The 55116-nt window shown below is 49.8% G+C and overlaps 1 protein-coding gene and 1 pseudogene across 3 annotated transcripts; both read left to right on the top strand.

Annotated features, from left to right (window-relative positions):
- Positions 1-1370: 1370 nt before the first annotated feature.
- Positions 1371-13046, top strand: LOC144731295 (7-alpha-hydroxycholest-4-en-3-one 12-alpha-hydroxylase-like). Of its 2 annotated transcripts, none has more exons than XM_078612351.1 (11): positions 1371-1452; positions 3597-3697; positions 4864-4987; positions 6868-7046; positions 7613-7789; positions 7946-8082; positions 8646-8827; positions 10631-10808; positions 11295-11482; positions 11871-12022; positions 12200-13046. In XM_078612351.1, exons 2-11 carry the CDS (start codon positions 3609-3611, stop codon positions 12342-12344), a joined length of 1551 nt encoding a protein of 516 aa, XP_078468477.1. In that variant the 5' UTR covers positions 1371-1452; positions 3597-3608; the 3' UTR covers positions 12345-13046. The 2 variants fall into 2 exon arrangements, with proteins under 2 accessions (XP_078468477.1, XP_078468482.1); XM_078612356.1 differs by lacking the exon at positions 1371-1452 and adding an exon at positions 1563-1775.
- Positions 13047-20671: 7625 nt separating this feature from the next.
- LOC144731286 (7-alpha-hydroxycholest-4-en-3-one 12-alpha-hydroxylase-like) lies at positions 20672-43632 on the top strand (annotated as a pseudogene). The gene is made up of 12 exons (XR_013587936.1): positions 20672-20737; positions 25765-25871; positions 26511-26634; positions 29505-29683; positions 31489-31538; positions 38803-38944; positions 39122-39240; positions 39741-39922; positions 40622-40799; positions 41302-41489; positions 42214-42365; positions 42781-43632. The product of XR_013587936.1 is annotated as a 7-alpha-hydroxycholest-4-en-3-one 12-alpha-hydroxylase-like (transcript).
- The last annotated feature ends 11484 nt before the right edge of the window (positions 43633-55116 follow it).

Below are 55116 nucleotides of genomic sequence, written 5' to 3'. Positions count from 1 at the left end.
AAAGGCCAGCTAGTTAAAAATATGTTAATCGTTTCCGATTCCAATTTTTTTTTATACAAACTATTTTGTTGTAGAATGTATTAATAGTGGATTAATACAGCACGAATAGTTTAAGAAGTGATACAAATGATACTATATAAAAAAACAGAATAAAAATGGACCTTATAGCTGCTCACCCTGAGCTATAAATGTTCTTCTGATCGTGCATTGTTTTTGTATTTTGTTCGCCTTTCTCTCGTCTGCCACTGGTGAGACTAGGCCCTCAAGAAGGCTCTCTCTAGTGTAGGCCAAGCAGTTTCAAAGACAATGCATATGTAGTGTAGTAAGTTCTGGAGACGTTGGAGACTGATCTTGGAGGCAACACTTTTATTCACAATACTTCGGCAATACAACCCCAGCTCACTCTGGGCAATGGCCCTTCTATACACACTGCCTGGGGAGGTATTGCCTCTGGGCTATCGTGCCCTAACACTGGACCACTCCTCTGACACTCGGCAATACAACCCCAGCTCACTCTGGGCAATGGCCCTTCTATACACACTGCCTGGGGAGGTATTGCATCTGGGCTATCGTGCCCTAACACAGGACCACTCCTCTGGGTCCTCCGGCTACGGGTGCCTAGGGGAGGCTACTCTAACCCAACCTAGTCAGGGTGCGGGTTCCGACCACTGGTCCACTCGGACCCGGCCCTCACAAGGATGTCGGACCGGGGATTCCAGGGTCTCACCACTGAGCCACACAGAGTCCCGGCCCTTACAAAGGCAGTGAGGCTAGGGGTCCCAGAGTCCTATCTAGCTAGTCTTCTTGCTTCTGTCTTGGACTGGCCCCGGACCCTTCCAGGGGTCCGGCTTTTATACCCAGGATCGGTGCGTCAGCCCTGGCTCCGCCTACCTTCTAGAAAGTTCCAGAGGGGGCTCTGGGGTATCCGAGAACACCCCACAGCCCCCTCCTGCTCTGGGGCTCGGGATATTGCGACTGCCCCTGCTGGACTGTGTCTGCCCCTTCAAGTAAGTGTACATAGCCCATTTACGTCGCTACACATATATTATCAGAGCATGTTTGTTAACATGTTCACCACAAGTACATGTGGTTAAAGCGAACTTGATTCCTTGCAAAAGGTTTCTATTTGGTGTTTGAACATCTTAACACCTGTTTTATTGCCAGAAAGAGTAAAACGTATTGTTATTTTTTCAGAAACAGAATAAACATAAAACGATGGTTCTGAATATTTAGGGGAAGTGGGGGGAAGGTGGGGGGAGGTGGGGGATGTGGGAGGGAAGTGGGGGTGGGCTTGAAGTCGACTCTACAATATCCGCGTAAAGAATCGATTCCCATGCGTTCGCGCACGACCGAATCGGGAATCGATTCTTCAAATTTTCAAGAACAAATTCCGCGTGCGAGCGGTCACTCGACCCTGTCGTCCTGAGGCAGCTCATCTCCTCCGTGTGGCTGGTACGTGTCCGTGTTCATGGTGGTGCTCAACAGCACTTGCCCCAACAGTCTGTTGAGGCTGTTTGCGGCGAGGGAGGTGGGCGTCTTTGTTGATGGTGTGGCAGTGTCACGGCTGGATGATTTATAACCCTTGCGAATTGTTGCAAGCGCAGACGTCGTTTGTGGAACGGGTTTAATACATTTAATGCTTGTCGTAGTCTTCCGTTTTGTGAGCGTTTTGGGTTCATCCACGCGTCGGCGTTTTTGCAATAGTTGTGTTTTAAAGTTTTCGAGTTAATGCTCCAATTGACGTGGATTTGCGAGTGCATCGTCCGTGGCTTGAGGTAAGAATTCAGTACCGATTTCCGTCTTCACTGGCATCAACACCATCGTCACTGCCACCACAGTTACAGGTGTATAGTCGTTACAGCAGACATGGTCTAAACATAATATATGGTTTTGGGTCAGATCGCGTTATTTATAAATGTGTCGTAACCCTCCACCACCCAACACGGCCAAACAGTAAAAAATGTGTCACGTTTTTCAAAGGACAAAATAATTAACTTCTTTAGCCCACCGGTGTGCTGAAGAGAGAATCAACAGCATTTTTAAATTTGAGTAGTACAACGTTTCACTGATAATTACAATCAGCTTCATCGGGCAAGAATGCACACCGGTGGGCTAAAGAAGTGAATTATTTTGTCCTTTGAAAAACGTGACACATTTTTTACTGTTTGGCCGTGTCGGGTGGTGGTAAATAACGCGATCTGAACCAAAAACCTATATTATGAATAATATTGGTCGCGAAAGCCTACGTGTTAAAATGGTCTAAACAACCAACATCATCGTCATCATAACAGCATCACATGAAATTCAGCATCACTGATTTATTGGCGTCATTGTCACTTACATTATCATCACTAGCATTGTCATCGATGTGTGTGTTATGAAGAAGGTGCATTGCCTGAAACGTCACCTTTTTTGTACCAGGTAAGGTCCGCTGAACTATACAAGTATCGCTATTTTTCCGAAGCGACCTGGTCACGAAATAATATCTCGACGAAGTGGCTTATCATTTGGACATATATCTATAGCAGCCGCATACTCTAAACCAGTGGTTCTTCACATGGGGTGTGAGACATGGCCACATTTGTTCAGAAGTAAATTATCGAAACAAATTAAGCACGGGCACGTAAGTACAAGGAGGTCTCATAGTGTAAATGCTTACCCGAGCTCTCAATACTCTGATAGTGCGCTGTTTTTGAGTTGTACGCCTTTTGGCGTCATCTGGTCCAACACCAATGGAGACTAGGCTCTAAGAAAAGCTGTCTCGGGTGTGGACCAATCAACTTCAAGGACAGTGCATATCATTACCATTATCAGAGTTGTTTCTTTTTGTTTGCATTTTGACTGCTCGTCTTGTGGTTATTGCAAACATGATGCCTTGTATAAAGGTGTCAGTTTTGTACTAGTTTAAAGGGTAAAAAGCTACTACTATATTTTGCCACTGGTAAAGGAGGTCTCATAGTACAACAACTTTGTTTCATGAAACCTGTGTACTTAGTAACATTCTACATTTTTCCAATGATTGATAATCAAAGTGGGTGCAAGGCTGCAGTGAATAACCACTGCTCTAAACGCACGTTTCGATTACAAATGTGGAAGGAAAAACAGATAAATTAGAAACTCCAAATATACAGGTCGTCATGCAACTGCGACTGGATCGTGAGCAATGACAATGGGTGTGGAAAGCCTTCATCCAGTAGGGGATTGACGAAGGCCGATGATGGTATATACAATATTGTGATGTATTTATAGTGGGCAGTAATAGAATGTGTTGAGATGTGGTATGTTATGTTGTATCGTTGTTTGTATTGTATCGTATAAAGGACCAAGTAATGTTTCAAATGTCCGTCATGACTCCGACAGATGTGGCCTACTATTTTTCAAATAATGCCACAGGCTTTTTTTAATGACCATCGTGAAGGAGACGGTGTGTGTTCGTGGATAGTACAACTGCAGTATTAACCAGGGCGTCCGGGAGGCTCGAACTTTGAACCTCTGCTACAAACGGCAAATGCACTTCTGCTGGGCCATGTCACTGCCCCGTGTTGTATTGTGTTATATCATTGTGTTATATTGCACATTATTGCATTGTTGTGTAGAGGTGATTCATAATGGCCGGCTTGGTGCTGTTCACATCCTCATGGGTCGTGGGGTTCCTCGTCATCATCGGTCTCGTCCTGTTCGTCACACGGAGAAAACGGTGAGTGAGGCTCACCATTCTTCACCACTGCTTACCACACTGATCCGCTCATCACCACTTCTCAATCGCAACACCTTATTGCTCCTCACAGTTACCACTCCACACCAATAAAACACTCGCGATGCTTTTCCATTACACACTCGGCACTCTTCAACACTACACACCCGCCACCCTTTACCATTATACACTAACCAAACCACACCACGACATTTTGTATTAAACCTCATCACACCATTGCACACCTTGCTACACCTAAAAAAATCATAGCATACCTAACCACTGTTCACCTCAGCACTACACATTTCCACCCCATTACACACCTCATTATTACACATTCCACCAAACTAATCAAACTAATAAGTACCATGGCCTAATCTTCTTCTATATATATGAAGAGCAGTCGGAGACTGGTTTAAGCACTTTTTTATTTCTCCAACTCGTTCCAAAACCAACCCCGAACACGGGTCTCACAGCCCCTTTTAACCCCTCCATCTCCGCCCTCGCTCCCAATACACATACACGTCTGGCACGCCTGGTCATTGTCCTTTAACCCCTGACCCCTGTCCAGCGCATTCCCGTGCGTGTGATTGGTGCGTGTTATAGTGAGAGCGGAGATTTCGTGTCTGCGTGGTGCGTGTGTGTGAGGGTGGCTCGCAGATCCCTTATCCCTTTCCCTTATATCTATAAAAGTCAAAAATTGTCTGTTTGTGGGTTTGTGTGTGGCTTTGTGTGTGTTCGCGCGCTTGCGGACGATTTCGCTCTCCAACTGTGGGGTATACGTTAAATAAAAATAGCCAGGTACCATGCCGTAAGCCCTGCCGTGAGCAAGCGCTATTCCTTTTTCACATCCGTCAACTTTAAATTAGTTTAATTTGCGATTTAGTGAGATTTTTGCATGCTATCTCTTTATATTTTTTATTTATGACGCGTGCACGCGCCTTTGGTGGGGGGGACGGCCCATGCATACACTAAACGCTCAGGTAAATTCTTGACTGTGTGATGTCCCCCCCACCCTGATGCGCGCAGTTACTACTATACAGTTGGTAGATGCTACCTCATTCCCTGGCCTTGCTCTGTTCCCCCCAATCAATACCCACATGCCCCCCCCACCTCAATGCCCCTCCACATTCCAACCCATCAATGCCGTTTGTGCCCCCCACCCCCAGGCGCCCAGGAGAGCCTCCTCTTGATAAAGGCCTCATCCCATGGCTGGGCCACGCCATCGAGTTCCGGAGAAATGTGTACGCCTTCCTGCGGCGCATGCAGCGCAAGCACGGAGACACCTTCACGGTCAGCAGCAGCAGTGGGGACAGTGGGAACAAATAAACGTGGTACAAATAAACGGGATATATGATGGGAAGCAGAATATCTCGCACAATAACAAAATAGGGCAGATCAACATGCACGTGCATTGTAGTGAGTGCTGTATTATAATGCAATTTACACAAACAGGGAGTTTAATGTCGCAAGAAGACTTGCAGATCTCCTCAGGCATCTTATTTGTGAAGAGGATGTCCTAGGAAGACCAGGACAGGTGACAACCGTAGTGGGGGTAAGTAACTTCTACGCAAACTCTCCTATGCCTAGGTTACAAAACCAAAAAGTACAAACTTCATTTTTTAAAATGTGGGGGCCGCTAATTTTGACATTTTGGTTTTAAGATTAGTTTAGTTATTACCTTTTCTTTCCAGTCAATTCGATGCCTCTAACTTGCACATCTGATTCATGTATCCCTCTCTCAGTATAATTCCAAGCATGCACCTCCTCTCCCGTGATTTTCTGTAGCCCTTTTGTTTAACTTTTTTTGTATGTCAAATGTGGTTGTTTTATTTCTTAAGCACATTGGTTATTTTCATTAAGTTTAGTTTTTCAAAAGAATTGCAACTTACTCTTGTCCACCTCTTTATTTCATCCATTTAATCCCGGTCAGCCTTCACATAAAGCCTGATGTATATTCCAGTTGTGTTCCTCCAACACAAATCTTCATTTGTTTGTTGAACTCTACTTGTTTTTTACATACTTATCTTGAGCCCCACATTGCAGCCTTCTTTTTAAATTGTGTTGCCCCTCACACCAACATGGCATGACCAAGTGTGGACTCAAATTCTGACAGTGAATAACTAAATAAGATCCAGACTAAAACCTGAATAGAATTACACAGGTTGTCTTCAACTAGACTAAGACTATGACTAATATAAAATGTACTCTTTGGTTTTTTCGGTAAAGTCACGTAGGTAAAAAATAAAATGAATTAAATCACGACGTTTCGGAGGAAACACAAGCTTCCGTTTTCAGAGGCACCGTCACAGCAAAACGATTGTATCAAGTGACGGTGCCTCCTGAAGACGGAAGCTTGTGTTGCCTCCGAAACGTCGTGACTCAATTTATTTATATTTTATTTTTTACCTACGTGACTTTACCGAAAAAAACAAAGAATATGGACCCTTGCCGTCACGAAAACTTCAAATCTAGAATATAAAATGTGCTGAATAAATTCATCCTACTGTGTACGTGTGTGCACTTGAAATTGTGCGTGCCAATCATGTGCGTCTGTGCTTGGCACAAGCACCATGGTGATGTCACCGCCACTTAGAGGCCAATGGACAGCGGTTGTTTTTTGTTGTAACTTAGTGGATAGCACATATCACTGCAAACTCAGTGAAGATTGTTTTATTTCAAATCATGGCCAACATCAGTGGTAAATATGGGCCTCCCCTAGGTCAACTCAGCTATAATTTCACAGCTGTGCGGTGTGTAAACATCAGCAATGGTTCAACAAAAGGCAGCCAGGCACGGCGCTGGCCACATCACCACCTTGCGCACCCTGATGTCCTCCGCCAACCTCCTGTTCTTTGGATTCAAGGATGATAGACAATCGTCGGCTGTTCTTCGAAGTCTGCATGTGGCTTCATTGATACATTCGGGAGACACAGCACTTGTCACTTAATGCAGAGCCACGTGGGTAGTCGGGCTGATCGAGATCGACGCTATCTTCGTTCCTGGTGCTACATCTCCTACTGTGCAACGAGATTCTTTTCAAATTTTCGGACGCCCTTTTTAATGGCGTGGTGCCACACACTACTCGCTAACAGCACTCGCTTCAGCAGCCTGCGTAGGCAATACGCTGGATCTTTTCATTGTCTCTTTGTGTCTCCCCTGCACCGCCGCAGGTGTGCTTGGGCGGGAAGTACATCACGTTCATGCTGGACCCACACGAGATGGCGGCCGTGGCGCGCGAAGCACGCACCGCGCTTGACTTCAAAAAGTTTGCACGCCAGCTCGTCTTGATCGTCTTTGGCGTAAACTACAAGGTCGAGTTCCATAAGGCCACCAGCGCCATCAACGTTAGGTGCGGCACCTCAAGCTACAGCTCACACCAAAGCTCACTCGTGATCCTTTTAACTCTGGCGCAGGGTGGCGCAGTGGTAACACAAGCTTGTGTTGCACTATTGAGTGTGGTGCATGATCCAGTCACCTCAGGCAATCAAACCAGGGCACCTAGGTATGTACGCTGACCTGCCAGCAAGCCTCCGACACTTCACCGTGGCCTCAAGGTGCAACCAGCCTGGCTCATGCACCATGGTGATGTCTCTGCCACTTTGTGGCGAATGGCGGTTGTTGGTGTGCTCTTGCGTGTGCTCATGTGGGGAGCTGTAGTGTAGTGGGTAGTCCACTGACCTGGCTTTACTTGCCACTCACGGCCAACATCCGTGACGAATATCTGTTGGAGCCCTCCCCGGGGTCGACTTAGTCATAAATTAGTCCTTGGTATGGTATGTAAGCAGCACTAGGGAGACAAGGTCAACCAAGTTATGGGATGATGAAACACTCCCTTGCTCCAACAGCTGCACGGGGGACCGTTGTGTGCTCACATGTGTCACGTGTGCATGGTCGCGTGTGCGTGTCGCCTCGCAGCCACTTGCAGGGCGACGGGCTGGTCGCCATGACAGACGCCATGATGTCCCAGCTGCACCTGCTCATGGGGCCAGGCTCATTCAATGAAGGAAACGGTCGTGGGGGATGCGGAGGGCACGGGGATGCGAAGTGGCATGAATCCGGTCTCTTTAACTTCTGCTATGACATCGTGTTCAGGTATGCTACACTGAGTTCTGCTCCTCTTCTTATGCTCCGCTCTTGGTATTTTCCATCTGTTGTTTTCATTGTGATTTTTCGACATCGTTATCATTGCCATCGTCATCATTGTGGTTATCATCGTTATTGAGTAATGCCTGTCCATGCTGTACGTAGAGCCGGCTACCTGGCTGTATTTGGCCAGGAACCGGGCGGGCCAGCTGTGCAGACCACACGCTCCCTGGAGGTGTTCAAGGAGTTCCGCAAGTACGATCAGCTGTTCCCCGCCATCGCCACTTCCACGCTCTGGCCCGGTATGACACAATGTTCATGATATGTCTCTCAAGTATCTTTTATAACTGCAGTGCCCGGAGAACACCCACAGGCCTACAGAGATTTTATAAATTGTCACGAATGTGAGGTCAGCATTCGACTAAACAAATTAAATATTTTGTCCCGTTTGTGTTATCTGTCATGCATGTTTTGTCTCATGTGGCCCATTGTCATAACTGTAACTGCCCAGCAAGCTACTCATCTGTTCACCAACCCAGTTACTCAACCAACCCGCTCACCTACCCACTCACCCGCTCACCTACCCACTCACCCGCTCAATTACCTGCTTACCCACATGATTACCCATTTACGCATCCGCTCTCCCACACCCTTACCCACTCACTCCCCCACATGCTCACCTGCTCATCCACTTACTCACCCACTGGCTCACTCACCCACCCACATAACTGCTTGACCGTCCTCTTGTTCCCCAGCTCACTTGTCCCTCCGTTGTGTGTTTTTTAAAACACCCCCTCACCTCTATCTCTCCCTCCCCCCTCCCTACACATCCCCACCCCTCCCCCCAATTCCCTCCTCGGCTCAGCCCAGCGGAAGGAAGCAGACCGACTCAAGTCGTGGTTCTGGGGGCATTTGACGGCGTCATTGCTGCGTGTGCGTGAGCACGTCAGCCCCTGGATCTTGGCCCGCGACGAAACGCTTGCCGATTTGCAGGCCGACAACGAGACCCGCGATCGCACCTTGTTAATGATGCTCTGGGTCTCTCAGGTAAGGCCCCTGAATTAGCCCTGCAGCAGAGCCTTGTGTGGGGGGGGGGGTGTTGATGTACAAAACTCACAACACTGTTCATGTTTAAACAGGCTTTTGAAAATTGTTAAACACTAAAAGGAATGAGTAACGATGCGATTTGCTTTTGTCTATAATTATAACAAGCAAACTGCATCTCCCTTGGATGTGGGCTTCCGTACATCCCAGACAGCCAGCCAGCAAAACTTGTTATCTTGTATAGAGCCCTCTCTCCACCTTCCTCTTGCATTCCTCTGTACTATGTATCCCAGTTCATCTCTATTTCTCGATTTGTTATGTTCTCAATTCCTGTCCCTTTTTAAATCCTTTATATTAAGTTTGCATGCTTGCTTGCTTGCTTGCGTGCTTGCTTGCTTGCTTACGACCGTGCAAATCTTTCGGTCGTTTTTTAACCCACTTTCCGTGATCCAATCGAGCTGACATTTTCCACACAGACTCGTTGTGCCAGTCAATTAATGTTCGTGAAAAAAAATTCCCAAAATGTTCACATTTTAGGCAAAAAAAAATTATTTTACATATATTCAAATAGAACTCATTCATGGCTTTGGCTGAACATCACAGTGTAAGAGCCCAGAGCGTAACCCCTCCACAGGCCGTGGCGGAGTAGCGCAGTTGGTAGCGCCCTCACTTCCCATGCCAAAGGTCGCGGGATCGATCCCCACGTCCTCCACAGCCGAATATAGTTTTAAATCCTTTATTAAATCCTTTATATTAAGTTCGCTTGCTTGCTTAGGATCGTGCAAATCTTTCGGTCGTTTTTTAACCCACTTCCCGTGATCCAATCGGGCTGACATTTTGCACACAGACTCGTTGTGCGTGACAATTAATTTTCGTAAAAAATTTTTTTTCCAAAATTTTACACTGTTAAGGGAAATTTTTTTAAATATTTAATTACCAATTGTTTAATGCTGCCAGAGGACGAGAGGACTCGCCGCCCCGATGCCACGCATATAAAGGATTTATAGTGAAAAACTTTGTTTTTACGGGTTTACTTGTTCTCCCTCTCCCTCCCTCTATATTCCTCTCTTCCACTGTATCTTCCCTACCCCTATCTCTTTGGTTATCTCACTCTCATTATTCCAACTTCTCCCTTGCCCATCTCAATCTCTCTTGCCTCTCCCGAATCCTCTCACTGTTTGTCATCTTCCCTCGCCCTCCTTTTTATTTTCTGCTCTCTTTTACCTCTCCGTTTCACACCCTTTCACTCTCTCCCTACCCCTCTCCTCTCCGTTCCTCTCCATCTCATCCTCCCTCCTCTATCACCCTTCCTCACCTCCTGCTATCTCTCTCCTCTATCGCATGTGGGAGATATACGGCCAGGCTGAAGGGTGGAAGGATGGGGGGGGGAGAGCCATGATATCAGCGCAACGCACAAACCCGACTCAACACTGTGGGATCATCACGCAGATCTGCATGATGATGTCACCTCTGCACATGCGCGCTTGCTTGTGTGCCAGGAATCCAGCCAGAAAAAAACTTTTCTCTAATACAAACGGTGTGAAAGAAGTTCAATATACGTACGCCAATTTGGCTAATTTTGCTTAAAGTGCCGACATACCCATAACTACACCTGCGAAGTACGCATTGGTTTAATACGTTTTTACTTGACTATAAGAATTTACCTTGGCAAGTCAGGAGGTGGCGCCCTTAATACGCACGGTGAGCGATGGAATTTGATGAAATTGTTTGATCGACCAACCTGGCCTCCAAAGTGCAGGCGGGCAGCAAAGCGACCACAGGCTGAAATGTCCCCCATGTGACCAGGGTAACACGGGCCCCGCGTCGTTCTGGACGCTGGCGTATCTGATGAGGCACACGGACGCCATGGCGGCAGTGCGCGCCGAGGTGCAGCAGCTGCTGGAGGCGACGGGGCAGAGCGACGGCGCGGAGACGCGAGTGATCTCGCTGACGCGCGACGCGCTCGTCAACACGCCCATGCTGGGTGTGTACGCACGTGCCCACTCACCTGATCACTCGCTTACTCGGCCACCTGCCCACCCACTCGCCTATCCGCTTAATCTAATACTCACAGAGATCACCACCCCCCTGTATAGCCTTTAACAAACTTTTCGGGCAAGTGCGATTGGCGAACAACTATGAAGGCCGACAGAGTATACGAGGAGGTGGGTGGCAAGCATCACGACTGTCCACCTTTGTTACCGCAATGCTGACGTTTACACACTGCATCAGGTACTCATTTTAGACTGAGTCGATAGAGGGGAGGACAAGAACCGGTTCAGATATTTATCACCAATGTTTGCCGCGAGCGGGAATCAAACTCGGTTCGCCGGGTTCATAGCACAGTGCGCCAACTACTGCTCAAACGCTCCCCACAATCACCTGCTCACGCACCCGTAATGTGCATGCCGCATCAGTGCGACTTGGCATCATGACTCTTCCTTACCCCTCGCCCCTCTTCCCCATGCAGACAGCGTAATTGAGGAGGTGCTTCGCCTACGCTCGGCTCCCATTCTCATACGTGCCGTGCGCCATGACAAGACGCTGCAGGTTCCAGGCGCCAGCGGGCCAGGCCCCAAGCTCCGCGCCGGTGATCGTGTCGCCATGTTCCCTCACCTGAGCCCCCACATGGACCCTGAGATCCACGTGGATCCCGAGGTGGGGGAGACTGCTGTCTGTGCGTGTCTGTCGATGACGCCCGGGCATGTGCTCTGGTCTCCTCCCACACCAAGAAAAATACTCGTTGAGATGGAATGACCAATTAGGTGGCAGTACAGCGAGTAATCATAGTAACAATATTGTAGTTATACTGTGTTGGGAGGTTTTTTCTGGTTTTCTCCAGACTCCTCCCACACACAAAAACTAAACAAGTAATTTACTAAACAATTCCAAGCAGGATTGTGATATTCTTGTGACTCAGTGCATCCTTCATTTTGAAAAACGAGCACCCGATTAGGCCATCCTCTTGTTCCGCTCCGCCCCATGGCAACTGCCTTGCAGCTCACCTGCTCATCTGTGACGCGTTGTCTCATTCCGCCGTCGGCAGGAATTTAAGTTCGATCGCTTCCTGAACGAAGACGGCTCCAAGAAGACGGACTTCTTCAAGTCTGGGCGCAAGCTCCGGTACCCCACAATGCCCTGGGGTGCCGGTGTGTCCATCTGTCCTGGGAGATTCTTCGCCACCAACGAGATCAAACAGTGAGTTCCCCTTTTGTGATGAGTGCCGGATTAACGCAGGGTCCTGAGGGGATGCAGCCCGGGCCAAGATTTATGTTACTCCTACAATCTCTAGCTTTAAGTGGGGGGGGTCATCGTGCTTGTGCTCATGCGTCAATGTGCATGTGTCAATGTGCGTGTGTGCGTGGCTCTGCTCAGGTTCATTGTGCTGATACTGATCCACTACGACATCGAGTTCTGCGACCCCGCCACTAAAGTGCCAGACATCAACGCGTCGCGATTCGCATTTGGCGTCATGCACCCAACGCATGAAATTTGCTTTCGTTACCGCCCGCGCTTCTGAACAGCGGTCGACACTACCCTCCTTGCCCGGTCTCTTAACCCTGCCCTGCTGCTCCTTCTCCCTCTCCTGTGAAGTTGCAGTTTGTATCTCCGACATCTCTCAAATTAGACGATGAAGGCTGTTTCAGTCGCTTGAAACTGTTCGTCCATCTTTGATTGTTAACCTGTTTGGTTAAACTCTTGTCCATTCTCCCACCTGTTAATCTGTCAGTACATCTGTCAGTGCATCTCTCTCTTGGTTCGTCTGTTTATCTCTGTCTATATTTCTGCCCATCTGACTACATGTCCGTTTCTGTGCTGCATGGCTGTCTCTCCACCTGTTTGTCCAACTATCTGTCGGCCTGCCGTTTGTCCATCCACCTGTTTATCTTATCTCCATTTTCATGTATCTGCCCACATGTGTATGTATTCATCTATCCTTTCATTAGTCTGTCATTATCATAAATCTTACTGACTGCTTTAATTGAATTCTGTGAAGGTCAGCGACGTAAATATGGGTGCTGCAACCCAGATAGAATTGCAACATTATCTGATTTCGTGCCTTGTGTTAAATACGTCTTTGGCATGGAAAGTAAAGTGTTGTTTATTCGATTAAACGTTGTTTTGAAAAAAAATACAAAGGGTGGATGAATTAATTGCAGTATATGCATCCTGCAAACAACATATCCTACTCTCGAAAAGAATAAAATATTCATAAATTCAAGTGTACACGTATTTTATAACTTATATAAAGATTTACGGTTATATCTAGTTTAGAAATAGCATTGTCACCCATGCACATTGCATCTCACAATCGCTATGTAACAAACAAGCTGGAAGACAGCAACCAGGTGGTGAGCCGGCGCTTTCAACAATTGCCCAAGCTCCGCAATCCTCTATATTTTAAGATGTTTTGAGCCAATTAATGAGTGCAGAATGCACGTGGGAAGAAAATGGAGCCAACCAGAGAAAGCTGACGTGTGCGAGGGAGCAACACTATATACCACCTCCTGGCAAGGCATGGTACCCATGGGAAATGAGTAACAATAATTGTACGATCTACAAACTCTTACCTCCACAGTGCTGGATTATGGGTGTGCCCCACCACTAAAGATGCATAGAATGAGTTTTAGGTTAAAGTAACCTACACTTGACATTACATCCAATCAGTGACAAATTATGCGACTGAACTAAAAACTACACATAAATTACTGTACAGAACCAAATTCCAGAGTAACAATTCCTTCAGCTTTTATATGTTTAGTTTTTATTTTAAAGCTAAGCCACTTCAGTTTCCCAGATATTTTTTGGTTATTTTTCCTATCTAATCTCCACTTCAGCTGCCACGTGGGCTGGGTGACCTTGGAAAGGGTCATGGCCACATGACAACAGACTGCGCCATGGACGTTCAAGGTTTTACAAGAGGCAACCGGGTAAAGGTTGGGGGCAGGGTGCACAGATGGAGGTTACAGGGTGGATGGCATGAGGTTGCAATGAAGATTTTTGGTTGAAGTTGACCATTTAACAAAAAAAAAAACATTCCTGCGGAGGGAGCTGGTAGGAACGTTGGGTTGCTCGGTCAATGGCCAGGGTCAACGGCGGCGTGGTGTATTCCGCAAATATGCCGGACTGTGAGGGCGGGCACAAGCTGGCGTGAGTAGGTTAAACGTTCAGTTTTATAAGGGCACCACGGGGTGACCAGCCCCTCCCCACCCAGCCCCACTCCTCCCACCCCCCACCCAGCCCCACCCTCCCCACCCAGCCCCGCCCCACCCAGCCCCTCCCCACCCAGCCACTCCCTGCACGACGGACACAATAATCCCCTGTGGGCTGGTGTAACCAGGAGGTTCCTACCAGGATAAGCTTGGACTTATTGCGCGGTTGAAAGTGACGTTTGCGGTGATGGATTTGTCATCCAAGGCAACCGACTATAGAAAACTGTCCGATAAAGAACCGGTTTTTCAACCAGTACAGAACCTTTCTAGATTTGAAGTTTTCGTGACTGCAAGGATCCATACTCTTTGATTCTTTCGGTAAAGTCACGTAGGTTTAATTTACTTTTATTTATTTTTATTTTATTCTTTTTTCATCTACGTGACTTTACCGAAAGAACCAAAGATTACAGTACAGAACCCTCATTGCGCGTGATGAAGAACCGTCGTCTGATACAGAACCCTAATTTCACGTCACTTGTCTCATCCAATGCAGAGGCCTTTTCTCGTGTGATACAGAGTCCTTGTCTCACCCAATACAGAACCCTCATCTGATCCAATACAGAGCCCTTGACCAGGGACAATTCGCACATAAAAACTGCGGAACATTTCAATTGGGCAGCAATATTCGTAAGAGCCAAAAGTGTTCTTCTCTGTCGTGAAAACCCCGCAGGTTAATTGCAGCCAGTTCAGGATGAGGCCACCACTCCCGCTATGCCAGCCAATCGGCTGCCAGGAAAGTTACCCTGATGCAACATGGGCGCAGAGACGTCATCGCTATGGCCTGTGGCTGAGCTCAGTTGTATATTTACGTGATTAATGGGTTTGTCAAACTCTTGGGTCTTTCGGTCAAGTCACGTAAATAAAGAATAATCGATCACGTTTCAATCGCAACACAAGCAATCGTCTAGGTTGACCGAAACACCCAAGAGTGCGAATTCCTGCAGTCACGAAAGCTTTAAATCAATATTTAATGGGTTTGTCTTTTAATTAATGCGAATATGAATTTGCGTGAATGTATTTGTACGTGTGAGATAGTGCGGTAGTGTAGCGGTTAGCTCACGGCCAACACCAGTGACGATTATCTGAACTCGTCCAGGGCCTCCCCTAGGTCGACTGTTAAATAAAAGAGTAATTTTAAAATTACATTTTTCCAAAAAAATATTTTTTCCCAAAAAAAAATTATCTGAACCAAAAAATGTTGGCATTTCCATTCCACCCCCCATCGTGGCTTAGCGTCCGCTCCGTTTTCGTCAAGAATCAATTCCAAAGCATCTCGTCGGGTGAATGGTGAATAGAATCTTCTGGAATAAACCGGTGAGAGGGCATTTACGACCGCCCGTCTATCTGTGGGCACCCCCCGCACCCACCACTCTCTGTGCAGCAGACATTTGTTTGCGCGTGTGGTCTCTGTGTGTGTGTTTGTTTTAGGGTTCAGCTTCATGGCATTTGTCGCGGCCAAATGGGAGAACACCAGATGCTTTGTTCCGAACAGCCCTGGGGTTTAAAAGTTTTGCTATGCAAATTGTTAAAAGCGTAGCCGTATTTGTGCAACGGGTCAAATAAATGCCGCACCAGTGGGTTCGTAATCGTCTTTTCTTTCGTGAACGTTTGATTCGTCCACGTGCAGGTGCTTTGCAGTAGCTGTGCACGTTTTAAAGTTTGGGTTATTGCTCCTATTGACGTGGATTTGCGAGTGAAGCTGTCGTGACTTAAGGTGAAGAATTCAGTACCGATGATAATCTTCACTGACATTGTGACCACCATCGTCACTGACACCACAGTCACCACAGCAGACGTTGTCTTAACAGCCAACATGATCATCGCATATTCCTTTTACTGGACATGTGTGAAATAAGTAATATTTTAAAATACTTTTTTTTTTAAACACGCTTTAATGAAATGTACCGTACGAGTAATGGCAGAACTCCACGACTCCAGGAAGTGGCCCTGAAGCTTGCCATAACGTAAGGTGCCGTCGTGATTTACAGTGTAATGGGTTCCGGAGACACTTGTATAGGTAACTTCTTTATTACAATACAACACTCCAACAGTCCTGATACTCTGTTACAGCCTAGGTACACAGCCTAGGTACACAGCCTAGATACACTACTCTGGCTACTCTCTGGGGTCCTCCGGCTACAATTACCCTAGGGGAGGCTAATCTGACCCGACCCAGCCAAGGTGCTTGTCTGGACTCTGGCTTCCTCGGAACTCGCCCTTACAAGGACGTAGAGCCGGGAGTCCCAGAGTCCCACCACTGGCCCTCACAGCGTCCCGGCCCTTACAAGGACAAGCGGGACGAGGGGGTCCAGGCTCCTACTCTGGCTGGTCTTGGGTCTTGAGCTACAACTGGCCCCAATCGGCCAGGGAGCTGCCTTTTTATGCCTCGTCCCCAACGAGGGTTTGGGTTGTGTGCGCCCCCAGATATCACACAGAGCACACACAGCCCCCCCGTTGGTGGCGCCAAGGGGCTTAACTGGCTGGGGTGCCTGGGATCCTAGCGCCTGGCGCCAAGGCTTATCTGCCTAGGATCCCAGAGCCCCCAGCAGCCCCTCCCCTCTTATGGCACTACAACAGCAATGTCAGTTGAGCGTGGACAATTAGACCCAAGCCGAAACATATAACATATAAAAAGATTATTTAAAAATATATATTTTTTAATGACAGAATATAGTATTGTCACCAGTATGATATACGTATACCAAGTTTGCAGTTGATACCACATTGGTAAGTGGGTTAAAATTGAGTTACAAGATATGAAGATACAACAACAGACACAGTTGAGGATACAACAGTGAGTTTATCAAAAGCGTGTAAAAGAATGTTTTAAAATATATGTTTTTGATTTAATTTTTATGATATAATATAGTATTGTCATCAAAATGACGTAAGTATACCAAGTTTGCAGTCGATAGCACATTGGGAAGTGGGTTAAAATTGAGTTACAAGATTTTTTGAGGATACGACAACAGACTGAGTGAGTTAAATAAAAGCGTGTATAGAGCTCTATAGCTCATCGGATTCCTCCAGTATGAATATATATATTCTGATATTCACCATCACTGATATAACGGTATCATTGTCACCAACATTATCCTCACTAGCATTGCCATCAATGTGTTATGAAAGGCCATTGCCTGAAACGTCACCTATTTGTTTCAAGTCGTGATGCAGCTGCTACCTGGGTTACTACATCGCGGAATCGTGAGCAATGGCAAGGGCTTAGGAAGGCATTCATCCAGCAGGGGATTGACCAGGATGATGATGTACAATCTTGTGGTGTATCGAGTTATAAGTGGGCAGTAATCAGAATCTTTATCGAGACTGTGAGAATTCGATGAGCTATGAAGCTCATTTTCACAGATGTCCAGTCGGGGTGGGTCAGAAAGTTACAACAACAACAACAAGACAAACATCGATAGGATTGCAAAGTATAGGAAAGCTAAGCAAGTGACTAAATAAAAACAAAGTATGTAAGTACAAATTGCATAACGGATTGTGTTGATATGTATATTATGTTGTGCTGGAAGTGTTATATCGTTGATTGTGTAATAAAATACTTCGTCAGGCACTGCTGGTCTCTGTTTGTCTTTTATTTAGGTTCTTTCTCCGCACCTCGCTGGTCTCCTCCGCAGACCAGCGTCGTCTCGCGCGCGCCCCGCACGCGCTCCCCCGTCAGCTCCTCCACTCTTCCTCACACCCCGCTGGTCCTGATTAGGGACCAGCATCTACTCTCGCGTGCCACGCACGCTCCTCCGTTAGCTCCTCCACTCCCGCACTTCAGACACCGCTGGCCGACGGCGTGCTGAGGTCCTTCGGCCACGTGGCCGATGGCGCGGATCTCCTCTCACCACCCAACGTGGCTCAGCCTCTTAACTTCCCCAACTGCCCCGATCTCTTCCGGGCACCCACTTATATCCATTCCCCCCACGTGACCCTGACTTCTTCCGGATCGTCAGATCCGGCCTTCCCATACTACCCTGCTAGCTCCACCCCCATTCACCTTGCCTCCCATTGGAGCCGAGGTGAACGGTGGCCCCTCCCACACGCCCCGCAGACCAGGCTCCGCCCCCCAATACCCCGGGCCGTGTGATTGGGCCAGAGCCCAGCAACAGCCCGATTTACGCTCGCATTACAATTACATCAAGCAGTTGCCACCAAGTGTAGGTGGTTACACAGTTGTGATGATTATTAACATATGTATGTCAAATGGTACATGTACTCTCAGGAGCAGCCATCACATTTTATAATTTTTTGCGAAAAGCAATACACACGACATTCAAAACTTCGTCTTATCTGACACAGAACCCCGCTTTGATCCAATACAGAACTCTCATTACACAGAAACAATGACAAATTGTTTTAAAAGGGAGGATGACTTTTTTATCGTTCATAAAACCATTGACTCGATGGTAGATACCAGCTTTTTGTTGTTTTTGTTTTTTGTTTGTCGCGGTTGCACCCGATTCAAGAGCCAAACGGCTCACAGGGCTATACCAAATAAATGAAACTGAAAAAATGAAAACTGAAGCTTGAAAATATTTGGGACTTGAAGGTCTGGCTTCTATCTACGACCCCTTGATACCTTGGAATGAGATTGTAGTGCACCAGGCTACCACCGAACGACACCTCAAGGGTGGAATCTGCTACACGATTGCTCAGGTGTAAAGCACTTGTGGTAGTGTTGGAGGGACAGAACTATCGCACCGATAGAGTTAGATCAGCTGTTAAGAGTACCGGTATCCCTAAATTTATGAACGTTCGATTTACAACATTTCACGTTAACGCAATTGACAAATTATGGACACCTTTCGACGAACGACATCGAATTTCCGCGTTAACGAAATCTCACTCCGGCACGCGCCGTGATCATCATCAAACTAGAAGCACCCGGGAGGCTGCGTCCACCATCCATGACGGCGTCACGGTATCCCTGCAGTGCAACGGTAACGCAGCCATTTCACCTTACAAGCCATTCCAACGTGCAGATCTCTTGGCGAGTTGCCTTAAAAGGCGAATTGTGTTTGTTTTTAATTAATTATTATTATTCAATCGTTTTAATACCGTATTTATGTTCATTGGTATAGTATTACTTGCATTGGCAAGTCATTTATAAACATAATTGTATGTTAAAATGTGACGGTGCTCGTTCCGAGCCTGGAGGGACGGCATTGTTCATAATTCTGTTGCGGCTATGTTTACCGGCGAATTCCGGTTGCTGAGCATTTGCATGGATTAGGTGCACAGTAGAATGGCATCGGAAGGATTTTGGCCAACTTCAGCAGCAGGCCATAATGCCAAACAGTGTCAGAGGCAGCAGAGAGTTGAATAATTCCTGTGCCAGTTTTCTGTTGACTCGAAACCATCGTTTATGGGTGTGGGGAGCGATCTTTTCACAGCAAATATGGTCAGTTCAAAAAACAGCTTGTTGGGGAGACAGTTTGGGGTCAATAATCGGGGGGGAAAGTCAAGCAAGCATATGGTAAATTCCATCAGCCTGGAGGTGGAGGACAACATTAGATATTCGTTTGTGGCTGGAAGGCAAGTCCTGCGACTTTCCAGGTTTCAGAATGGCGATGACTTTGGCTTCCATTGTTTCGGGACTTTCCCTGTCCTGTGCATGGCGATGAAGGGGTTTACAAGCCATTGTTGGCCATATAGACCCAGGTTCTGTAGGAACTTGGCTCATAGACCATCATATCCCGGTGCCTTGTTAGACTTTGCGGCCCTAAGGGCCCCTTCCACTTCGGCGACAGTGCATGGTCTTGTTATATCTGTAGCTTGCGGTAGTTAATTGAAGGTGCTGGTAAGTTGTTTCCGGACAGCTTTCTTGGTATGCTTGTCCATCGGTGCCTTTTGAGCAGGACGCAACAGACATTTCTGTGGGTTTTGGTGGTCTCTGCTCTGTTGGTTTTGAGGCACCTAGGTTAGCAACAACTATAATTTACATTGCGGTGATTGATGCCAGATGATTGCGTCAGGAGTACTTTAGCTTATCACTGCGATGCAAACTAAGATTCGCCGACAAAGCAACAGAGATAAGAGTTAGCAATGCCCCTATCTCTCCCAGCGACGTTGGGGGTGGGGCTAGGGGCGTAGTAAGGCAGCTTCAGGGAGTGAACATTTCTCCATCTGTAGGCACCTCTACCTGCGGCAGAGATTGCGCCCGTGCGTCTGATGTGCGGCTGTGTGGCAGTGTCGCGGCTCAATTGGAGAACGTCAGATGATTTGATCCAACGGAATAATATCGTAGCAGTAGGTTTGTAGATATTGATGGGTTTATGTCCATCCACGTGTAGGCGTTTTGCACACGTGAGTATGCGGTGTATGTTTTAGAGATATTACTCTTATTAAAGTGGCTCTGCGAGTGAATCGGTCAGTGCCGGATTCAGATAGTGCGGGGCCTGTCGCATATGTTATATTAAAACACTATTTTTTTACTTACAGAATAAAGTAATTGTATTTTTTCATTTGCTATACAGCCAGATAATACACAAATCGCTATCCGTAAACACCCAGTCGTTCATAAAAGTTGAAGACGGTATAGTACTATAGTAACAGAGCAAGTGCAGAATCACAGAACCGAAATTGATAGCTTTAAAGCATTTAGCGCGGGGCCCTTGAAAGTTCAGGGCCTGTAGCTTACGTAGATACTTTTGCTACTAGGATAATCCGGCATTGGAATCGGTCGTGACTTGAGGTAAGAATTCAGTCCTGATTCACCATTGCTAACATCGCCATTGTCATCGCAGACAGGGGCGGTTTCTTCATTAGGGCGATTGGGCGACGCACCACCAATGTCATTCAACCACAGAGTCACGCTAGCCGTCACTGTCAGCCTCTGGATATAGTCCAATCAGCGTCATGTCACGTTCTGTGGAGTACCGCCTCTTTTTGGGCGATTTCACTACGGCTGAGAATCGCCCCGAGTGGTCCCATAGACTTACATTCAAAGATGTTTTTTTTCGAACGGGGGCGCTGCAATGCATTCTCTATGGCTTCCGGGAGGGCATGCACTAACGTGCTTACGTCATCATACGTGCTTACGTCATCATACGTAAGCACGTCTCATCCAACAATATAATTTGTTGCCACCTAGTGGAATCTTTAATAAAATAAATTTGAGTGGTTTGTTTTAATAGTGAGTATAGAAACAAACAAGATGTATTGTAAGAGTCACTTTATTTTTCATTAATATTAAAGAAGTGAAGTTGCCTTTACATGCTTAAGCTGTTAATTTATCCATTGCATGGGTGGACCTTATCCTTATCAATCATCCAGACATCCAGGGCCGGCCCGAGGCATAAGCGAACTAAGCGGCTGCTTGGGGCCCCCTGGCCACCAGGGGGCCCCCGAATCGTTTTTTTTTTACAATTAAATAACTTAAACAAGTGATATAAATGAATTAATGTCATTGGAGGATAGATTTAAGTCTCTAAGTGAGGTTAAAGAGAACTTTGGAGTGCTGCTCAATTTTAGGGAGCTAGATCAAAAGGTCCGGAGGGAACAATGTGAGCTTCTTGGGGAAAAACTCTCTTGTGGAGAGGAGGCTGATATTGATGGTAGCGCACTGGCAGTAGAGATAGAGAGTCTTCCTGAACTTCCCCAAACTATGATGACTGCCTTTGAGCTTCTCACATACCTCTCACAAAATGAGATGTGTGAGCTTTACCCAAATCTTTGGGTAGCTCTCAGGATAGCCTGCACTCTGCCTGTGTCAGTTGCCTCAGCAGAGAGGAGCTTTTCCAAGCTCAAATTGATAAAAACATATTTGAGATCATCAATGGCCCAGGAAAGACTAAGTGGACTTGCAGTCATTAGTATTAATAACAAAGTTGGCCAAGCAATACCATACAATGATGTCATTAGTGACTTTGCCTCCAGAAAAGCTAGGAAGGAACGATTTTGAGGTCATTGTTGTACAGTTGACATTGTTGAACCCTTGCTGTTCTTATGTTTGCTTTCATTATTTAAGTATCTTTTTTTTTGTAACATTCTATTTTTGATTAGATTAATGTTTGTCTATTTTGGTTTTATTTAAAAGATTGCACATTTAATGCACATTTGCAAATAATTTATTTAATATGTTTTTTGTGACCGTTTGTATTCAGAAGTTTTAATAAAAGAGTGAAGTATTTTAAGTGTTGTTTTTATTTTTTATTAATACATAACCTCACTGTATTCGTTTATAATATTCGCTATAACATTATAGTGTGACATTTGTGTCAATAATCTTCTAGCACAGATGAGTCTGCGTGGTGGGAGGGGGGCCCCCAAATCAAATTCTGCTTAGGGCCCCCAAGAGGCTCGGGCCGGCACTGCAGACATCTGCCCCCCCTGAGAGATTTTGCAGGAGCCGCCACTGATCGCAGACAAAAGCCAACATCTGCCTTCATCATATTTACCATCACTAATATATCTGTGTCATTGTCACTAATCACCTTTACCATCACTAATATATGTGTCATTGTCACTAATCACCTTTACCATCATCTGTGTCATTGTCACTAATATTATCTTCACTTCCATTGTCGTCATTGTACGTGCTATGAAGAACGACCATGTCCCTAAAACGTCAGCCATTATATATTTTAACTTTTTAAGGCCGCAGTATTATTGACGAATATGTTGAGTTGTTTTGTTATTCGTGCTCGTGCGCCACAGCAAGCACAGCAATATCACTAAAAAATGTGTTAAATCATCACGAACACCATCATCACTAACATAATTGCAACCATTATCATACCTGTCGACCCATACGGTTCACCCGTATTCTTGTACAGGGAAATTTAGTTTTTCGGTCCATACGGCATACAGCCGTTTCAGTACGGGCAAAACAACGCCATAATTTTTGTCAATTTGTTTGTGTTTCTCCCTTGGGACTTTGTAGGATGAATGTTGTATAAGGGCACGGGGTGACCAATAAGGTGTGAATTTGTAATACGGTAGGCACCGATAAGAGGACAAGTATGCATTATCATCACTAAACATCAGTACATCATCACTTACATCCCTAACATTATCATTATGATCGTTATTGCTAAATTGATTTCTCACATTGTCAAAAAAACACATCCAGAGGTGGGTAAATTGAGTACCATCTCATGAGGTGCACCGCGCGGTGCAGATATATTTAGAGCTGGGTAATCAATAACTTTGAAAATTATCGGTGCAATTACTCAACGAATCGGGACAACAGGAAATGTTTGTAAAAAAAAGTATCTCCTTTCGTACCATGTGTGCCGCTGGACGGGAGATGGTAGGCTTGGCTTGGTGATATCATCATCATCGTCAGCAGCAGCAGATGTGTAATACTGGACATGGCTTGCAAGGGGTTTCTCACCTCTGGGAATCAGAATGCCGGGGCGACCACCAATTTAAGTGAGCCCACTCAATTGACTTAAGCAATAAATCGTCCCAGCTCGTAGGGAGATTATTAACAGCGGGTGTTGGAATGAGAATGTGCCCTCGCCATGTTCATGTGGAATTTTCACCACGATGTTTGAGACGAGCATTTTTGTAGAGCTTATGGAATAGCGTATTGTGTTATACTGTGTAGCGTTGTATTGTATTATGTAATTATGTATCGTATTATATGGTTATGCTGGTTACTCATTAAACATGGGATGTTGGGCCACGTGCCAACGTTGGCCCACTGTTTTGCATGTGTAGTGCCATAAGAGGGGAGGGGCTGCTGGGGGCTCTGGGATCCTAGGCAGATAAGCCGTCGGCGCCAGGCGCTAGGATCCCAGGCAACCCAGATGCTTAAGCCCCTTGGCGCCACCAACGGGGGGGCTGTGTGTGCTCTGTGGGATATCTGGGGGCGCACACAACCCCACCCCTCGTTGGGGACGAGGCATAAAAGGGCAGCTCCCTGGCCGATCGGGGCCAGTTGTAGCTCAAGACCCAAGACCCAAGACCAGCCAGCTTAGGACCCTGGACCCCCTCGTCCCGCTTGTCCTTGTAAGGGCCGGGACGCTGTGAGGGCCAGTGGTGGGACTCTGGGACTCCCGGCTCTACGTCCTTGTAAGGGCGAGTTCCGAGGAAGCCAGAGTCCAGACCCGCACCTTGGCTGGGTCAGGTCAGATTAGCCTCCCCTAGGGTAATTGTAGCCGGAGGACCCCAGATCGTGGCCAGAGTAGTGTATCTAGGCTGTGTACCTAGGCTGTGTACCTAGGCTGTAACAGAGTATCAGGACTGTTGGAGTGTTGTATTGTAATAAAGAAGTTACCTCTACAAGTGTCTCCGGAACCCATTACACATGTTTACTGCGTAACGCTGAAGCAGCTGTAGTCACCTGAATGTACGTCGTGTGTTCCCCATGTCGGGTATCTTCACCAACCTACACTGACCAGTGCGGTGAAGCTCCGTCACGTATCTTCCCACCCAAGAGTCAGGCAATCTTATATTCGGTCCTGAAATCACTTGCAAGTCTGATTTCATCAACCATTGCGACGGCACCGTGCGTGTACGTGCCAGTTAGGGGTCGGCACGGTTTGGCTCAAACCACCAAACCGCGGTTTGAACCGAACCAAATCGGTTTGGTTTGGCTCTGTTTGAACTGGTTCGGTTTGGTTTGGGGCTACGAAAACCGACTCGGTTTGGCTCGGACAGGGTGGAACCGGCTCAAACTAGTTTGGTTCAAGCCAACTTAAGAGGTTTGGTTTAGCTTAGTTTGGTTTGGTTTTGGTTTGGTTTGGTTCAGTCGTCGCTGGTTTGGTTTGGATTGCTCAATTTGAAACCAGTTTGAGTCGGTTCAAACCGTGCCGACCCCTAGTGCCAGTACACGCCACAAGGGATAATGCCGGATAATGAATTTAATCTCATAGTGTCATTCATGCAATTGTATCTCAAACGCTGTACAATGATTACACGGGTTAACAATAATGACAAAGTGTCCAGCAAGGAGATGGAGCAATAAAATTAGGTCCTTGTGCAGCTGCTTTGTGGAATTACTGCATCGCGGCATTGTGAGTGATGGAGGCCTTCATCCAGCAGTGGATTGATTATAATTACGACTGCTGATGACAATATTGTTATAAAGTATCGTATAGTATGCAGTGATGGATTCTCTTGTGATATATCATGCACGTTAATTTGTGCTGGAAGTGTTGCATCATTGTTTGTATTGTATCATTGTGTTGTGGTGCAATGTACGACTCCCCTAGCCTCGTGTGAGGATCACCTACCCCGAGTCCCCACTCCTACCCCCGACGAACCCCGGTTACGTCCCGGGTCCCCCTTTAAATACCCTCCCGGGGGCATGACGTCACCGTCCCCCAAGGTCCGCCTGACGTCACGTTCTGTGACGCCACTCTCTCCGAGGGCGAGCGTAACCTGACGTCACCCACTACTCCTCTACATTCGTGACTGCAGGGATTCATCTTCTTGGTTCTTTCGGTAAAGTCACGTAGAATGGAAGTAATAAAATAATATGCTTTCGTTTTTATTATTTTATTATTTCCATTCTACGTGACTTTACCGAAAGAACCAAGAAAACAAGGAATTTATCAAATTTGTCCCAAGACACCGGCACCTGTGGCCTACTGTCCTTCGAACAATGCCACGAGATATTTAACGTCCACTGAAATGCAGACGGTGCATATTCATTGTTAACACAACACAACATGACAACTGCAATGTGAATCTCTACAATAAGCAAAATCGCTCCTGCTGGGCTATGCCACCATCCCGTGTTGTATTGTGTTGTTTTGTGTTGTTGTGTAGAGGTGATACAACATGGCCGGCTCAGTCCTGTTCACGTCCTCGTGGGTCGTGGGGTTCCTCGTCATCGCCTTCATCGTTCTCGTCCTGTTCTTCATACGGAGAAGCCGGTGAGCGTGCCTCGCCATTCCTCACAACTGCTCACTACAACACCTCAACATTTATCACTGCAACACTCCTCACACTATATTATTGATTATTTCGGTAATGTCACGTAGGTAGAAAACTTAAAATAAAAATAATGAAATAAAAATTACAAAATAGTGATTTTAATAATAACAAATATAAATAATAAATTGGAAATTATAAAAGCAAAAAAACCCACGACGTTTCATCGCTCCTCGCCACACCTCACTGCTCACCTCTACAAACTTACCACTCTGCACCATGAATTACTCACTATACCTTGCCATTACACTCACCACTGCTCACCATTACACACTTAATACTCCTCACCAAACCACACAGCTACATAGTCCACCATACCTCACCACACGACTACACACCTCGCTGCACCTCAACAAACCAAACCATATCTCACCATGACACAACTCACCACTTCACACCTCACCACACCATTGGGTATCATGGCCCACAGGACCATAGCCCTGGTGCACTGCCCTCTGGGCTATAATGCCATTCGTCTTCCTCTTGCCCCCTCCCCTCATTCCCTGGCCTTGCTCCGTTCCCCCCACCTCAATGCCGCCCCCCCCGTTCCCCACTCATCGATGCCCTCCGTGCTCCCCCAGACGCCCAGGAGAGCCTCCCCTTGATAAAGGCCTCATCCCATGGCTGGGCCACGCCATCGAGTGCCGGAAGGACATGTACGCCTTCCTGCGGCGCATGCAGCGCAAGCACGGAGACACCTTCACGGTCAGCAGTGGCAGTGGGGACAATGGGAATGACAACAGCAGTGGGAACAACGGGAGCAGCAACAATGAAAGTGGGAACAATGGGAACAGCAGCAGTGGGAATAATGGTAACGGTAGATGGAGTGGGAACAATGGGGACAGCAGCAGGGAATAACAGTTGGGATTTGGGTTGCCGCAGGTACAAAAAAAAACCCAGGACATATCGTGGGAAGCAGAATGTCTCATAATTCCAAAATAGGGCAGATCAACATGCAAGTGCATCGTCGTGAGTTGTATATTGTTATTGTGAAATTTACACAACACAAGAAGTTTAGAAGACTTGCAGATTTCCGAGTATGGCATCTACATGAAGAGGACGTCCTGGGAAAACCAGAACAGGTGGTAACCATACTGGGGGCAACCTTCATCTCCATATAGACATTTTCTGAGGCCTAGGTTACGAAAACTAAAAGTATAAACTTTTTCTTTGAACATTTTGGAGACACCAAATTTATACATTTTGCTTTTCAGGTTTGTATAATTATAACGTTTTCTCCTATATTTATCTTGAGCTCCACGTTACATCCTTCTTTGTTAAGTTATTCTATAGTTTCCTGATTGACTAAACTGATATTATGGGGATGTGGAATTGTGCGCCGCTCACATTAATATTTCACGGCTAAGTGTGGACTAAATTTCTGATTGCGAATGACTAAATTAAATCCAGAGACTAAAGCCTAGCTAAATATCCTTCAACTAGACCAGGGGTCGGCAACCAAAATAACAAGAAGAGCCATTTCTTTCCAATTCGGTACAAAATTCAGTATTTCAAGAGCCGCAATGCATCTGAGTACATACTGTTCATACGTACATATCGTCAAGAAGCAGCCCGTAAAGAGCCGCATGCGGCTCCGGAGCCGTAGGTTGCCGACCCCTGAACTAGACTAAAACTATGGCTAAAATATAACATACTCTTTGGTTCTTTCGGTAAAGTCACGTAGGTATAAAATAAAATAAATCACGACGTTTCGGGCGCAACACAAACGTCCGTCATCAGGTGGGAAAGCATGGTCTGCTGCTGAGGCAAAGCGATGGTCTGCTGGTGAGGCAGCAGACCATCGCTTTCCCACCTGATGATGGACGCTTGTGTTGCGCCCGAAATGTCGTGATTTATTTTATTTTATACCTCCGTGACTTCACCGAACGAACCAAAGAGTATGGATTCCTGCAGTCACGAAAGCTTCAAATCAAGATTCAAATATAACATGCTTACTAAATTAACACTGTACGCGTGTGCACTTAAAAATCATGTCTGCCAGTCTAGTGTGTGCCTGATAAAGGCACCATGGTGAAATCGCTGCCACTTATTGGTGAATGGCGGCTGTTGTTGTCGTAGTGAAGTATATAGCGCATTTCACTACACACCCGGTGAATATAGTTAGATTTTTACTCATGACCAACATCAGTGGCAAATATTTGAACCAATCTTGGGCCTCCTCGAGGTCAACGCAGCCATAATTTCATAGCTGATGTGGCACACTCGAAATGAAGGACGTGGGCAGGTGCTCCAAATCGAGGGCAAGCACATTTATTTATTGTGGTTAATATTAATCTTGTGAAGAACCGCACCGTCACTCTGTAAAATGCAACAGCGCGTGTTACACGCAGAAATCCTTCCGAGACGCCATTAACCATGTGGCTGGTTTACACGTGCAGTTATTCATTAACCCTTTATCTTTAACCCAATTCTACTACTTATAAACCATCCTTGTCTTTGACAATCACATTTGCACATCACTATTCGACTATTACTTTAATCTTAAGCTGTATGTCTATCTATACCATCCACTTATATCGGTATATTACACCCATTATATGTACTGTATGTGTACAGTATACGTACTGTATCTCACCATTGTACAGCTTACTACTTTACATGTGTTCTATTCTCAATAGCATTGCAAGTAGTCATACTCTGGGTACATGGGCATGGTTATAGACTAAACAGTATTAGAGTTAGAGAATTACAATGACAGTAACTAATTACAGTGCGTCATCCCTTTACAATGCACAGTGCTAAAACGCCTCTAATTGCATATATCACAAACGAACAATTTAAAGCCAAGCTTAAAGTCTAGAACAAGTCTAGAACATTTATATAACGATCAAAAACAACCTTTGGGTCCTTTACCTGAAAAATGCAACAGCGCGTGTTACACGCAGCAATTATTCCGAGACGCCATTAACCATGTGGCTGGTTTACACGTGCGGTTATTTATTAACCCTGCCAGCCATCTACAGGCCCGACTCAGTCATCACATGCTGCTGTACACACATGCATTGATGCACTGGACAGCACATCAGGACCTTCACAGAACCACACTTTACTCCCTTGCTGCACAAGGACATAATAAAAAGAGTGATCCATTCCTAATGTGCCACACTGATGTGGTGTGTAAACATAAGGCATTGGTGCGACAAAAAGGCAGCACGGAATGCTTCTGGCCGAAGCACTCTCTCATGTGCCGTGACCACCTTGATCTTCCTCCTGTCTCCTGGTTTCAAGGATGACATCGACAATTTTCAGCAGTTCTGCTGAGTATTCATGTGGCTGCACAGATGAATATGGGAGACATAGCGCTTGTTACATTGAATGCAGAACCACGTGGGTGGTTGGGCCGATCGAGATCGACGCTATCTTTGTTGCTGGTGCCGCATCTCCTCCCACTGCGCATCGTGATTCTTGTAAAAAAATTGGACAGTTGCCAGCCGCTTGCACTTCTAGCTGGCCTTCACGTTTGCTCACTAGCAGCAACTTGCTTCAGCATCCTGCGGAGGCCATACGCCAGATCTTTAGTTGTCTTTGCGTATCCGCCCCCTGCGCCACCGCAGGTGTGCTTGGGCGGACAGTACATGACGTTCATACTGGACCCACACGATATGATGGCCGTGGCACGCGAGGCACGCTCCATGCTCGACTTCACCGAGTTTGCGCGCAAGCTCGTTCTCAGCGTCTTCAGCGTTAACTTCAAGGTCGAATTCTCCAAGGCGACAGAAGCCCTCAATGTCAGGTGCGGCGCCTCAAACAACAGCTCACACTACAACACACTCACGGTCTTGTATATGTGGGTGCAGTGGTAAGATAGTTTAAGATAGTGAGAAGGGCCTGGGTTTGATTCTCGACACGGGTGTCTTTCTGTCGTCTCCCTGTTCTGAAGAGTGTGAGTATGTGAGTTTCTGTGTAGAGTTTGTATGCTCTTTACTTGCCCTGCATGGGTTACCTCTGGGTTCTTCAGTTCCCGACCATAGTAAAAACTATAATTAAAAATACTATAACTGCTATAGGCCAGGACCCTCTTGAAAAAAATGATTGAGACTCATTAGTGACTAGATTCAGATTATTCAAATCCAATTACTTAGCAGTGCCAGCTCGCCACTCTGGCCCCTGAGTTACCCGGCCACTTCCTAGTCAAATTTGTCGAAGAAACAATAAATACGCAACCTAATATACAGGGTGTTTAAAAGAGATGGACTCAATTTCAAAGCAGTGTATTTCACGATGGCAACATGTTAAAATTACACAAAAAGTTACAAACGGTTTAATGAGTTATCAGGTTTTACTAACCATTTTAAAAATGCTCTATGTGCCCTCCACCTGCTGTACGGACAACATCGAGACGAGAGTTGAATTCGTCCCAAACGCCTCTCAAAGTGTCTTCTTCCACTGACGTCACCGCTGCCGTGATTCTGTTTTTGAGGTCATCCAGATCAGTCGCTAATTGTGGCACAAAAACACGGTCTTTTGACGTATCCCCACAGGAAAAAGTCGTAGGGTGTGATGTCTGGGGATCTTGGGGGCCAAGAGTGTAGCGCCAAGTCTTGGGGTCCCGTGTGATCTATCCAACGTTGAGGCAGTGTGTCTTGCGAATGACTGAGGCTAGGGGCTGTTTGTGCGCTGGGAGAGGCATATAGCGGTAATCATTTGAAGCTCATTTGGTAAGAGTTTCATTCATGGGCGGTTCGTGGTTGCAGAGCTATAGCGATTTCAAATCGGGTCCATCTTTTTAAAACACCCTGTACATATGTTTTGCATCACTTGTGTTGTTTTATCCAGGCCACCTCTCCCCCCCCCCATTACCCCAGATAATCAAGAGTTTACAGTACTTCTTTCATATGGCAGGATGAAAAAGCAACAGTTTTGAAACGTAGTTGAATCCTAATTTTTTTTCAACCAATCCAAGAAGGCAATAGATGCTGTACGGATCACACCGACACCGCCAGGATGTTGCTTGGATGGCGCATTCGTCGGTGAAGAAGACTGAATTCACTGAATCTAACGCCCATTTCTAAATATGTATATGCATGCTTGTATGGACTATTGTGTGTGTGGGTGGCGAAAACATCACAAGTTGACAGTTGGGAGCACAGGTGGTGCATCTGCCAGTCATCTGAGGCAGTCAACTCATGGCACCTGGGTGTGTCCCCTGACCTTCCAGCTAGCCTTCAACACTTCACCGTGGCCTCAAGGTGCACCTAGTCTAGCTCAAGCGCCGTGGTGCTGTCACCACTACTTAGTGGTGATTGGCGGTTGTTGTTGTGCTCTTGTGTGTTCATGCAGTTGCCATTCACGGCCAACATCCGTGACGAATATCTGAACCGTTTTTGGTCCTCCCCTTGGTCGACTGAGCCATGAATAAGTACCTGGTGCGGTGTGTAAACATCGGCACAGGGGAGACAAAGACAGCCAGGCGTGGTGCCAGCCACGAAAACCCCGTCGTGCACGTGACGGCCTTAAAAAGGCCACAGGGGGGGATCTTTATCTTTGTTTGCTCCCGAGTGCATGTACGTGTGTTCGTGTGTGCGTGTCGCCTCACAGCCACCTGCAGGGCAAAGGGCTAGTGGACCTGACGGATGTGTAGTGGTGGTGTTGACGTGCGCCGACTGTGACAGTGATGGATCACGGGGCGGCGCGGGGTGCGGGGTTGGGCACGCGTTGTGGGCGTGGTGTGGACGCGCGCGCCGGGAGTGACAGATGACGGGGCGGCGCGGCGTGGGTGGTGAGGCACGATGAGATGTGGGAAAACAGGATCGTAGCCAGCGCCCAGCGATTGGTCGAATAAGTGGGTGCTCGCAGCGACGTCCGCAGGTGGGGTATAAAGGGGGACGCGCGAGAGCACTCGGGGAGAGTTACCCAGTTGAAGACCCGAAGACGGAGCTGAAGACCTAGTGCCCCGAGACCCCTAGTCCCGCCGTCCTTGTGGGGACCGGGGCCCTGTGTGGCTCGGAGGCGAGGCTGTGGGACCCGGGGTCCGACGCCCCCGTGGGTCGGGCTGGGGACCCACAGTCGAGACGGATACCCCGGGCAGGGAGTGTCCCGAGTAGCTCAGTGGCGTTAGTCGCCGAGTAGCTAAGTGGATGTTGGTCGTCCGAGTAGCTCAGTGGCGTTAGTCGCCGAGTAGCTAAGTGGGTGTTTGTCACCCGAGATACTAAGTGGATGTTGGTCATCCGAGTAGCTCAGTGGGCGTTAGTCGCCAAGTAGCTAAGTGGGTGTTTGTCACCCGAGATACGAAGTGGGTGTTTGTCACCCGAGATACTAAGTGGGTGTTTGTCACCCGAGATACAAAGTAGGTGTTAGTCACCTGTGAACGAGTTTGATAAAATAAAGAGTGTGTTACCCGTGAAGTCGTCTCCCGCCGAGTTACTACATTACAACTGGCGTCAGAAGTAAACCTGTCTTCAAGAAGTATGGACACGAGGAAGACTACCCGTACCCACGAGCGAGGTCGGGACGACGACGGCGTACAGGGGACACCTACCTCGGGTGGAGAGGACGAGGAGTTGCCGCCGATGCAGCACTTCGCGGTGATGGCCGACGCTCCGCTTGCCTCCGACACCAGCCTCCAGGACGCGCACTCCCGGTTGGCGGAGTTGCTACTCGCCGCCGCCGCTGTCTTGGCCGACATCTCCGTTCCGGCGAGCGGAAAAACGGCTGCGGGGTTGGTGGAGGAAGCGACGTTGGAGGAATCCCGCCAAAAGGCGCTTCGCGCCAAAAGTCTGGAAGTTGCCGCCGTTTTTGGGGGGCCGCCACCGATTGGCGGGAAAGACGGACGCCACGTGGCCGGACACCTCCGCTCAGCGCAGCCCACGTCATCAGCGCGCGCCGGAGCTCTCCATTTTGCGCCTGACAACCGAGCCGACATTTTACACAACTACAGCGGAGCGCGGGAAAATCTCTCCGACGTCGACGACGATCGGGTCCTCCAGCAAAGATTGCCCGCGCTGTCGGCGTTCAAGGCGGATGGGGGCGACTGGGGAGCCTTCCAACGAAGGTTCCTCGCTCATCAGGAGATGTCGGGGTGGTCCGACACCACTGCCCTGCGTGCGTTGCCAGCGATGCTTGACGACGACGCGCTTGCAGCCTTCACATCTGCTGCAAGGTCGTCCCGCTCTACGCTCCAGGCCGCACTACACCTGATGGCGAAGGTGTTCGGGCCGCCCTCCACGTGTCGCCACCAGTTCTACGATCGGCGGAAGGTGGCTGGAGAAACGACGCTCGCCTATCGCACGGCACTACTCGCCTTGGCGGACGCAGCTTTTCCCCGCATGGATAAGGAGGGGAAGGACGCCATGGTGACGGAGCAGCTGCTGGCGTTGGCCCACGAGTTGGGGGTCCCCATCAATGTGGCGGACGAGATGGATATCTGCTCCCTGGCGATCGCCACGAGCATTCACGCGTACGAGGTCCTCAAACGCAAGCCGGGGGTCGTCTGCAAATGGGCGGGGAACGCGGCACTGGCCGCCACGATCGCCGAACCTCAGCCAGCTGCGGATCAGGAGCAGGCCTTCGCTGCATCGCGTCCGGGGGAGTGGAGAACGGGAGGTCGTTCGCCCACACGTTCACCCCGCAAGCTGGAGCAACCGAAACCTACGACGTCCGTCGTCTGCTACAACTGCGGCCTTCGGGGTCACGTCGCAGCCGGGTGCCGGGCCCCGCGTCAGCGCGCCACAGGACCACGTCGGGACGACGACCAGGGCCACAAGTCATCCCAACAAAACCCGGCAAGTCGCGGCACCTCACACGTTCGGTCCACAAACACGGCACATTCGGGTCGCCGCTTGGCGGTGGGGGGTTCGCGGCTGGGTGCCGGGGGTTCATTTCGGCGAGGGGGGTCCGTACGCGGCCCGCAAGCAGTCGAGTGGTCCGAATTGGCCCACAGGATCGTGGCTGCGTCGGCCGGGTCGTCCGTGGTAACGGGGTTCATTGACGGGGTTGAGGTCCGGGTGCTTGTTGACACGGGTGCGTCGGCCACCATCATCTCGGACCTTATTTATAACATTCTTCCCGTCCAAAGTAGACCCCTTCTGCCAGTAGACGTGCCATTTTATGCGGCGAATGGGGGATCCCTGGGGATCATCGGCCAGATTCGGGCGACTATTTGCATTGGTGACATCAAATTGGCGGGCCCTATTTTTGTATCATCATCGCTGGCCGTCCCCTGTTTGCTAGGTACGGACTTTTTGTCCAAAATGCCCATCAAAATTCTTATAGATCAGGCCTGCATAGAGCTTCCGTCAGGTCGGCGGGTTGCGTTTTTGACGAGCCCTACCAAAATGCGCACGGTTTGTGCGACGGTGCAGGTGCTGGCAACTCACACTGTACGGGTGCCCCCGGGATCGCAAATGTTAGTACCCCTTCGGTTCAGGAAGCCACTCGAGGTGGGTGCGGAGGCACAGGGGGTGCTGTTGGGGCCGTCTAACAGAGCCAGAAGGGGCCTCGACTTAGCGGTTGCTCAAACCATGGTGAGAGGGGACAGTGAGCCGTTCGTAATGGTCCTGAATACGGGGTCGCGGCCGGCCGTAATTGCGCAGGGAACGGTGCTGGCTCACGCCGCGCCGCTACCCGTTGAGGAACGGCTCGTGGCTCAAGCAGATTTCACTGTCAAGTCGCATCCTCCAAGTGATGAGGGGACTGAGTGGTTGGACTCGTTGTGTGCCGGTTCTGCTAACTTGTCCGAGGTGCAATTGGGAGCATTGAGGGGTTTGCTACTCGAGTTTGCTGACGTGTTCAGCAAACATAAGTACGATATCGGCTGCACTGACCTGTTGCGCCACCACATAGCTACAGGGGACGCGGCCCCTATTCGTCAGAATCCCTTCCGGCTCAGCCCAGCCGAGAAGGAACATGTGCAATCGGCGGTTAATGATATGTTGGCGGCCGATATCATTTCGCCCTCTTCTAGTCCGTGGGGTGCTCCTATTGTCCTAGTAAAGAAACAGGACGGGTCCTTGCGGTTTTGTGTCGATTTCCGCCGCTTAAACAAAATCTCGATGGCGGATGCGTATCCGCTCCCCAGGATGGATGAGTCGCTGGATGCCTTGGCGGGAGCACAGTTTTTTTCCACACTCGATCTGCTTTCTGGATTTTGGCAATTGCCACTCGATAACGAGTCAAAACCTAAAACTGCTTTCCGGACACCTGGTGGCCTATTTGAATTCAACCGTTTGCCCATGGGCTTACATTCCGCTCCCGCCACGTTCCAGAGACTCATGGAATTGGTTTTGTCGGGCCTCCAATGGGATACCTGTTTGATTTATCTCGACGATATCATCGTCTTTAGTCGGACTTTCGAGGAGCACCTCCAGCGACTGAGAGCGGTGTTCCTCAGGATGCGTTCCGCTAAGCTTAAATTTAAACCGGCTAAATGTTTTCTGCTTCGGGAATCGGTCAGGTATTTGGGCCATATCGTGAGTCGTTCAGGCATCTCGACGGACCCTGCTAAGACGCATTGCGTCAGCTCATGGCCAACGCCAACCTCGGTCACGGAGGTTCGCAGTTTCATTGGTTTCGCCTCCTATTACCGTCGTTTTGTCAAGCAATTTGCCACCATAGCCAGGCCCCTGCACGCTTTGACGGCTAAGGGTGTGAGGTTTCACTGGGGGGCGGAAGAGGAGGCTGCGTTCTGCTCCCTTCGTGACGCCTTGGTGCAGGCTCCCCCCTTGTGTTACCCCGATTTCACACAACCGTTTTTGCTTGACACAGACGCCAGCAACACGGGTATCGGGGGGGTGCTCTCACAGGTGGTCGGGGGGGTTGAACGGGTGGTCGCCTACGGTAGTAGAGTTCTTTCCCCCGCCGAACAACGCTATTGCGTAACTCGTCGTGAATTGTTAGCGATTGTGTTTTTTACACAGCAATTCAGGCCGTATCTTTACGGCCGTCATTTTACGGTCCGTACGGACCATGCGGCTCTACAATACGCTATGCGCGTGGCACAGCCATCGGGCCAATTGTCCCGATGGTTGGAGGTCCTTCAAGACTACCAATTCACGACGATTTACCGCAAGGGATTGCGACACTCAAATGCGGACGCCTTGTCGCGGTTGCCTCCGTGCACGGACTGCACATGTTTGTTGGGATCGGCGCGGTGCAAACCCCCGGTCGCCGGCACCCCGGGAGTTGCGCTCGCCGCCACTGACACCCCGGGAGAGGACGCCCCCACGGGGAGGGATTCGCTGTTGTCGTTGCCCCTCATTGAGTGGGGCCGTCTCCAGATGTCCGACAGCTCCCTACTTACGCTACGTCGGAAAGTTGGCGCTCCCGAGGTAGGGGAGGCGCGGGTCGGTTCCTGGGTGTGCAGACAGGGCCTTTTGATGAAGTGGGACAACATGTCCCGGCGTCACGTGCTCGTTGTGCCTGTTGCTATGCAGGGTAGGGTTGTTCTGGCAGCTCATGAACGGCTCATGCATCTGGGTTTTCACAAAACGCTCGCCCTAATCCAGCGAGACTATTATTGGCCGGGGATGGGTAACGACGTGGCGAATATTCTTAAGGGATGCGTAGGGTGCGCCAAAAGGAAACCGCCACCATTGGCAACTAATCCACCGCTGCAATCCATTCAGGTTTCGCGTATAAACGAATTGGTAGCGTTGGACATCTTGGGGCCCTTTCCGGCTACACCAAGGGGAAATAGGTTCCTGCTGGTTGGCGTGGAATACTTCACCCGATGGCCTATGGCATGGCCGCTCGCCAACCAGTCGGCTGCGGCGGTGGCGGACGCCTTTGTCCAGGGTTATGTTTTGGACAAGGGCGCCCCCGAACGCTTGCTGACGGATCAAGGAAAGAATTTTTCGAGCGTTTTGTTGCGCGAGGTGTGCGACCTGTTGGGTACAAAGAAAGTGCGTACTTCCCCCTACCACCCGCAGACTGACGGGATGGTTGAGCGTCTGAACAGGACGATTACGTCTATGTTGTGCCAACAGGTCTGCGACGATCAGGTTGATTGGGACTTACAGGTGCCGGGGGTACTCGCGGCCTATCGAATGGCCCCTCATGCGGCGACGGGGTTTTCCCCATTTTTTCTTATGTATGGGCGGGAGGCCGATCCGGCCATGGACGTCCAACTGGGGATTTCCCAGCCACGTGCAAAATCTAAATTGGCAGACCACATCAAATTTAATATCGCCAAATTGACTGAAGCGCGGGAGGCGGCGAGGTTGAATTCGCGGTCGCGGCAAATTGCGAACGAGAAATTGCATGAGCGGAGGGTGCATACGCATGATTGGAAACCAGGCGATAAGGCCTGGCTGCATTGTCCACATGCACCGTTGGCTACGTCCCCCAAGTTGTTGAGACCTTGGAGGGGACCGGTGGAAATTGTGCGGGTTGCACGACCCCAGAGTATACAGATTAAATGGGGGAAACGCCGTTGGTACGTGCACCCCTCCCGACTGAAGCCCTATGCGGCACCGTGTGACCCCGTTCTGTGCCGTGACGACCGGGCGTGTGATGTGACCGTCGACTCGGGGAGGGAGGTGTCGCAGGCTGATCCTCACGTGTCTCCACCTGACCCACCCCCAGGTGCCTCGGGCTTGACGGCTGCTGACCGTCGGGAGCCTGAACCCCGGGGCACGCACGGGTCCTCGATGCCTGGCCGATGTCTTCCTGAACCGCCGGCACCACCGGACGTTCAACCGCGTCTGGTGCCGTACGACGGGCCGGCAAGGCGGACTCGGGCTAGGGCTCAACAATTTTCATGAAGACGTTTTTTCTCTACACCGAGCTCGCCCGGTGTTCCCCTCTGCCGGGGTAATGTCCCGTTGTAGGGACGCTCGGAAAAAAGGGGACACTGCACGAGTCGAAAGAAAAAAAAAAAATGTTTTCCATTTATTTTCCTTTCTGCATACACATTGCTATTGTCACTCGCCGGTTTGTATATATTGTTCTATTGTCGCGGTGGCATTGGTTGATGGTTGCGGATGGTAGTGTTCGCGTCGTGTTGTGTTGTTACGTTAGTTGTTGTTCTTGTTGTTGTGTTGTGTTACGGGGCACACAGGGCGGTTTGTATATTTTTATAGCAGCCGGGTCGGCTGCGAGCTATGTGGTAGGGGGTGATGTAGTGGTGGTGTTGACGTGCGCCGACTGTGACAGTGATGGATCACGGGGCGGCGCGGGGTGCGGGGTTGGGCACGCGTTGTGGGCGTGGTGTGGACGCGCGCGCCGGGAGTGACAGATGACGGGGCGGCGCGGCGTGGGTGGTGAGGCACGATGAGATGTGGGAAAACAGGATCGTAGCCAGCGCCCAGCGATTGGTCGAATAAGTGGGTGCTCGCAGCGACGTCCGCAGGTGGGGTATAAAGGGGGACGCGCGAGAGCACTCGGGGAGAGTTACCCAATTGAAGACCCGAAGACGGAGCTGAAGACCTAGTGCCCCGAGACCCCTAGTCCCGCCGTCCTTGTGGGGACCGGGGCCCTGTGTGGCTCGGAGGCGAGGCTGTGGGACCCGGGGTCCGACGCCCCCGTGGGTCGGGCTGGGGACCCACAGTCGAGACGGATACCCCGGGCAGGGAGTGTCCCGAGTAGCTCAGTGGCGTTAGTCGCCGAGTAGCTAAGTGGATGTTGGTCGTCCGAGTAGCTCAGTGGCGTTAGTCGCCGAGTAGCTAAGTGGGTGTTTGTCACCCGAGATACTAAGTGGATGTTGGTCATCCGAGTAGCTCAGTGGGCGTTAGTCGCCAAGTAGCTAAGTGGGTGTTTGTCACCCGAGATACGAAGTGGGTGTTTGTCACCCGAGATACTAAGTGGGTGTTTGTCACCCGAGATACAAAGTAGGTGTTAGTCACCTGTGAACGAGTTTGATAAAATAAAGAGTGTGTTACCCGTGAAGTCGTCTCCCGCCGAGTTACTACATTACAGATGCAATGATGTCCCAGCTGCACCTGCTCATGGGGCCAGGTTCGTTTGACGAGGGGAATGGCCGTGGGGGGTGCGGGGGCCACAGGGACGCCAAGTGGCACGAGTCCGGCCTCTTTCACTTCTGCTACGACATCGTGTTCAGGTGCGCCGCGCCAATCACCGCTTCACCTCTCTCGCCCCCTTTTGGCATTTTGCCCATTATTTTTATTGCAGTTTTTCAACATCATCATCGTCGTCGTCGTCATCATTGGTGTCATCGTCACCATTACCATTGTCATCATCATCGTCAATGAGTAATGACTGTCCGTGCTGCGTGTAGAGCCGGCTACCTGGCTCTGTATGGCCAGGAGCAGAGCACGAACTCCCTGGAGGTGTTCAAGGAGTTCCGCAAGTACGATCAGCTGTTCCCTGCCCTCGCCACGTCCACGCTCTGGCCCGGTATGACACAACTGTCATGATACGTCTCTCAAGTATCTTTTATAACTGCAGTGCCCGGAGAAAACCCACGGGCACGAGTGGTACCATAAGCCTGTAGTGATTTGATGGATTGTCACGAATGCAACAATTCAACAAAAAAATCGACCCTCTTTTTTCCCGTGTCTGTTTTCTGCCATGCATGTTATGTTTCAATCTGTCTTGCATGGGCCGTTCGCGTAACTATATGCCCACCCACCCACTTAACCTACCCATTTAGCAACTCGCCTACCCACTCACTCACACGCTCACTCGGCCACTCGTCTACTCAACTACCTACCCACCCGCTTACCCAAGCTCCCACCTGCTCACCTACACACTCACCTACCCACTGACTCACTGAACCACCCACCTACCTACTCAATCACCCTCTTGTACCCATGCTGACTTGTCCACTGGGTGCATGTTTTTTTTCGAACGCCCATCTCCCTCTGTCCCACACCCCGTTTTTCCCCCCATCTCAGCCCAGAGGAATGAAGTGGAGCGACTCCAGTCATGGTTCTGGAAGCTCATGGGGGACACGCTGCTGCGTGCACGTGAGCACCTGAGCCCCTGGCTCCTGAGCCATGACGAGAAGCTGATCGAGCTGCAGGGCGACAAAGAGACCCGCGATCGCACCTTGTTCATGCTGCTCTGGGCCTCGCAGGTGAGACGACTGAATCAGCTCTGAAACGGAATGAGTAACGACACCTACGGTAGATAATCGATTATCGGGCGGCTTTGGGCGGGGGGGGGGAAGGATTCACCGGATTTAAATAAACACCGGATAATAATCACATTATTATTTAAAATGGCATTTTTATCACATCATTGTATAACAATGTTTTTCGGTGTTGTGTAATGTGTTTTTTGTGTTTAAAATGTGTTTACGGTATGAATTTGGCATAAAGAAACATACAAATGGACAAAAAATAAGTATCCTGTAAAAAGTTACTGTATTTACCATACCGTACTTACCACTCCAATCTTGAAGACTCTGCATGGGGTGATGATACGTATTACGCTCTTGTTTCAACAACCACGTGTTTGATGACCGCCGGACTGATGGAGCCTTTAGATCGGTGCTCCGGCGAACGCCGAATTACACAAACGCAAATGCATTCTGCGCGACCTCTCACCCAGTGTATAAGAGAAATGGTGTGATGCCTATTATTTAATTTCCGCTTTTGTTAAATATGATACCAACATTTTTTTTATACTTGACTACAAGAATGTAGTAAGGCAAGCCAGGAGATGGCACCCTCAATACGCACAGGCACAGATGGATTTTGTTGAAATTCTGTGATCTTCCAACCTCGCCTCCTAAGTGCTCGATTACAGGCTTGAATGTCCCCCACGTGACCAGGGTAACACGGGCCCCGCGTCGTTCTGGATGCTGGCGTATCTGATGAGGCACGCGGACGCCATGGCGGCCGTGCGCGCCGAGGTGCAGCAGCTGCTGGAGGCGACGGGGCAGAGCGACGGCGCGGAGACGCGAGTGATCTCGCTGACGCGCGACGCGCTCATCAACACGCCCGTGCTTGGTGTGTCCAGTCACCCGTTTACTCACCTACTCACCCACCCACTCAATAATTTACCCACCTGCCCACTCTCTCACCCACCCTGCTCGCTTATTCACTTACTCACTCAACCACTCACCAACTCACTCGCTCAATCGCTTACTCGTTTCCTCACTTAATTACCCACTCACTTACCAGTTCACTCACTTGCCCACTCGCTCCCTCACTCTATCACTGCCTTACACACCTCACCACTCACTCTCTCACCCCGCTTGCATTCTCCCCCACTCACTTGCTCCCTCATCCACCCACCCACCTGCTTAATTGTGAGGGGTGGCCATCACCATGCCCGGCCACCTTTGTTTCTACAATGCTGTTGCTTACACACTGCATCAGGTCGATCTTAGGAAGGCCCAGGATCGGTTCAGATATTTTTTGACCGAAGTCGGCCGCGAGTGGGAATCGAATAGGTTAATTGCACATTGTACCAACCAATTCTCTACCCGTGGCCCCTCGCCCCATGCAGACAGCGCCATTGAGGAGATGCTGCGCCTACGCTCGGCTCCCATCCTCGTGCGTGCCGTCCAGCAGGACATGACGCTAAAGGTGTCGGGCGCCAGCGGACCGGGCCCCAAGCTCCGCGCCGGCGATCGCGTCGCCATGTTCCCTCACCTGAGCCCCCACATGGACCCCGAGATCCACCTGGATCCCGAGGTGGGGGAGGCTGCTGTCCGCGCGTGTCTGTCGTAGAGGCCAGGGCAGGTGCTCCGGTCTCTTCCCACACGAAGAAAAACACTCGTTAAGACGGAATGATCAAGATGGCCAATTTGGTAGCAGTGCAGTGAGTAATCATCGTAACAATATATTCGTCATGCTGCGTCTTGTCCAGTATGTTAAAGAGTGTTTGGCATGTGAGAGGAAACCAGCACACCTGGAGTAAACCAGAATACTTAGAGAAAACCCACCATGCATGTAGGGGGTTAACGCTAACAATCCTACACAGATTTGTTTAAGAATCCAATTCTGTATTGCAATCTCATGGCTACCTTGTGGCCGAAAGCCAACAACATCAGAATCCCTAAAATACAACTAGACATATCAGTACTAAAAGGCTCAATCCTGCTTAGCTTGTTAGATTTGATGGGTACATTCATTGCGATTTCATCGTAGAAAAGTCGGTTGCTGATCTATCTCAATCGTGAATTTGTTAAATGTGGTATAAAAGTCATCTTCATGGGTTTTCTTAAGACTCATCCCACGCAAAAACACTGAAAGATTTATTTACTAAACCATTCCAAGTAGGATCGTGAAAGTCTTGAGCACCTGATTAGGCCATCCTCTATTTCGACTCAGCCTGAAAGGGGTGAGAACCCCATGGCAACTGCCTTGCAGCTCACCTGCTCATCTGTGACGCGTTGTCTCATTCTGACAATGGCAGGAGTTTAAGTTCGATCGCTTCCTGAACAAAGATGGCTCCAAGAAGACGGACTTCTTAAAGTCTGGGCGCAAGCTCCGGTACCCCACAATGCCCTGGGGTGCCGGTGTGTCCATCTGTCCCGGTCGATTCTTCGCCACCAACGAGATCAAACAGTGAGTTCCCCTTCTGTGATGAGGGCTGGATTAACGCAGGGTCCTGATGGATTGCAGCCTGGACCAAACACGTTCCTTCGGAGTGGGCAGGTAGGAACTTGGTTGGACAGCGCATTCGTGCACGACAGAAAGCTCGCGGTCACGTGACGCACTTCAACCAATCCGGGAGCGTACATGTTTGGAAGGGGCTATGCACGACAGACAAATAATCCCTGGTGGGCAGTGTGGAACTGTTATTCCTACCTGTAAATTTTTGTTACCCCTACAACCTCTAACTTTAAGTGGGGGGGGGGGTTGTCGTGTTTGTGCGTATGCATCAATGTGCGTGCGTGTTTCAATGTGTGTACGTCAATGTGCCTGCGTTAGTGTGCATGCGTCAATGTGCGTGCATGCGTGTGTGCGTGGCTCTGCTCAGGTTCATTGTGCTGATGCTGATCCACTACGACATCGAGTTCTGCGACCCCGCCACTAAATTGCCAGACATCAACGTGTCGCGATTCGGATTTAGCGTCATGCACCCAACGCACGAAATTTTATTTCGTTACCGCCCGCGCTTCTGAACAGCGGTCACCACTACCCTCCTTGCCCGGTCTCTAACCCTGCCCTGCTGCTCGTTCTCCCTCTCCTCTGTGAATTTGCAGTTTGTATCTCAGACATCTCTTAAACTTGACGAGAATGACTGTTTCAGTCGCTTGAAACTGTTCTTTCCTCTTTGATTGTTCAAATTGTTTGCTTAAATTCTTGTCCATGCTACCACCTGTCAATCTGTCAGTACATCTGTCAGTCCATTTCTCACTTATCTGTTGGTTCGTTTATTCATCTCTGTATAGATATCTGCCCATCTGTGTATGGTTGATTCTGTGCTGCATGACTGTATCTCCACCTGTTTGTCTATCTGTCCGTCTTTCCGCACCCCGTTTGTCCATCTACAGAGTTGTTTATGTCCCTGTTCATATGTCTGCCCACCTGTGTATCTATTCTTATATCCATCCTGTCATCAGTCTGGTCATGATCATAAATCTTCCCGACTGCTTTAGTTGAATTCAATGACGTAAGAACTGGGTGCTCCAACCCACATAGGATTCCAACTTTATCTGAATTTGTGCCTTATATGGTAAAGACGTCTTTGGCATGGAAATAAAGTGTTGTGTTTTTCAATTAAAAGTTGTTTGGAAAAAAAATACATCGGCTGGATGAATACATTACAGTATACGCATCCTGCAAACAACATTTCCTATTCCCGAAGAGAATAAAATGTATCTTGTAGAATAAATGTACTATTGTTGTCTAATTTTTAAATCGCGTCGTCGTTCATGCACATTGCATCTCACAATCGTCAAAGAACCACAGACAAGCTGGAAGGCAGCAGCCAGGTGGGGAGCCAGCGCTTTCAACAATTGCCCAAGCTCTGCAGTCTTCTATATATTAACATGTTTTAAGCCAATTAATGAGTGCAGAATGCATGCGGGAAGAAAATGGAGCCAACCAGAGAAAGCCGACGTGTGCGAGGGAGCAAAACTCTATACCACCTCCTGGCAAGGCATGGTACCCATGGGAAATGAGTAACAATAATTGTACGATCTACAAACTCTTACCTCCACAGTGCTGGATTATAATTAGGTGTGCCCCACCACCACTAAAGATGCATAGAATGAGTTTTAGGTCAAAGTAACCTACACTTGACATTGCATCCAATCAGTGACAAATTATGCGACTGGACTAAAAGCTTTTATATGTTTTGTTTTTATTTTAAAGCTAAGCCACTTCAGTTTCCCAGCTATTTTTTAGTTATTTTTCCTATCGAATCTCCACTTCAGCTGCCACGCGGGCTGGGTGACCTTGGAAAGGGTCACGGCCACATGACAACAGACTGCGCCATGAACGTTCAAGGTTTTACAAGAGGCAACCGGGTAAAGGTTGGGGGCAGGGTGCACAGATGGAGGTTACAGGGTGGATGGCATGAGGTTGCAATGAAGATTTTTGGTTGAAGTTGACCATTTAACAAAAAAAAAACACATTCCTGCGGAGGGAGCTGGTAGGAACGTTGGGTTGCTCGGTCAATGGCCAGGGTCAACGGCGGCGTGGTGTATTCTGCAAATATGCCGGACTGTGAGGGCGGGCACAAGCCGGCGTGAGTAGGCTAAACGTTGAGTTTTATAAGGGCACCACGGGGTGACCAGCCCCTCCCCACCCAGCCCCACTCCTCCCACCCCCCACCCAGCCCCACCCTCCCACCCTCCCCACACTCCAGTGTAACAATTCCGTTCAGCTTTTACATTTTGTTCTTATTTAAAAGCGGAGCAGCTTTAGTTCCCCAGCTTATTTGAGTTATTTCTCCTATCTAATCTCCACTTCAACTGCCATGCGGGCTGGATGACCTCAGAACGGATCACGGCCACATGACAACAGACTGCGCCATGAACGTTCAAGGTTTTACAAGACGCAACGTTCAGAGTAAAGGTTGGGGCAGGGTTCCCAAGAGGGAGGTCAGAGGGGTTGGTGGGTAGAATGAGGTGCAATGTTGAGTTTTGATTGAAGTTAACCCTCATTTATTGGACGTATTGTACAAAATCTTGGACGCATTGTGCGGTTTGCAGTGGTGAATTTGTCATCTGAGGCAACCGACTACAGAAAACTGCTCGATATAGAATCTGTTTTATCCAGTACGCACCCATCATTTTATCTCGTGTAGAACTCTCATTTGATGTAGAACTATAATGTTACGTCACTTGTCTCATCCAATGCAGAACCATTTTCTCACGTGATACGGTGACATTGTCTTATCCAAAACAGAACCCTCATCTCATACATCATCGAAACTTTTGCCACAGAAAGTTAGTTTGTAACAAAATTACCCAGAATGCGCCCAATCGCATTGGATGTCAGAAGCTAAGCAGAGTTGAGCCTGGTGCGTGATTGGATGGGTGATCAGGATTTAGTCAGGGTTGCTAATTTTTTTTATCTGGGAGAGAGAGGAGTTCGGATCCATTTTCTCCACCATGCAATTCCCTCTATATTTTTATAGGGCACCAATGCGTATTTTAAACGTGCTTGAACGGCGACGGAAAGTCAGACAATAACTCGATCCAGAATGCAATGAATCTTAACAAGATTTTTAATTATTAACAAGGCCTTGATTCGTTATGCACTACCGATACACTATGCACAAGGACGCGAACCGACTGGCAGATAATTTCTTGACATACTCTTTGGTTCTTTCGGTAAAGTCACGTAGGTAGGAAAAGTAATAGATCACGACGTTTCGATCAGCAGTTTTTTCTTGCCGTGGTTGTCCCACATGACGACGATTGCTTGTGTTGCGATCGAAACGTCGTGATCTATTATTTTGTCTACCTACGTGACTTTACCGAAAGAACCAAAGAGTGTGGATTCCTGCAGTCACGAAAGCTTCAATTTCTTGACACACGAACATAACCACAGAGTTCACCGGCTTAGCACAGCGCCCCCGCGCGTCGACAACCATCAAACATCGTGGCGACCATTCGCACCAACCCCCCAAACCGCACTGAGCGATGATTCAACGCATCAGAAGACCGCAGGGTTATGTAACGTCAGTCTCGGGGACTGTGTTGGCACTTTCAGGAGCCTTTCGAGCAACTCAAGGCAGCTGCAGCCTCGGAACTTGGCGACTCAACGCAGGATTGCGAGCGACTCGGTGCGACAGCCGTCCCCGGCCAGCAGAGGTCGCAAACGGGTTTTGATTCCTTACCCGTACCCGGCCGCATCAGGGTCGCAAATGGGTACCCGTACCCGTACGGGTACCCATTTCCGGCCGGGTACGGGTACCCGTTCCCTACCCGTACCCTACCCGAAATGAGTGACAAACGGTTACTCACCAGTGACTCACGGCCTACCCGTACCCGTACCCGGCCGCACCAGGGTCGCAAACGGATACCCGTACCTGGCCGGGTACGGGTAGCCGGGTATCGGGTAGGGTACGGGTATCGGGTACCCGGTTGCGACCTCTGCCGTCCAGCAGCCGCGGGTAGCAGCAGCCAGCCCACAACAACTGCAGCAGCAGCAGCAGCGCCTGCAACAACGACCCATCGCAACAATCGTCCCGGTCACTGAGTCGCCCGTATGACAGCAGCTCTTCGCAACAAGCCAGCCCACGGGCTCCCCCTGGCCCTGGTGAACGTAGACCACAGAGCACCCCCTGTACACTGATAATGCTCACTTAAATACACAAATTTGGTCTGGCACTCACAGCCTCTGTCAATCAACTTGACTCGTGCAACCCCCCCCCCCCCATTCGTGACCCCGGAGCAATCGCTACATGAGCCCTGACTTGTTGGTGACCTCACGTCCCACCAATCACGCACAGCCTCATCGACTAACCCTGTCACCCCACGCCCACCGGCCTGTCCCCCCCATCCCCGTCAAGGCCAGACTCCATCGCGCGCTGGCTTCCGGAGATGGGGAGTTTAGGGAATTCCCCCCCCCCACTCCATAACCTCACGTAACCACGGCCACCTTACATAACCCCGGGGCGACAGTGTTTGTCTATGCTGTTACAGGCTTGTCAGTTGTTGTTGGCGTATGACTGCGAGGTGCCAGCCAATGGCTATACAGCAATAGGTGCAGAGCAGAGATATTGATCCACTTGCTGGTTTGTGTTTGTGGTTTCAATGTCTGGTCTTTGCTCTCCACTTGTGCCCGTGCACAGAGCCAGGTGCGTTTTTTTCTATAAGTGAAGACAATGATTATGATTAGAGATCGGACCCTGAGCCTCACGTGCACAGCATGCCACGTCCAGCAGTGTGCAGAATATTCAGAATACAGGGCACTTTCCCATATTTAGATTTGGGGTGGTGAGATACATATTACATTTGTAGACAACTTACAAACCTTCAACCCCTTATTAGTGCCTACCTTATTACAGACCAATTCAGACCTTATAAATCTCAACGTTCATCATACAAAGTCCCATCACAAGAGAGAACAAACAAATAAACAAAAAACATGTTTTGCCCATATTTAAACGGCTTTACGCCGCATGGACCAAAAAACTAAATTTCCCTGTTACAAGAATACGGGTAAAACTGGGTCCGCCAACACAAGGCCTATTGTGATATTAGAGGGGCACCGATGCTTTAATTGCAACCAACTTGAGCACATCTCTGCTAACTGCCCATTACCACGTAAACCTCGCATTTGCAGCATCTGTAAGTGGGAGAGACATGGTTCTTCAACCTGCTCCGAATGGCCACACCAGAGTGGCCATTTCATGGGTAAACGCACATCAAACGTATTGAAATTCATCAAACCAGCCCTGGTCAACGGTATCAGTTTGGAAGCGATGACTGACCCACAAAGTGGGACATGTACGATGCTGGTGACTGCTGCCCTACACTGTCGAGCAAGGATTAAAGATGCAGATGCATTGGTATTCGGCTCCGGCAACACAGAGTCAGCTGCAACCACCGTACTGGAAAGGCTGATTAGAAATCAAAATTGATCATGCAAAGGGAACAAAGATAACTTTCCTTGTCGTGCCAGACATCGCGCAACCAGTGGATCTGTTGGTTGGACGTACATGGACCAAGCAGACACACATTGCCTACATCCGCATGGATGACCAACTTAAGATCGGCTACCGAAATGAGTCACGTTTCAACCAATTTCGAAGTTGGCGACAATCCGAAACGCCTCACCCTTACTGTGGAGTGTCACTCTGCCAAGCAACGCAATTAACAGGATCACCGTACTTGCTCCGGGTCACAGAGGATTCTATGATAATCATTTACAAGGATGTGATGAGGCATATAATTTCGACTCAGCAGGGGTCACAGAGCTCCCCATCATACATTCAACTTGTCATGAGGTCAAGAGCTGCAAGGGAGAAACATTAGGACGTGCTGAGATCGTCCAGACTATTTGCAATATTGTGACGCCAAAAGAGCAGAACCCGAGTGTGTCACCACAAGAGGTCACGTAGGAAACAGGCTTGCTACCAGCATTGGATGAGCAGACTGCACTGCGCAGTCTTATCCGATATTAACTGATTGTGTTCACGTTTACGGTGACTTTCAGACCGCAGTCCACTCACTGGCATTGACTATATATCTTGTATTCTCCGCGGGGAATGGATTCTTTGCTCCGCTGCAAGTCTCCTACCACCACTCTCCCATTGACATATTTCGTTGCTTCCTCTTAGTATCTTTCACGCGACGGTCAATGGTATAGTGTATAGCGGATTGTATAATAATAAATAGTATAAAATTGTAATGTTTAATACAATGTATAAGGTAATATATAGTATCGTAATCGTATAGTAAATATACAGCAGTGTGATATACAGTAGGGTGGGTAGAATAATACATAGTATAATATTACAATGTATAGTCGAAGGTATAGGGTGGTGTATAGTAATACAGTATATAATTAAATGTTGGGTTTGTCTATGGCAGTATATAGTACGGGGTAGACCCGTGTGATGTAAGAGAATAAAGTTTAGCTGGAAGCATATTATATTTTTTGCGACATAGAATTGTAATGTACTACTTACTGTTAGTATCTCAGCTTATTGGAGAGTATATTTAGTATACTGATGATACTATGTAGTTTATACTTTAGTTTTTTTACGTGGTGGTTCAGTTACTGCAGCTACATACTATTAACATTCCTTCCCTTTATTAATGCTACCCCTATCCCCTCCCTTTGATGCTGCTAATCCTGCATAATGCACGGACATAACTTTGAAAACCCACCGCCCACCTCCTACGCATTTCACAAGTAGTACTAATCCCATATCTGCATTTCCCATAAATATGCTAAATTCCTCTTGATATGCAAATTATTTTGTCAAGGCGCTCTGCCCCCTCCAACCCAGCTTAAATATGCGCTCCAAGCCTGGGGTGTTTCATTCAGACTCTGTCTTCCCGACAGACCTGTTTTTTACCTGAGGACGGCTGCTTGCGTTGTGGCCGAAACGTCGGGAGAATTACTTTATTATGTTTTATTTTTATTATTTTATTATTTCCATTCTACGTGACTTTACCGAAAGAACCAAGAAGATGAATCCCTGCAGTCACGAAAGCTTTAAATCGAAAGATGCCCCCAATACAGATGTTACATCAAACGTGGTGGTGGTCAGAGATAATGAGTTCCTAGATGCATGAGGTAAATTATCTAGCCGGGTGTCTGGAGTGTCGTGACTCGCCTGGTGTTGTAGCACAACAGCCGCCGATGAAGAGGTGAATGCCATCGTGATGGCAGAGGGTCGCTCCAGCAACCCTGCATAATGTGGCCGGGCCAGCCGCAGCGATGGCAGGTGATGGGTGGGCCCCACAGTGGAGTCGCTGTCTCCCCTCTCGGTCCCCAACCTCGAGGTCACTGTGGAGTTTCCCCGCCCGACACCGTCCATCTGTGGACTGCCACCACCACCTCCTCTCGCGGACCACCGCTGCTCTTGACTGCTTCTGTGATGAGTGGGCCCCCGTCGATAGCACCCTTCGTCCTAAAGTCCAGGCAGGATGTGCAGGCAGCGGTCTCTGAGGTCCCCTGCACTCGGGCCACCACCTGAGTCCGTTGATTCATCTCCTCCTGGGCCTGCAGACACCGGGACACCCACAAGGAGGTCTGCGCCTCCTCCTCCACTATTGGCAGCACCACAGCCATCTCGTGCACCAGCGACAAGATCTTCTCCATCACTAAGGAGTCCAGCGCCGCTTCATCCAGCCGAGGGAAGGCCGCCTGGTCGAGCACTGCGGTAGGCGGGGGGCAACTCGGCTTCATCTCGCCTGCGCTGCTGAAATTTTATTTTGGCATTTGATGACAGGTTGAAGACCTCCGCCATCTCGCGACAAGCCGTTTTCAGCATCGTCCTCCGCTCCGCCGATATCACCTTGAAGATGACAAGGGCCTCGTCATTCAAGGCATTTAGCGCTCAAACTGTCGGATGAAGGCCCCCCAGTCGCCGCCTGCCACCACGAACTCCTTCACCGGCCCAAACTGGCAAGGTCAGTCGGCCGCTCTCTTTTTCACCACCTCAACTGTCTCTGGCTTCCTGGTCTCCGCAGCAGTTGGTTGAACAGCTCTTACCGCCAGTTCTCCCGTCGCCATCACCACTGTTGTATCTATGCCCTGTTTTCCGTTATTAATATTAAGAATAAAAAAAAATGTATATCTATATATATATATTTTTTAAATTAAATAATGAAAACAACCCACTACAAGCACACCAGGAATCTGTGAAACGGCCATTAAACTGCACAAACAGATGGCCCATGAATGCTTGGAGGGTTAGGAAAGGTCGCGAGGAGGGGTCGCGGGGGTGTCTGCTTCTTCTCGCTCTGTTTGTGTTTTTTGTTGCCCGCTCGCAAGGAATGCGCAGAGGGGAGTCACGTTTTGAGTTAGGCACGGGCGCACACAGCAAACAGGCAGTCTGGGTCCGAGTCGCACTCAGCGGTGCGACGGGGCTCGCAAGGGAGGTGTGGCAGTCGTGCCTCGAGAAGAGATGGGACGACAAGACTTCGTTAAAGTGACCGCCTGAGAGCAGTCTGGGTCGAGTCGTGCTCGGTCTCGCAACTCGGCTTGCGACACAGCGTTGCGACGGGGCTCGCAAGAGAGCGGGGGCAGATCGTGCCTCGAGAAGTGATGGAACGAGGAGGGGTCGTTCGAGTCGCAGAAGTCTGAGTTCAACCTGGGTCGGGGCTGGGTTTCAGCCGTGCTCCGGCTGGCGGAGCGTCGTGAGGAAACGAAACACCGATGCCGATAGCAGGTGTCGCTTCTCGCAGAACGAAGTTAAGTGCGAGTGAAGCTGGCAGCTGCACGAACAAGGGAAGCACGGAGCAAAGAGAGAAGAGTGACGACAAGCAATCAACCTGTAAAAGGGCGGAGATCACCAAGCGTCGACCAAGAGAGCAAAGCAGAGAGCGCGAAGCAGTGGAGAAAGCCTGGTCAAACGGCTGTGAGGAAGAGGACAGCGCCATCGAATGCGCCGTGTGTCTAATACACACCCAGATCAACCAGCATCAACCAAAACCGACTCGTCATCCCGCAGTGGAGAAAGAGAGTCAAAGTCTTCCGAACGAGCGCCACCGAGCGCCACCGAGCGCCACCGAGCGCCACCGAGCGCCACCGAGCGACACCGAGCGACACCCAGCGCCACCGAGCGACACGAGCGACCGAGCATCTTCAAGGACAGCAACGTGCCAACTCGTCATCTAGCAGTAGAGGGAGAGAGAGCGCAAGAGCAGCACGACTCGGACGTCACCGGGCGTCACCCAGCGTCGTGCCAACTCGTCATCTAGCAGTAGAGAGAGAGAGAGCGCAAGAGCAGCACGACTCGGACGTCACCGGGCGTCACCAAGCATCGTGCCAACTCGTCGTCCAGCAGTGGAGAGAGAGAGAGCACACAAGCCGAGACACGCCGAGCGAGGGAGCAGCAGGGGCTCGCGGCGGCCACGCCCAACCCAGAGAAAACTTCTGGCCGCTGTTTGTATCCTCCCACACCACACAAGCTAACGACATAACTCCCGGCTCTAAGAATTAATTAATATTACAAGGGGACAACGCACACACAGCACGTGTGGGGGTCGCTGGCCCCCGAGATCCCTCCCTCGGTACCCCTAACGGCCGGGTTAACCTCATTACTCGCCCCCTCGCTGTTAGGCGAACCGCTGCTGGGTTCTTCACCCATGGGGTGAGAGCCGTCGCTCGAGGATTCCCCTCCCCGGCGAGTCCGCGTAGTAGGCATGGTTAATTACGTACGCGCACACCCACACACAGCTCTGCGCGGCACTCACTCAACACTGACCACTCACGTTAGGATAGCGCACCTGTATTATACACGTCGTGAACGTGCGCGTACACACACATACAGCTCCACACGCGATACCCACTCTTGCGCCGCTCTGTGCCGCGCTGGCCGCTCACGTTATGATCGCGCACCTGGGGTACGCCGATTACGCAAGCCGCGAGCTTACGCATACACAGTACCACACGCGTTCGCACTTATAACACGAGATCACACGAGGCCACGATCAGCTATTAATGATTTATTATCCGCTACCTGGAACTAGATGTTAAATCAGTGAGTCGACGAGGCTGGCCTACGCTGATACCTCTGAATCTATTCTCTATTTATCGGCTATGATCCTACTTTTACCTCCTTACTCACCGTTAAGTGTCCAGGGCGGTCCGCTGATCCTTGTGCTAACAGCGTACCTCGGCGCGTCGCACGGACGTCCGGGTCGCTGGCTGGAGCTGCGTCTGGTTGCCTGGCGCTGGAGTTGCGTCTGGTCGCCTGGCGCTGGAGTTGCGTCTGGTCGCCTGGCGCTGGAGTAAAAACCCGATTTCCCCTTTGCGCCCACTATTTATCCTCCCTACCTCAAAGGGAATGCGGCTCTGGACAATAGGCTCGCGACCCTCTGGCACGCGCACCGCGGTTCCGGGCGCTTTTGATATGCTACTTAATGCTCAACCTGCGCGGCGCAAATTCCAATCAATCCGCTTTTGATATGCTAATTAATGCTCAACCTGCGCGGCGCAAATTCCAATCAATCTTTTTCTCACGCAGGCCCCCCCATTATCGCAGTTTATGCGGCGGCGTCCGTCACAAAGGTGCGCCGTGGGAATTTATGCACGGCTCCCCGCGTGACTCCGCTCTCCCGATTACTCATACCAACAGCCTTATCCTTTAACTCCCCGTAACAATGGTGCCTGCGTGCCCGAGCGTAATTATGCCGTCCCTCCGCTCCCTGTGCGGGAGTGCCTGATTATGCAATTCAGATGTGCTGCATGTTTTCTAATGATGCTCCTCCATCACAATGCTTATTCCCTCTGCCTGCCCCGTCGATACTTGCGTGTGTGGGGTGTGTGGGATGCGTTTCACCCGCGGTGGCCGAGTGGCCCCTCGCTGCGACCTTGCAATCTTAAGGCCGGTCGCAGCGCCGCGGTGCAAGGTAGCGTCGGGGGAGGTCGTCCAATTCCCTGGTCGCTGGAAACCGTGAAAGTTTAATCCCGGTAAGGGCTTCTCGGATAAAAACCGGTCGGCCAGGTGACCTCCCCTAGGAGCTCTATGGGGGGGGGGGAAATGCGTGCGGGTGTGTTCATGTGAGGTGAGGTGAGGGGGACGCGGGGTCGGCTCCGTCGCTTGGTGGTGGCGAGGTCGGAGATGGGGCGCCTGCTGAACGGCTTTGTGGCGGCGGCATGACATAGCCCCCCGAGGTGCTGGTCCCCGTCCCGGGTTGACTGGAGCACCTTGCTTGAGCCGCGCCCACGAGGAAACGCTGCGGGGTCCGGGGGGTCCGTCCGGACCTCGTGGCTGGTCTCCGGGCGGGTGGCTCCGTCCTCTGCAGCTCCTGCAGTGGCCTCCTCCTCCACTCCAGCGGCTCTCCCTGTCCCTCGGTACCTGCGGGCTGGGGTACAAACTCAGAAGCGGAGGGGTTTAGGGGCCGTCGTCCGCGCCGTCCCCTGGCGGGGTCGGGGCGTCTCGGGGGCCCGGCGGGGCCCATGTAGGGTGCGAGGCCCCCCAACACGAGGGGTGCGGGTACTCCGGGATTTCGGGGCCTTCGGGTGACGGGGTTCTCTCTCGCCGGGGCCGCTTTCCACGGTTTTAAGCAGCGGACGTTGACCACCGTCTCTCGATCCCTCTCCCCGCCATAAATTAGTACCGTCCAGGGGGAGATCTGTCGCACCACGGTCCAGGGTCCCCGCCAGTAGGTCGTCAGTTTCCCCACCTGCCCGGCCCCGACGCGAGGGGTGTGTAGCCACACCTTAGCGCCTGTCAGGAATAAGGGGGGTTCCATGCGGGGTCGGGTGCCCTGTTCCTGCCGCCGATGCGCAGCTTCCCCTTGCGGGTATGCTCGGCCTCGGGCTTCTCGCAGGGTCTCCAACAGGTGTTCCACGGGGCGGCTTCCCTCCTCCGGCTGGGGGGAAGGGACGCCGAATAGCAGATCTGCGGGTAAACGAGACTCACGGCCGAACATCATTAAAAACGGGGTTTGTCCCGTCGACGTGTGTACGGTGGTGGCGTAGGCGAAAAGGGCGTAGGGGAGGTGTTCGTCCCAATCCCGTTGATTTGCGGCCGCCATACGTTTGAGTTTCCCCGCTAGGGTCTGATTCATGCGTTCTACCATACCGTTCGTTGGGGGTGGTACGCTGTGGTTCGGTCCTTCTGGATTCCGAATTCTCGGCACAGTGCCTGGAACAGCTCGGCCTCGAACTCACTACCCTGGTCGGTGAGGACTCGTTCTGGGATCCCGTGCTTCAGTACGTAATGTTCCACAAATGCCCGGGCCACCACCAAGGCCGTTTTATCAGGGATGGCCACTGCCACGGGGTAGCGGGTGAAATACTCTACTGCGACCAGGATAAACCGGTTGCCTCGATGGGATCGCGGGAATGGCCCCTGTAGGTCGATCCCGACCAGCTGATTCGTGCGGCTGACGCGGAACGGCCTTAGGGGTACCTGGTATCGTGCCGGTTTCGGCCCGCACTGCTGACAGGCGCGGCAGCCCTGTACCCAGGCCGCCACGTCTTGTGCCAATTTGGGCCAGAGATACTGGCGATGCAGGGTCTCTCGCGTGCGTCGTTCCCCATCGTGGCCCCCGAGTGGGTGGTCATGCACCAGCCGTAGCAGCTGGGGTCGCACCTGGGCAGGAACACAGATGCACCCCGGCAGGCCGGCCTCGGCTAACTCCCGTACCACTCCGTTCTGCACACACAACCGGGCATACAAACCGCTCCAGGGTCCTGGTAGGGCGCTCTTTTCCTCCCGCAGTGC

This window comes from Lampetra planeri, chromosome 2 (assembly GCF_965212315.1).
Source record: "Lampetra planeri chromosome 2, kcLamPlan1.2.h2, whole genome shotgun sequence".
Classification (NCBI taxonomy): Eukaryota; Metazoa; Chordata; class Hyperoartia; order Petromyzontiformes; family Petromyzontidae; genus Lampetra; species Lampetra planeri.
Note: the sequence above shows the minus strand (reverse complement) of the source record. Positions and strands in the feature narration are given on the sequence as shown.

Excerpts from the sequence above, each read along its gene's own strand:
- LOC144731295 (XM_078612351.1), top strand. The coding sequence starts at position 3,609 with ATGGCCGGCTTGGTGCTGTTCACATCCTCATGGGTCGTGGGGTTCCTC. Across the intron at positions 8,828-10,630 it reads TGATGCTCTGGGTCTCTCAG|GGTAACACGGGCCCCGCGTC; the intron begins GTAAGGCCCCTG and ends CCATGTGACCAG. Across the intron at positions 12,023-12,199 it reads GCCACCAACGAGATCAAACA|GTTCATTGTGCTGATACTGA; the intron begins GTGAGTTCCCCT and ends GGCTCTGCTCAG.